The 50,948-nt window shown below is 31.5% G+C and overlaps 2 protein-coding genes across 5 annotated transcripts; both read left to right on the top strand.

The window, feature by feature from the left end:
* Positions 1 to 1,767: 1,767 nt before the first annotated feature.
* LOC134681426 (solute carrier family 22 member 3-like) lies at positions 1,768 to 27,307 on the top strand. Of its 3 annotated transcripts, none has more exons than XM_063541050.1 (10): positions 1,768 to 1,859; positions 9,968 to 10,368; positions 11,202 to 11,432; positions 11,703 to 11,899; positions 12,597 to 12,830; positions 13,111 to 13,245; positions 20,239 to 20,327; positions 21,015 to 21,126; positions 21,882 to 21,954; positions 22,400 to 27,306. In XM_063541050.1, exons 2-10 carry the CDS (start codon positions 10,003 to 10,005, stop codon positions 22,583 to 22,585), a joined length of 1,623 nt encoding a protein of 540 aa, XP_063397120.1. In that variant the 5' UTR covers positions 1,768 to 1,859; positions 9,968 to 10,002; the 3' UTR covers positions 22,586 to 27,306. The 3 variants fall into 3 exon arrangements, with proteins under 3 accessions (XP_063397120.1, XP_063397118.1, XP_063397121.1); XM_063541048.1 differs by lacking the exon at positions 1,768 to 1,859 and adding an exon at positions 7,689 to 7,807 and having other exon boundaries at positions 22,400 to 27,307; XM_063541051.1 differs by lacking the exon at positions 1,768 to 1,859 and adding an exon at positions 9,641 to 9,686 and having other exon boundaries at positions 22,400 to 27,307.
* Positions 27,308 to 32,729: 5,422 nt separating this feature from the next.
* On the top strand, positions 32,730 to 42,543 carry LOC134681425 (uncharacterized). Of its 2 annotated transcripts, XM_063541047.1 has the most exons (7): positions 32,730 to 32,842; positions 34,565 to 34,671; positions 35,829 to 36,162; positions 38,303 to 38,428; positions 39,343 to 39,414; positions 41,768 to 41,945; positions 42,175 to 42,543. In XM_063541047.1, exons 2-7 carry the CDS (start codon positions 34,581 to 34,583, stop codon positions 42,454 to 42,456), a joined length of 1,083 nt encoding a protein of 360 aa, XP_063397117.1. In that variant the 5' UTR covers positions 32,730 to 32,842; positions 34,565 to 34,580; the 3' UTR covers positions 42,457 to 42,543. The 2 variants fall into 2 exon arrangements, with proteins under 2 accessions (XP_063397117.1, XP_063397116.1); XM_063541046.1 differs by lacking the exon at positions 32,730 to 32,842 and having other exon boundaries at positions 34,426 to 34,671.
* Positions 42,544 to 50,948: the final 8,405 nt, after the last annotated feature.

Here is a 50,948-nt window from a genome sequence, read left to right as displayed (position 1 = left end):
AAAACATTTACCACAGCCTTTTCAAAATCTGAATATGCTTGATTTATATCATCTTGATCTATTATTTTAGAAAATTCAATTTTTTCTAAGTCTGAAATAAAATTATCTTGATCTAATTTTTTAAAGCTTCTATAAGTTTTATATTCTGTGGTCTTATTTGAAATTTGACCCTTTATCTGTACACTGATCATATTGTGAACATCACTAATACCAGTATTAAAATTTCTTATATTCATACATAAACTAGATTTATTTGTCAGTACAACATCTATCAGACTTGGATTATTCCCCTTAGTATGACATGTAGGTTCATGGACCAGATTTGTTAAATCACAAACATCACAAGCATCTTTTAAAGTATTACTTTTCTCATTTACTAGCATATCATAATTGAGATCACCTAACATTAAAATATTATCATATTTTGTTGAAGCTTTGTCAAAGGTATCTATAAAGTCTTTGCTAAATTCTGAATTTGGCATAGATGGTGGTCTATATAACCCTGTTATTAGCCATTTTCTATTATTAACAAAAAGGTCTACACAAATTGATTCTACCGAGTTAAATTCTAAATTACACTTCCTGTCACATACCAGATCTGATCGAGCATATGCGACAAGTCCTCCCCCGTTCTGATTTCTATCTGCTCTCCAAAAATGATAGTCATTTACACGAAACTGAGCATCTGGAAAAGAACTGTCTATTTTAGTTTCAGCAATAAATAACATCTCAACTAGACTAGATGATAGCAAGTCTTCAATTAAGCAAAATTTATGTCTTAGGCTATTTATATTTAAGTATGCACAGGTGAGTTGCATTGGATGTCTCTTTTTAAGTTCTCTGAGTTGGTCAAATACATCACTTTCACTTGGTGAGTCATCACTGGCTAATGTTTCATTTTGGTAAATAAGTGATGATGAAAGTGAGGAGAAAGAATTTTCCTCATTACTATTGATCTCATAGGAATTGTTGAAATAGGAGTCGCTGAAGTGAAACGAGTTGCACTCTGGACATACCCATGGATCGTCAGTATTGCCCCACATCTTATAATCTGTTGGGGTGATGTTTGCACATTTGATATGCCACCAGCAGTAGCATGATTCACAGTATATTGCACGATGGTTTTTAGCAACTGGTCTATGGCATAGGCCACATGGATTCTTTACTGGACCAGGATTTAATGATATATCACCGCTTATTATCAGAATTATCATTAGTCTATGACATCTTTGTGATATATTTATAGGTTGAAAACATAGAGGTGGTCTGCTGTATTTCATATGGTAAAACAGCATTGAATGATTGTCAACATGCAGGTCATTTGCAAGGGTTACCTCATAATTATAAAATAGCTGTTGTTTACTATTTACACAAGTTGAAGTGCAAGTTTGTGTTGGTACCTTGGACTCATATATATATGTAAACTGATGGAATAGTTCTTGTTGTGGCTTTTCATAGATATTCGTATTCATAAACACCAAGAAGGAAGCTAGGTGAAAAAGCATTTTCGTTCTCATGTTTACATCGGAAGTATGTGTGTGGAGATGGTGTAGTGGCGAGTAATGTTTATCAATCTTGACGAATTCTTTGATATTCAATTGTCGTCGATGTTAAACAATTTTCTGATTAACACACGTTGTATTTGTATGCTGTAACAGGAATTCAGTCGTAAAATGTTCTTGTATCGATTATATCAATTAGAACTTAAGTATATTTTCGATGGTTTGAAAGCTGCCACCATTTCTTCCGAGCATGCGCAATATTGTTTTGGCGCTGTGAAGGATATGGTTTGTCAGCGGTTTCTGTCTGGTTGTGAAAGACCAACAAGGTCATTATAAGACGGACAAATCACACACAAGGTAAGTTATGTAAAGTTGAAAATATTGACATAAAAGTAGAATGTATTGTTGAATATTTATTGTCTTCAATTTTATACTGAGATTCCCTAGAACGGACATTGAATAATCACTCCCAAATATCTACTTTCACTTTCGTTTTGCTTTGACATGAAACTTATTACTTCCTTGCTCATCGACCATACATGTTATCTTTTCCAATTTCCTCTGTTATATCAATTAGACGACCTGATCTTATCATTCCAATACGGATTTCTCTGAAATTATACCACACCTGGCACAAGTTTCCACAAAGGGATGATAAGAATACGCTTTAGGGGATAGTGGGTAGGGGGTAGGAGGGGTTCTGTTATCGAAATCCTGTGCTTAAAAACATGTTATCCGGAGGTCCCTATTTTAAAGAAAATTAAATCTCTACATCCCAAAATTTTGAAAAGAATTCCTGGATCCAGAAAGGGTCAATCCTGAAATCCCAAGCTTAAAAAGCGGGTTGATCTGGCCCCGAGTCGATCCGGCCCAAGTCGATCCAGCCCATGTCGATCCGGCCCAAGTCAATCCGTCCCAGGTCGATCCAGCCCCTAGTCGATATGTAAAGTCGATACAGCCCCAATAAAAAATATATTTATAAGGAATAGAAATAAAGATATTCATTAATGTAATTCATAAATGTTTATGATTTTTATTATAATATAAAAGATTTCTCGTTAAAGAGTTTTCAAGATTATTGGGCATAATTATATTAAAACAATTCAGACATCAACATTTATCAGCAGTAGTTAGCATTTTGTTTCAATTGACTGTGATCCTAGCAAGTCAGTTTCATCTTGTGTAATATAACAAATAGTTACATAAACAAAGGTACAAGCAGATCCCCAAGCTTTACTTGTGATTAACAATTTCAAACAAGAAAACCAACTGTCTAATTGACTATATCATGTATATATATTCAATATTACAAAAAAAAAAACAAGTGTTATAGATCGAAGCCTATGATGTTACCTGAAAATAATACAATTAATTATTATTATATGTAAACCAAACAAAATATCAAACTATAAAGACCTTGTTGATAATAAACAAAAAAACAAACAAGTGTTATAGAAGCCTGTGATGTTACTTTCTGTACCTAAAAAAATTTATTTATAATTTATTGTTATTATATACACCAACCTGAACCGGAAGATCTAACTATAAAGACCTTGTTAATTATGTAACTTTAATTAATCAGGATTTGATTTAATTAAGTGATTACAAGTGGTATTATCTTAAATTCATAATCATCAGACAATTGTTGAATAAACACTCCAATTATAGACTTATGATTTGATTAATCAAGTCATTATGATGAGTTAAATTTTATAGGTTCCAGTTGACTGTAAATATTTATTTAGATATTCTGTGTATGAACTATAAAAAATGAAATCACCATGACATTCAACATGTTCAAAGTTAAAGCTATCATTGAAAATAACTTCATATTTTAAAATATGTTGAAGCTGCTATACAACATGTACAACCAACGAAACAATAACACTCATTTTTGTATCAATTTAAAATAGTTCTTTAACTGGTAATCCAATACTTAACCCTTTGTCATCCATCATCGGACACTTTTTGCAAATTCCATTTATACTGTTAAAATGTGTCACAAATTCCTCCAAAATTAATATAGTTATTTCATATTTTATTATGGGGCCGGATCGAATTGAAGCCAGATCGACATGGGCGGATCGACTTGGGTCAGATCGACTTTGGGCCAGATTGACATGGTTCCAGATCCGTTTGGTGCCAGAACGACCGGATACCGCTTAAAAACATTCGATTCTGGAGTACCAATAAAGGTCTAACTGATCCCCCTCATAATGGTTCAAACTGTTTAGAATTAGGGGGGAACCAAGGTTGTCTTGGTTAATGGACAATTACTTACATGCAAGTACAAAACATAATTTAAAAGCAGTGTAAGGGAGGTAATTCAAACACAACATTTTGAAGTACCTCCTGTACACTGCTGTTTAACTATTGTTAAAGAAATATATTGTCTTAAGGTAATAAGCAATTTACTTTAAGAAGTTACTATTTTAAAAAGGCTGATAAATGTAATTTAATTTTAGCCAAATATAGTTCTCAAAATTTCAGAAATTATAAAGAAGATTTCTTCCAATATTTTTTTCTCTTCATTATAACACACTGAATGCTCATTTTGAGAAATTAAGATTTTCTTTAAGGTTGTATCTAACACTACAATGAGATAACTCTGTAAAAATCATCCAAAGTTAAACGCGTTTTAATCACGTTGAATTGTCATGATTGTTAACGAAATATTAAGTTTCTCAATGATCAAAATCACTGTTAATCATGTTAATCAAAGTGCTATATAACCATGATATCTAAAGAAAATTTTCTAGTAAAGTGTTTTGTTCCAAGTTTTTTGAAATTTTTATATTTTTGTGAAAGGGTAAAATAAACATTTTGTCAAAATCTTATGAAAATTAAATAAGCAAAATTAATATAAGTCAAAGTGTTCAGTACCACATTAAAATGTTATTTTTTTTATATGTATCAATTGAATATAGTTTATAGAAGGAAGTCATACATGTTTGTTATCCCCATAAATTGGAAAAGTTGGTATGAGATGAGTTGAACCTTTCAATTTCTCTTTATACTAGAACACACCTGCGAAATCGCGGGCATATACAGCTTGTAAACTGTTGTAGGATGATTTTTTGTAAAAGATATTTTGACTGGAGAATTTCATATAAGGTATCAAAAAGCCCTCCGTTATGTGTTTCCTTTCTGTTAAATTAGATTATTTTTTTGTGTTTTTGGCCTTATGCCACAATTATTCTTCCTCTTTGGTACAATGCATTTTTTGATAAAAGTCAAATTAAATTAAAAATTTGCACCGCTTCAACATGTTCAATCATGAAACAAATGAAGCTGCTTACATACCATTATTATGAGATAATAAAATGTGCTTGTAGAACAATCCATCAGTGCTTTTCCATTTGAAAGCCCTATAAACATGCCAATGGTAGGATTTGAATCTCGTATAAATGACTAACGCTCATTTGAGGGGTGGTCAGAGGGGCCCTGATTCTAAAATCCCGGGCTTAAAAACATGAAATCCTGAGATGCGTATTTTAACGAAATTCATATCCCGACATCCCGAAAAAAAATAATATTCCCGCATCCCGTAAAAATCAGTTCCGAAATCCCAAGCTTAAAAGCACCAGATCTTGACGTTCCTAATAAGTCTTGCCTCCTGCTAATCTTTACCCTACTTTCATTTTGATCAAATCACTACTTTCACTTTCAACAATAAATTTGTATGCCCCATTCCTCCGTTCGTTTGTAAGTCCGTCCTTCTGTCCGGCTTCAGGTTAAAGTTTTTACTTTCAACAATAAATTTTCATGCCCCATTTATGGGAATTATATTTTCTAGTTTGTTCTTCCGTCCGTCTGTCCCACTTCAGGTTAAATTTTTTGTCGAGGTAGTTTTTGATGAAGTTGAAGTTCAATCAAATCGAAACTTAGTAAATATGTTCTCTATGATATGATCTTTCTAATTTTAATGCCAAATTAGATTTTACCTCATTTCACGGTCAAAACATAGCAAATGATAGTGCCGATCGGATGTGGCATCTGTTAACTATGGACACATTCTTGTTTTTCATAGGGCCTGTGTCGTTAAATCTTAAACAAAACATGATAATTTAGGCTATGTCTGTGTCGTTATTTACGTGACGATAAGTGAATGAAAAAAATGATTGTGTTTATTTTCACACCGGCTGGTTTGTTGCTTACACTTGGGACAACATATAACGATTCAGTCAATGTGAAAATGGCATGCATGAATCTTAAATAAAACATGATAATATAGGCTATGCATGTGTCGTTATTTACGTGACGATAACTGAATTGCACAAATGATTTGTTTATTTTCACACGGCCTGGATTGTTGTTTACACTTGGGACAATATTCTTATAAAATGATTCAGTCAATGAATCTTAAATAAAACATGATAATATAGGGTATGTGAGGTAGCTACCATTTGATTTTTTGGGGGGCTAGGATGAAATTTGAAAAAAATAGGCAGGACAGGAGTTTTGAGTAAAAAAAAGGCAGGATGAGACACTTGCAAAAAAAAAAGTCAGGACGATAATTTAGGTAAAAAAAGTCAGGATAAACTAAAAAAAAAAGGCAGGACCGAACAGAGTGAAAAATAAAAAGGCAGAACAGAGATTACAGCTAAAAAAATATGCAGGACAAAATTTTTCATCCTAGCCCCCCCCCCCCCCCATAAAAATCAAATGGTAGCTCCCTAATGTCAATTTACAAAACTTCTGGGAAAATAAACGGAAGAGGAATAAAAGCCGGGGTGATGACGGACACATATCCGGACTTCTTTTTTTCCTTTTTCCTCCCAAAATAACCGAAACTGAATAATCATAAGAATGGCTGACAAATGCGACTATGCAAGGTACCTATTGGACATACAGTTACAATGATCAATTTATTGTGGAAGGAGGAGAAGCAACACCCAAAATGAGGTCTTCTCGTTTTTAAATAGTATAGAAGATATAGGTTAAACATGTTAAACAATCAAAACCTATCAGCATATGAATTTGAAATGTGACATCACATTTAGTGTACTTGGACTTTGCTGTTTATAAAATAATCAATTCTACAATGTACTAGTTAGGCTATAGTGCCCGCATTGCTATTTGTTGGTGACTATGAAATGTACTTTTGAGTTATGATATTATACTTAATCAATAGAAGCAATTTTCATAAACATGATTAAATGACACAAGAGAAAGAATGTTCATGATACTTTTTATGAGCTTATAATAAAATTAAGAATGGAAATGGGGAATGTGTCTAAGAAACAACAACCCACCCATAGAACAAACAACAGCAGAAGGAGAAGACGTTACTAAGTTGTAAAACTTGTGTCTGATCCTTTTGTCATTTTGAACAATAAAATATGTTTAAACAAACAGCAGGAGGTCACCAATCGGTCTTCAATGCAGCGAAAAACTGCTGCACCAGAGGCATACATTATCATACATGTCATAAAACTCTTCTGTAAAAGTTTTTTCAATTTATCCAAAACATTATTGTACAGTGATTTTCATGTATAAATGGTACAAAAATCAATCATAATTGATTGAATAGTGGGAAAAGCATTTAGGTACATTTAATGTCATGAAATAGTATTGATTTTATGTGGAGACTTAATTATTATTAAATCAATTTCAAGCAGTATTTTGACATTGTATTATTGAATAGGGTGATAGAAATCAACATTACTAAAAGGTAAACTGAAATGCACTTCCCATTAAAATAGGAATCTCCTCTAACATGTCTAAGTTCCTTGTATAATGTCATATAAAAGGATATAAAATAAAATATATTTGCTGTTGTATCTCAAGAAAAATAATTTAGAAGCAGGTTTTTTAAGGGTATATACATGATATACATGTATATCAACATGATCAATCACACAAGAAGCAACAATTATATAATGGTTTTTGGGTGCAGCATCTTTATGATCTCGATGAAATGTTTTCTTAAAATGAACCCAAATTTTGTTTAAGTAATTAGAAATCTAATTTTGATATTAAACATGTTTAACATGTTTAAGAATAACATAACAAAACAAAACATAAAAAGTTCCGATTGTAAATTTGTTCTGCCCTCTTCAGTGAAAGACCAGTGGCCATAGAAGCCTGTTAATATTCGTGGCTCCTCCATGAAAAATTCCTTTTAAGGTCAACGAACCTGGATGTATCAACTTGTTTACATATTTTACCACTCAGTGTTGACATAAAACATCAAATTTAATGTCATGTTTTCACCATAGTTATATTCAAATGATATAAATAAATATATATATATGGATCTGTTTTAGAGATGAGGTTTTAAATACTGGTACATTTGATTTAAGGTAAATGCATTTTTAATGATTTCAATTATACTTAATATTTGAAGTATAAAAAGTCAGTTTTATTTGTAAGAATACTGGAAATAATAACCTTGGTTAACTGATATATATGTTCAATAGATTGAAGGTGTTTTTATGCCCTAGAAGAACAAAAAATCTATATCAACAATGATCAAGGCAATGAAAATGTACATAATTTAATTGGATAACAAAACATGAACATAAAATGAAAAGGGGTATGAAGTTTTGACAGCATTATTCTGCACAGGCACAGATTTATGATGGGAAATCTTTTGGTTAGAAAGTAATATTTTTTGGTGTACATTTATCTTGTTATGCCTCTTTTCCCTCCCTCTTTGATGTACCCATCTAGCCATGTCTAGGTTTCCCATTTTGATACTCATATACCTGTTCTTACTGCAGTCTTGAAACTGAAAATGTTGTGCCATTAGAACCCAGCCACTGCCTGGGCTTCTATGTTTAGATTCAATCTTTCTTCATGTTCTTGGCTAGGGTACTAATGTTATTGCTTTCAAGGAGAGTTAGAATTATTTGCATCACAGAACAACAGGTTATTATTGGAACTGTTTATAACTTTCCATTAAAGTGAATTAAATCATCCCAATATTGATTTGTTCATTGATTTAACCATACAAACTTTTCACATCAGATTGCTATCTTTGTTATATTTGTTAGATATTGACCTTTAGATTTCCGGTTCTTTATTAAGTCTTTTAATATTGGCGTATCTGTAATTAAAAACCTTTAGACATTTAAGTTGAAAGCCAGTCTTTATTCCAGTATTTCAGTGACCAGCTAGAAATAAGTAATATTATATAACATGTATAATATATACTTACATTCTAAAGTAAGGTAAGTGACAAATATTTTACAGCGAAACCTGTGTTATCAGACACAATAGGCGACCAGAAAAAAAATTTGCATTAAAGGGTGTTGGAATACTCATGTTTTTTCTGCAAGGGTAGGTATATTTTGGGATCATGAAAATGTTTTGTTTAACACAGGATGTTGGAATACTTTGGTATCTGATTAGGCAGGTGTTATTGGACACAATCATAGGCCACCAGAAAAAAAATTGTATTTAACAGGGTGTTGGAATACTGATGTTTTTTCTGCAAGCAGCAAGGGTAGGTATATTTTGGGATCATGAAAATGTTTCTTTCAAAGTAGGATGTTGGAATACTTTGGTATCTGATTAGGCAGGTTATACTGTATATGTTTATAAAACTTTTCAAACTTCAAAAAACGAATATATATACAAAATATGTAGCCATTACTGTCAATGCTGAAAGTCTGATTAAAAAATCAACCTATCAATCAATCATTTTTATTTCTTCATCATTGTTCATATAGAAGAAGATTTCACCTCATGTCAGGAATCTTATCTTTAAGCTGAGACATCCAGTCTTAGCTCTGGAATATTGATATGTTTATGTTTTTTCCTACAAATGTTTGTTTGTGTCTGTAATTTAGCACAATACTTTTTGACAAGGGGAAACCATACTGAATTTATAAGTTATAATGTGTTTGGTCAAATGCCAAACACTAGCTAGGCTATTAAAATTTAAATGACATTTGATGAAATGCATAACTTGTAATTAAATCAGAATTCCATAATAAATATTTTAAATACAATGTACAACATTTACAATGTTCAGCACATTATCATAATATTATGGGCCAACTTTACATATAAATAGAATTAACATAACAAAAAACGTAAGGAGATCACTTTTTTAATAAATTTGTTTTGAATGACTGTTCATGTTGATAAAAGTAAGAAATGAATTATGATTGCCAATGAAATAACTCTTCCACTAGAGACCAAATGACATGTTTTTTTTTACATCATTTTCTTAAGGTAAGAAAAAACATTACAAATGTGGTGCATACTGAATAATTAAAGGTGCCACTGTACCAAATTTTTGATAAACTATAACACAGTCATTCCTTATAATTTAATTTTTAATTCCATTTTCAGCTGGATTAAATCATGAATAATTGCTGATGATCATATGTCTCAGTCACATGACACAATTTTGTCTATGAGCTGATAGACAAAACACTGTCAGCTAATCAGAAGAAGCATTGCATCCACAATTAAATTATTGTATCATGAACAATTATTACTTCTACTTTCAGTTAACATTAAAAGACCATCACAACCCTGATAAATCATGAAGATCAAGTTAGAAAGCCTTCTCCAAGAACTTGGCAGTCCTGGCAAGTACCAAGTCTGTATATTCCTGCTGCTAGCCTTAAATTACTTCCCTGTTGTCTTCAACCATATCGTTATGGCTTTCATTGGACGTCCACCTCAGTATGAGTGTTATAATTCTAGTTACGAGGATCCTACGTACATGGTCAATCTCTCATCAACAACTAATTATAGTGTTTGGCAAAATGAGAAAACTGAATATGGTAAATGTAGTACCAAATACTTCACTAGTGACAGCACCAATGAAAGTGAAGTATTCAACTGTGATTCCTCTCCTAAGGGAAAGTGGAGATATGTTGGCAAAGAATCATCAATTGCATCAGAGGTAAAATAGAAATGACTAATATATATATATGTACATCAAAAAATATTTTTTCTAGAATTTTCTGGTAGCATATAGTACATGATATATAAAAGACAAAGTTTAGAATACTCATTGATCTAATGATTAATGATGGTTAATTCCACTTTCATCACACCTGGCAATATTACATGTATTATGAAAGCAACCATTCGATTTTATGTGCTAGCTGGATGAAATTTGAAAAAAAAATTACTGACTTATTAAAAATAAAAATTCCTTATTTTACTGATATTCTTTATTTGAATAATATATTGATCTACACACAAATGAAGGTTTTCTGACTTAAGACATTACATATTTATACACCTAATCGCTATTTATTCCATTCCGGATAAGTTCTAAAATTACACAACTTTTTCATCCAGTTGAAGCTATCTGGGTCCCTGTTTAAACAATTCACCATGCATGATACTTTTTAATGAGACCTGTTTAAACTGGTTAAATACTTCAAACAAAATATTTTTTTACTTCAATTTTAATTTTGTAAAAAGTGGATCATACTATATCAAAGTTTCTTGATGATCACTTTCTAAAGTTTTTCCTCCCTCAGCTCACTGCTGATGACCTCCATTTTCGGTCCGCGTGACCTAAACAGGAAGTTGTATAAATGACTGTTTTTTCAGGAATGGACTAAATAGCGATAAGGTGTATTGCTACACTCAGGTTCATCTATAGGTGACATCAGTTAGTTAAAAAACAAATATCACTAAAACAAACTTGTTGCAATCAAATTATAAATATTACATGTACTATTAGATAAAATAATTATCTTGCATGGTTTTGTTTGATTTCAGTGGGACCTTGTTTGTAGTAATGCCTACTTATCACGACTGGCGACAACAATTTATTTCATTGGAGTGATGGTTGGTGGATTAATCTTTGGTTACCTTGCAGACAAGTTTGGACGGAAGAAAATTATGTTGGTTACTCTGTTCACACCAGTAGCCATTGGCGTGCTGACCGCTTTAGTCAAGTCCTATTATTTGTTTGTTGGACTGAGGTTCCTACAGGGAATCTTTATTCAGGTAATGTTAATCTTAGAAAGTTTACATCACATGTAAACTTACCATGCTTACTATTATTGACTCAAATAGTTTGGTCAATGCAGAGTTAGGGAGGCAGTTTTGATCAAAACATGGTAGAATGTTTTCAACTATTACATGTATTGACAATTTTGAGTGACAGAATATATTAAGGATTATGTACCCTTTTGTTGTTTTAATGCAAAATATGGAAACTATAGAAAATCAACTTGTATTCTTATATTTGACACTTATATACTTACTTTATTACAGGGTCTACAAACTACGACATATGTGATGGTAATGGAGCTGTTCCTCCCCCAATATAGAGGGACGGCTGGGGCTGTGTTGGAATGTTTCTGGGGTGTGACGGTCATCATGATGGCCGGTATAGCTTACCTACTACAGGACTGGAGAAATATACAACTAGCCATATCTGTTCCTAGTGCCCTGGCACTTACTTATATCTGGTAAGTTACATTATAAAATAAGGATATGTGGTATGACTGCCAATGAGACAACTATGCTACAAAGATCAAATGAAGTGGATGTAAGGTAAAACTACAACCATTCCGCATTTAACAATGTGAAAAACCAATACTGTATAAAAGTCCAGGACAAGAAAAATATGAAACAGGTCAATTGTGAAAACTATCAACCTAATTCATAACAAATTAATTGAGGCGAAAAAAACAAATATTACAGACATGAACCAAGTTTTTTGGTCACTACTGCAAATTCATTACTGCTGACAAACAATGCAAAATCTTTAAATATGATTGGAAAAATGTTATGAAGCCAAAGGCAACTAAAATTATAAATGGTAGTTGTAATTATTGCAAAGCTGTTCATACTGTCCCATAATTTTTTCGCAGTATTAAAAACATTGCAATAATTTCTGAATTTGCAGTATTTTGATTATTTTATTGTGTGGTTTATTAATGAATTATAAGTAGAAATCATAATTACCCTCCAAAAAAAGAAAAAAACATAAAACAAACAAATAATCAACCAAGCACAAAACAAAAAAACTGAAAATTAATTTTGAAATTTAAATAAAATTACGAATGGAAATGGGGAATGTGTCAAAGAGACAACAACCCGACCAAATAAAAAACAACAGTAAAGTATTCTATCATGTATTAACTATTTTGTTCTCTTTTATAGGTTGGTTCCAGAAACTTTGAGATGGCTTATGATAAAAGATAAGATTGATCAAGCTCAGAAAATAGTAAAGAAAATCACAAAGTTTAACAACCTGTCCTTCCCTGCTAGAACAATGGATGAGCTCCAAATTCAGATTGAGGCTAAAGATAATGAACCAGGTCGACAGTACATGTTTTATGATCTTCTACGTACACCAATTCTACGAAAACACAGCTTGATTTTGTTTTATTTATGGTAGTTAGCTAATATAGTTAGAGATTATATTACTGCTTCCATTGTTGAATCTTAAAATTTTAAAACTGAGAAATAATTTTAAAATGCAAAAATGAGAATTTCTTACACACTTTGAATATTTTAACATCAAAAGTGTGAATATGTCATATTACTTTTTTAGGATCAGCAGTATGTTTGAAAGTTCCAAGAATGGAAAATGCATGTTCCAAGTTCTTTGAATATTTGTTCACATGAGATTGAATTTGCAGTGATGAAATTTATAGATTTATTGTACTTTCAGGTTTTCTGTGTGTGTTGGATATTATGGGATGACATTTAAGATAGCAGGACTGGCAGGGAACCATTACTTAACCTTTTTCATCAGTGGATGTGTTGATCTGGTAGCCTTCATCATGGTTATTTACCTTATCCAAAGGTAAATAGAAATTATTTATAATACTTCTTCAAAACTTTGTTCAGAGTTACTTTTGTGTACACTTTCTATTATTTCCCACATAAACATGATAAAAATATTACAGTTATAACATGAAACCATCTTTATATGCAACGTATCAATTTTATTATCTACAAGTAAAAAAAAGTCGAACTTGGGTGAACTGTTTATGACTGTGTTAACATAGACCTCAACAATATATTAGTTTGTGATTAGGTCAGTTTATGGGGAAGCAGTAGTGGTAGGCCAATGATATTTGGTATGCAGTTGTATAAGCATTGTTAAATCACAGAGATTAATTTGCCCTGCACACTCAGTCATGGTCTATTGACTGAATTTTTTGATTAGTTTGTGATGAGGTCAGGTTTAGAGGAGCCATTAGTGCTAGATCAATAATAATAAGTATGCAGATGTATTAGAATTGGCACATCTCATTACCGTGGAGATAACATAAAAACATATGCAAAATCTAAATTTTTATTTCAGAAATAATCTAAAAGTGCTCTTTATGTGGTACCAAACACCTTGACATAAATTAAGGTAAAGGAACAGTAAATGGGCTATGTCGCAGATTTTGCTACAAAATTGCATACAACCTTGGCTCGTTGAACTACAACAGAAAATCGAAAAAATAATACATTTATCTCTTTTATTTGCTGAAAAGTTGCAGATTGATTTCTCTTAATATGGGTGAACATTTGTATAGAAAGCACATAAAATCGGCGAAAAACCTTCTTAAATTTGTCTTAAAATCGCCAAATCTATAATTCTACTCCATAGATTTTTCTTAAAAAACTATATATTGTTGACACATAAATTTCTGTTTTAATGATATAAAATAATCATAGGGTCACCGACTTCGTTTTTTTATCTAATAATCAATTTGTTACCTTATTGGTAGTGAAAAACGTCAAAAATCAACGTTTTACGGCCTGGAACGCGGTAACGTTACGATTATTTCGACGTTTTGTTGGATTTTTTCACAAAGAACGCAACTTTGAATGATGTATACTGTAAAAACGAAGTCGGTGACCCTATCTTAATTTCGCATTATTATAACGGAAATTTTTGTATCAACAACATACAGTTTTTTAAGAAAAATCTATGGAGTAGAATTAGAGATTTGGCGATTTTAAGACAAATTTTAGAAGGGTTTTCGCCGATTTTATGTGCTTTCTATACAAATGTTCACCCATTTTGTAAGAATTCAATCAGTAATATTTCAAATGATAATTGAGATAAAGGCATTATTATTTCGATTTTCAATTGAAGTTCATCGAGCCAGAGCTGTATGCCAAATTTTACTGAAATCGAAGACATAGCCCATTTACTGTCACTTGACCTTAAGTGGCTTGTTTAATTTTCATAAGATTATGACAAAATATTAACTTTGACACTTTCACAAAAATATGAAAATTTCCAAAATAATCAACCACACACTTAATTGGAAAAATTTCGTTTGATATACATGTATATATAGCACTTTGAAACACACCAATTTTTGTCAGTGAGAAGCTTTATATTTCATTAACAATAGAACATGATTAAACCACTCAGCTGATTTTTACAGTTATCTTGGGTTACACTAATGTCCTGACAATGTCCTGACAGAAATGAAAATGCCTAATACTTTTTTATTTTTGGAAGGATTTACTTGAAATTTGGAATCAAGCAAGATGAGAACTTATTTTTAATAAATAAAATTTAAAAAAAATAAAAAAATATTTTTAAGAGTTAGAAAACTTGACCTGACCAACTTGACTTTGAAACTACCTGACCGATGTGAAACGGCTAAAAATGTTTTATTATTGACAGAATAGACTTCAAATTTGATACCAAGGAAGAATAATACATTTAATACAAAAATATAAGAAAAAAAATATTTTTAAGAGTTAGAAAACTTGACCTGACCAACTACGTACTCCCGTGACTAATGTCCTGTCCGATGTAAAATGCTAATAATTTTTTTGTTCTTTGAAGGTTTGACTTCAAATTTGATGTCAAGGAAGATTCTAACGTTGAATACAGAGATATAAGAAAAAATATTAAAAAACTAATTTTAAGTGTTAGAAAACTTGACCTGACTAACATCGACTCTGCACTGACTAATGTCCTGATCAATGTAGAAAATGTTAATAACTTTTTTGTTATTGAAAGAATTGACTTAATTATAGATCCTTACCAAGGAAAATTATAATATTCATAATAAAAGTTTATGAAATTATGTTATTTTTTTTAAATGTTACAAAACTTGACCCCACCAACTTGATCTTTATATCATGATGAATGTCCTGACCGTTCAATAACTTTTTTGTTATTGAAAGGGATATAATTAAGTTTTATATCACTGAGAAAAGTGATATGTGATTAGAGATGCTGTAGATACTAGGTAAATGCACCTTTTGTACATTTAATATGAAAGGATTATAAAGATATACAGAATGCAATTAAGTCCAAAGACGGGCGCACATGTTTGCGCGCATTTGGGGATTAAAATGTTTTACGTTTGCGCGCAGCTTTTGATTACATTTGGGCGCATTCATTTTACAGGTAAATTCAGGTAAAAATTTAAATTAAATTACAATTGACTATATATTTTTTTTATTTTATTATAAACATGACTATCAATTATTAAATTTGAAAATATTTCTTAATTCAAATTATAATTTGTTCATATAAAATTGTAAAATAAATTTTAAAGGGATCATTATAAACTCCGTAGTATAACTTAAGACATACATGGTCCAAGGACACAGTTATCGTCCTTTGGTTTTCGTTGTCTACGAATATAGTCCCTAGTGTAAACAGTGTATAACTTGCATGTTTTATTTAATACACTTTCCCAATTTATATAAAAAATTTGGGTGCTGAAACTTTATGTTAAGTAGTGAATTGGTCCAGTTCTAAAAGGTCAAATGTTATCACGTCTGAAGCTGTCGAACTGAATTTTACACCCCCTTAACACAGAATTGTCAATATTTTGAGTTAGAGCTGGGAGAAGTTTCTATAATTTTGATATTATTTGTCTCACTGGTAGTACACTGCACTGTAAAAATATTTTTGAGAAAGAGCAGGTGCGATTTTTTTAATTTGAATTTATTGTCTAAAAGAAATGCACTACGAAATAACTGTGTTCTCGGGCCTAAGAGATGGATTCCTGAAATCTAGATTCTATACTTTGGGAACTTTCCTGAATGATTTGCTGGTTTAAATTTGTCAAACTCAATAAAAGTAAAGGATTTACATCTTTGGTTTACGGAAATTCTGTTAAAAAGTGCCATTTTGGCATTCTACGGCTCTAATAAGCATTTTAAAGCAGTTTACATTTTATGCCTTAGAGGCATGCAGACTTTCTATCTGACAGCTTTTTTGATCCTGATATTTGTGTTTCCATGCTTAAATCAAATAAAATTAACCATTTGTGAACTCTGAATAAAGTTAAAAGTAGATAATCACAGAAAAAAGTGCAGCATATTTTGTATTCATGGCCCTGGTTAAACGGCCTAATTGATGTATGTAAAATGTGAAGCGCTTTGTACATCAAATCTGTAGTCCATCACAAATATTTCACTAAATCTGTAAAAAAAGTATTTAACTATATTCAGTACACCTTACTCCTTTAAAGGCTACCATTTGTTTTTTCCTGTATGATAGTAAGTGGTCAAAATTTATGCCTATTGAGACTAAAACTAAATGCAAGTTTTCCATCGAAAAGTGAAAAAACAGGCTGTCAGACCATATTGTCTTTCAAAAAATTTAAATGCAAGAGTCCTTTTGCATTTAGACTTCTTGTATCATAACACCTTAGCATAGAAATGAACAAAACGTAACACATTTTCACTTTTGATAGCTTCTGTGTGCATTTCTATATGTCAATATGGACTACCGCCTACATTGACTCTAAATAATTCTCAGTACTACATGCTCCAAGACCATTTTATACTCATGTGGTATACTTTTTGTAACTTTTCTATACATTTAAAGTACATTTAATGTACATGAAAGAATAATTTAAGCTTAAAAAACTTCAAAAACTTCAAATTGGCTGAGAAAAATGCATATTTATATAAGGCTTCCCTGAATTGGAAAATCTCTATTTTCAGGCATAGGCGCATATAAATTTGACTTTGGAATAAATACAATACATCTGATAAATAAAATGAGTATGCAGATGCTTTTAATACTTAATATCTAATATTCAAGAGCATTTAAAAAGCAAATTTTTGCAAAATTTCAAGTTTTTAGGCCAAAATCTTGACAGTTGAAGATATTTAATTTATACATAAAAAAAAACCCATCCAAATGTCAATACTAAAATGACCATAGTTTCTGTTATATATGACATATGGCCATAAAACATGGCGAACGATCTCATTATTGCCGAAGCTTAGGTTATGCAAAGTTTTATAAAGATTGGTCAAGTCTTTCTGTCCTATTAGGTCCAAGGACACAGTTATCGTCCTTTGGTTTTCGTTGTCTACGAATATAGTCCCTAGTGAAAACAGTGTATAACTTGCATGTTTTATTTAATACACTTTCCCAATTTATTTCTCTATATTAAATGCATGAAATATTAAGTAGGGGGATGTAATTACATGTCAAAGAAATTTGGGTCCTGAAACTTTATGTTAAGTAGTGAATTGGTCCAGTTCTAAAAGGTCAAATTTTATCACGTCTGAAGCTGTCGAACTGAATTTTACACCCCCTTAACACAGAATTGTCAATATTTTGAGTTAGAGCTGGGAGAAGTTTCTATAATTTTGATATTATTTGTCTCACTGGTAGTACACTACACTGTAAAAATATTTTTGAGAAAGAGCAGGTGCGATTTTTTTAATTTGAATTTATTGTCTAAAAGAAATGCACTACGAAATAACTGTGTTCTCGGGCCACATGTAACTTCATCGCGAATGTTTCAGAATAAAAAGTTTTTCAATGAATAGTGATTGTTTTTTAAAATTAGTTATTAATTTAATTTTTTTTTTAAAGTTACACCAAGGCACAAACATGGAGTTTCGGCACGTAACAACATGTAAAGTAATGAATTTATTAACACCTCTACCTTTTTTAAGATCAGCTTTGTGTTAGCATTTTTACAATTTTATCTGTATAGATTTCTAGGATTAAGTGCTTGAGCAAAATAAAACGGACTTATCTTGCTCGAAATCGCACTTCCACCTCATCGTTGGTGAGCAGGGTAAATAATTGAACAAATTATAAATAAATAAGTATTATTACCTGTATTTTATCTGAGTTTACCTGTCCAAAAAATGCGCGCAATTGTAATCAAAAGCTGCGCGCAAACGTAATGATTATTGCGCGCAAATGTAGTGGTAATACGTGCAAACGTAATGCACCGCCAAAGACAGTGACATGAATAATTAAAATTTATTCACACATACATTAATTAAAATTAACACAAATTGGAGTGTTTTCTTAACTATATTTTTCTTATATATTTCACTTATTTTTTGTTGTTTAGTTAATGAGGGATTAAACATGTCAAATAACATAAACATGATAAAAAAGGACAGGAAATGGGCATCTTTTATTGTCATTGTATTGTTTTTACAAGCATTCAAAGTAGAATTATGTTAGAATTACACAGAAATATAATTTTATTATGTCACTGTCTTTTGCCTTTCTTATACACATTTATTAGGAATAATAAAAAGTGCATCCAAGTTCTTTCTTTACTATATTTAAATTAAAAAAAATCTATATAATTTAAAGAATTAAGTATATTCTGTCTTAAGAGAGAGAGAAAAAAACAACAGTCAGTATATAATATTTGTCTTTTCTTCATCATTCAGGACACGGTAAACATTGGTGATGTCAAGTTTAAAACATTTTTTTTACATGCTTATACTAAGTGTTGTAATCTTCCCTGATACCTAACTAATGGTAATATCCAAATAAATAACAAAAAGGTTATTGATATCTTTATAATGGTCAGGACATTCATCATGACAAATATCAAGTTGGTCAGGTCAAGTTTTCTAACATTTCAAAAAATAAAAAATTCAGGGTTTTTTTCTCTCTCATAAATTCCTATATTTATTGCTATCATCTTCCTGAGTCATTTTTTTTAATAATAATAAGTTTTGTGCATCGGTCAGGACATTAGTCAGAGCAGAGTCGACGTTGGTCAGGTCAAGTTTTTTAACTCTTTAAATTATTTTTTTTAATCTTTTTTTTTGCATCAATATATTTAGTATTATAATCTACCTTGACATTAAATTTGAAATCCATACAATAAAGAATAAAAAAGTTTTAGGCATTTTCTACATTGGTCAGGACATTAGTCAGTGCAGAGTCGACGTTGGTCAGGTCAAGTTTTGTAACACTTAAAATTAGTTTTTTTAATATTTTTTTCTAATAACTCTGTATTCAATGCTAGGATCTTCCTTGACATTAAATTTGAAGTCAAACCTACAAAGAACAAAAAAGTTATTAGCATTTTACATCGGTCAGGACATTAGTCACGGGAGTACGTAGTTGGTCAGGTCAAGTTTTCTAACTCTTGAAAATATTTTTTTTCTTATTTTTTCTTATATTTTTGTATTAAATGTATTATTCTTCCTTGGTATCAAATTTGAAGTCTATTCTGTCAATAACAAAACATTTTTTAGCCGTTTCACATCGGTCAGGACATTAGAAGTTTCAAAGTCAAGTTGGTCAGGTCAAGTTTTCTAACTCTTAAAAATATTTTTTATTTTTTTTGTTAAATTTATTTATTAAAAATAAGTTCTCATCTTGCTTGATTCCAAATTTCAAGTAAATCCTTCAAATAATAAAAAAGTTTTTAGCATTTTCATTTCTGTCAGGACTTGGTCAGGACATTGTCAGGACATTAGTGTAACCCAGTTATCTTTCTGTAGTACTTTGTACCACCTAAATTACAAATGTAAGGAGAACTCATTAAACAACACTGATGATATTTGTTCCAATTGTCAACTTTATTATCCTGTACAGATTTGGAAGAAGAATTCCTCTATTGCTGTTCTTTGTTATTGGATCTGTTTCGTGTATAGTTGCTGGATCTATTCCTATTGCACTAGCAGGTAGGTTGAGAAAATAAACATTACACAGTATCTTGGTGCGTGAGTGGTCTAAATAGAGGGGTAATGGGGTTTTTTCATTACAGTTTATGAAATGTTAAATTCACTGATCAGAGTTCACAAGATATACAACCAAAACTGTTCACAAAAAACAACAGTTTAAAATCTTCATCACAGACAACATTTATCAAATAGAAATGAGTCCCAAAAAATTCACTTATTGTGAGTCACGGATAATAAATCCATGAATAAAAGAATGAAGCGAAAATGAGACTTTAAGTTTAAATGATAAAAAGTATCACTTTTAGAATAATGTAGCTGTATATAAACAAGTTGTTTGTGTAGTTGATTATAGGTAGATGTATTATTTGTTGGTTTTCAGAGCTTGATTTGATATTATTTCCAATGAATACTGATCTAAGTCTAAACATTAGGAACTATTCCATGATACCTGTATAAGAAAATAAAAATCCAGTAAAAGATGCTTTTTGTTTTAAGTGTTGTGGGGGACAATTTCTCATTATCTGACTCTTATAACAAACAACAGCTTTATGGTTGAGTTAAGGTGACTTGGCCGATGTGACTTAGACCTTGTATACAATGGTGATTAGAGAAGTTGTCAGTCCCGTTGTTTTCTCAACACATGCAAACAACGCATATGTATTTAAGGCATTCCGATTTTATTTTCAGGAGCGTCAGGGATGGCTGAGAAAGTATTTGCTATCATTGGGAAGTTTGGAATGGCTGGAGTTTTTAGTATTATATTTGTTTACAGTTCTGAGCTTTACCCAACAGTTATCAGGTAGGACAGTTCTACAACAGTATGATTACATCATGGTGGAAATATACATCTGGCTAGGGAGGGGGGGCACTATATTTGATGTTATACAAACTGTTCTTTGTAAAAACCAATCTAAAATTATAGAAAGAAACTGATTTCAATTAATTTTTCTGATTGAATACATTGCAACTGTCCAATAAAAACGATATTGTGCATTAGATATTTGATTTTCATGAGTGGTTAAAGTCATATGAAACCTCAAATTAAAAAAAAATAATGCATATGTGTTTTAAAACTAAATAAATAGTTTTCATGAGAAGTTCACTTTTTTAATTGCTGGCTTTTAGACCCTTCTTGTAAAAATCTTGTGATCGCAAAACGCATGGATCTGTCATTGAAATAAACTTTTATCTGATTATACATATATGCATGTTATACACATGCTCAATATATATCCATGCTTCTCTGTTGATAGTTTACTATAAGGTGACAGTCGGTAAACTATGGCTTCAAAACACGACAATTGATATACCTGTCAAATTTTCACATCATAACAGATAGAGAGAGAAAAAATTAACTATTATACGATATGTTTGCATAAAAAAATGATAAAATCCTATACAGAAGACTAAGTTTATGATATATACATGCATTGGTTTAAGAATTGGATATACTTTATTTTTCACCAGTCACTCGTTTCATATGACTTTTAATTTATGACAATCCTCTATGAAATGATTTGATTGTTGACAATGTATATTACTTTTTTTTTATAGGAGCATAGGTATGGGAACATGTGCTTTCTGGGCTAGATTGGGAGGAGTTGTGGCACCTCAAATTCTTGTTTTGGTAAGTGATCTGTTCGATAGGAACATTTGATAGGAGTTGGTACTCTTAAGATTCTTTTTTTTGATAGTAATTAGTTTTTAAGAAAATAGAATGAAAAGTTGTGCACTCTGGGTCTGATTGGACGGTTCAGATGAAAGTGCTTGTAAATGATAATTGATTTGCCCTTTTGTTTAAGATCATTATATCTTTGCAGCATTTCCTTAAAATCATGATAATTTCACATTTTAGTTCAATGTTGAACAATCACAACAATAAAGCTGCTGAGTTTTCAACATGTACAACTTAAGCACAGACTAAGTCAATATTGCAATTTGCTGAACTTTTAAGACATAACTATTTTTCTAAATTCTTTAAATTAGAAAAGTAGAAACAGATTTTAATTATAATATGATGCACATAATTAACAATTTGGAATAATACTTTTGTCAATGATTTTTTATTTCAGGGTGATTTTACCCACAAATCTGTGTCTGTGATAATATTTGGAGTTATTTCCCTTATTGCCAGTCTACTGGTTCTATTTTTGCCTGAAACTTCAAACAGGAAGTTACCAGATACTATTGAGGATGCTGAAAATATTGATGCTTTCAAGGGAGGTAATGGGTCAGAAGAGGAACCAGTTGAGTTATAAAAGAAGAAGAACCAGTTAATTATAAAGAGCTTGAGAATACAGATATTTAGATATTTGATCCAAGATACAGATTTTGTAATTTAACTAATTCTTTTTCTGATAACTTTTAAATCATATTTGAAGCAAACATTCTTTAAAAAGTGATTATTATAATTGTGATATATTGAAGTTTATGTAAATATTGTTACTTAGCTATGTTATTTGTGTTTGTGATTTTATATTTTTATTTTTTATTATTACCTCAAAAAAATATAAAATCCATGAATTTATACTTCAGGGTCAATCCATAAAATGGATAGTATATTCTTTTATATTCCTACGGACATACTTTTAAACATGCATAATCATGATAATTTTAAACAAAATTGGTACCAATTTTCAAAACATAATACAAAGGTCAGTGGTTCCTCCATTTAAAAACTGATCACCAGAGATGAAAGTGGCATTTAACACCAATCAATCATTCAATCAATCAAAATATAATGTATACTAATTTTTTGATTTTTTTTTTAAATGGTAAATTTTCTTGGGTTATTTTAAATTCAGGAAAGATCAGGAGGCGTCCAAATTGGTTATTTGTCAGTTGATAACAGTTATGTCAAAGTTATCAGTTAAATGCAAAGTTGATATTAGGATTGTTGGAGTCTATTAAAAGTCCTCATTTGTTTAACTTCAGAACAGTCCTTAGACATTGTTAGTCAGTGGAGGATTAAGGAGGGGGAAATGGGGGTTGGAACCCTTTTTTGTTTGGATAATCATTGCATTTGATTGTTTGGTTGGAACCCCTCTCCTAGGTAGAGAATCTCCCTTTTTAAAAACAGCTTAATCCACCCTGTTAGTGTCTGGATAGTTTTATTTGTATCAATTAAACTTGTCAGAGGGATAGTTAACAGAAATCAGTCTGCAGATCTCTCATTAAGTCTTTTCTTATATAAACTGAAAACAGTAGGAGGTGAAAGTTTCCATTGCTTTTATATTGATTTACAAGATGCAATTGTATTTATTATCATTTTTTATAAGGATATCATTTTTGAAGATTACAAAATATCTTATTATTATGTTGGAATGTATATATAATTGTTAATGTAAAACATATTTTTGTATCAATGTATAAAATTTGTTATGAACGCTGTTCTGGGGAAAGCAATGGTATTCCTGTCACTCTTGTACATAGTTAAAAAGAATGTACAGTAGACTATTTTCAAATTACCAGCTTTTGACTCATGATTATATAATTTTGCGAAAGGTTACATTTTTCTGTGGTATGATATCCTGGTACTTGGTTAAGTAAGAGCAACCAAAATAAGTTAAATCAAACATATAATGAGTGTAATTTGTTAGGAAAGTTTACTGTTTCCTAAAGATTTTGTTGTGTAAAGAAAATGTATAGCAGTTTATTTTACCCAAAAGTTGTACCTATTGAACACTTTATTTTACTTCTTTATCTTGTCTTACTTGACTTGGTATCAGGATGTCATTCTAAAGAAAACGGTTACCTGTCTAAAAAATTATATAATCTGAAGTCAAAACTTGGTAACTTGAAAATGATCTATTGAGTAGCTTGTGATGGATAATTATCATAGATCAAAGTAATTTAAAGAAAAATTGTTGTTATGTATATTTTACCAATTTTTTGTCTCATGTGAACATTGAAAGAGAAATATGTGTTGTCTGCTTTTGTGACACAAATACCATTGCTTTCTTTTCTTAAAAAGGCAAAAATTGCCAAAATTAAACAAAAATTAAAAATCAGTGCATTTTACCTGCTCCTGAAATTATTATCAACTTGTTATAAATGTAAACTAAAGAGAGTTTATTGTGACAGAAAGTTCAGTGGGTTTTCTGCACTGAAAATAAAAAATCTTGACAGAGGTGATTAAATGAAATTAAATCAATCTACGATTTTATAATTGACCTCAATGGAGGAGTTACAGGAATCTCAATTTATGATTTACAGGAATCTCAATTTTGGATTAGCAAGAATCACAATATAGTATTTAGTTTACAGAATCTCAATTTAAGATTAACAAGAATCTCAATATAGAATTAAATATAAAGAATCTCAAATTAGAATTTAGTAGAAATAATAGCTGGTTTAAAATACGAAGTTGCTTTGTACATCAGCAAACATAATAATATTTAGATATTATTAAATGATCCTCTGTCAGATTAACTGCATTACCAGAACAGTGTTTTTTGTATTATGACATTAATCATAGTTAATTTTATCAATTTACTCAAGGTATCATCCATAACCCTTCAAAACGCAGATTTATTGTTTAAGGATGTTCGCTGCTCAGTTTCAAAATAAATAACTTTTCATACAACTAGTATGTATTGATAGGGAATAAATTAAGGAATCAAAATAGCAAAAGAAATATAGGGGTACATGAGCTTGTTTTCGAGATATTAGCCATTGAAATTTTAGTGGAAAAATGTTCTCTCTTGATTTTTCATCGCTTTATCATTGACCAGTTCAAGTGCTCAAATACTATTAAAAAATAAATAAAATTTTATAAGACTTTCACAAATGGCTTATTATTATATATGTAAAAGATTTATAAAAAGAAAAATGGGGGTCCATGGGGAATTTTTTTTAAGGCATTAAAATGGATAAAACCAGAGGATTCCGAAAATCTGACAAAAAATACAAATCATGACAAGCAGACATCCTTAAGAAGGTAGACCTATGAAATGCCGTTTAACAAGATCACACTAGGTATCCAAATCAGAAATTCTCAGAGGTATGGAAATCGTCTGGAGCAAAAAATGAAAAGTTTATAACAGTGGGTAGGTAAAACCTGAATCCAAACCCTTTATGGGAATGGATTCACACTGTACTTACCCACAGTTATATGGTTTTCATTACTGTAGATTCTTTTATTTTAGTTGATACCAATTTTCATGGATTGTTAAAAATTGTGTTTTTTGTGGATATCTGATTTTTGTTGGTTTTGCCAATGTCTGCGTATAAGCTTATAGAAAATTCCAATTTTGTTGAGTATTAAAATTCCTATTTCAGGTCAATCCAGGAAATTCACAAAAATTGGTATCACAACAAATATTAATGAATCCAAAGTAATTGCACCTTGTGATTCATATCCCTCCATGGTTTTGGATCTGGATACCCTGTGTTAAAATTTTCTGTCTTAACTTACAACAGACTAAAATTTATTGATTATAGAATAAAAAATCAAAGGTATGATTTATCAAAAAAGGGCATAGAAAAATCAATTTCCTTCATAAATACATGATAAATCTATGTAAACGGATATATATATTGTTTAAGGGCTGTTCTAGAAATTACTATTTCCCCTAGGGAAGACATCTTTTTAAATTTTATGTGGGTGGTTGTATTTGAAATAACAAAATGCAGAGGGAATGTTGTTCTGATATATTTTTTATTTCTGTGGGTCCCTGGGAGGGTGACAAAAGTATTTTATGGAACAGCCCTTAATAGACGATGGAATGTAAACATTGTATTGTCCATTTTAAAGGGTAAATCCCTTGTTTGTTATACTGATAAAGTTGACTATGATTTTGTAATCTAAATGTTTGTAAGATAATCATCGTGTTTCATTATAAAGGTATTGGTTCCATCTGGTATTTTTCAGTACACACATTTCCTTTGAATTCATTAAAAATTAACAATTTCAGACATCAAAAATAAAATTTCATTGAAACAACCATCTCTTATCGGAGCCTTTTATAGCTGACTGTGCAGTATGGGCTTTGCTCATTGTTGAAGGCCATACGGTGACCTATAGTTGTTAATGTTTGTGTCATTTTGGTTTTTTGTGGATAGTTGTCTCATTGGCAATCATACCACATCTTCTTTTTTATATCTCATCTGAAAATTATATTACAGTGTAAAAATATACAAGAAATTTTCTATTATTTTCATGGTAGTCTTCATTTGCATTATTTTTCTAAGTAAAATAATTACTGTAAATCCAGAAATTATTGTGTGCATTTATTATTGCAATTTTTGTCAATATAAACTAAAATGCCATTTTTTTTTTTGCAATATTGAGAAAAATCCTGTATAATTTATTAAAAAAAAATTCCAAATGCAAGTTTAAATTATTGCGATTATTAGCTGTCACATTTTTCACAATAATTTCTGAATTAACAGTAATTGACATAAAAATAATAATTTCATAATGGGTATTTTCTTTAAATTGTAAATTTGATATTTATTGTCAGGATTGGATTGTGTTTGAAATTGTTTGGCCTGTGTGAAGTTAAAGAGAAATGCCAAGAATAATATGTTAGCCTTGGTGTGAATGAATTGTTGCTAATTAAGTTTATGGAATGATTTTTGATTTGCTGTATCTTACAGGTGAAGGGAGCGTGTCTAATTATATAAATATTTTGTATACTACTTATTTATTTATTTGTTTGTATCACATGTATTTAATCTTGTTTTTAAAGATTGCATTTTAAAAATGTTTATTCTTTTAAATCCTTTGAGTATTAGTTTAATCTTCAATGATCCAAAGAACAGGTTCAGTAGAAAATATTGAAAAGGAGACAGAAGGTATTAAAAAAGAAATTATAACTCATAAATCTTAATAAGTTACTAACAAAATCATGTTAAAGTAATGAAAAACAGGAAGAAGACCATAGGATAAAAACAACAATATAAATAGTCTTCATTAACATTATTTTGCTGGCTAAAACAATAACTGTAAATCTAGAAATTATTGTGTGCATTTGTTATTGCAATTTTGTCAATATAGACTAAAATGCTATTTTAATTTTTGCAATATTGAGAAAAATCTCGTTTTTAAAGATTGCATAATAAAAATCTTCATTCATTTAAATGGTTTGAGTATTAGTTTTAACTTCAATGATCCAAAAAAACAGGTTCAATAGAAAATATTGAAAAGGAGACAAAAAATATTAAAAGAAAAATCATAACTCATGACTCTCAAAAATTTACCAACAAAATCATGTTAAATAAATGAAAAACAGGGAAAAGATCATAGAACAAAAACATCAATCTTTAAAACACTACATAAAAAACTGTAGATCGAGCTGTACAAAGCCAATCAAAAGCACTGATGCTAGTAGCCAATCAAAAGCAGTGATGCTAGTAGCCAATCAAAAGCAGTGATGCTAGTAGCCAATCAAAAGCAGTGATGCTAGTAGCCATTCAAAAGCAGTGATGCTAGTAGCCAATTAAAAGCAGTGATGCTTAGTTTCAGGACATCATAATTTTAGTCCCTAAGATCAAATTTAAAAAAAAAGTGGTCATTATATGGATTTGAGCAAGATTGAGCAGTGAAAACTGTCGATTATTATGAAAAGAAGTAGATGTGACATGATTGCAAATGAGATAAATATCCACTTGAGTTAAAATGATGTGAAACCACTAGCTTATACACCACTTTTGTCAAACATAACCATGTTTCTCGTCAAATAAAGAAATACTGATAAGACATGCAGATTAAAAATGTGGAGGATAGGGTTACTTTTAAATCAAATGTACAATACAAAAAAGAAGATGTTGTATGATTGCCATTGAGACAACTTTTCATAAGAGACTAAATGACACACAAATTAATAACTATTTGTCATTGTATGGCAGTCAACACTGAATACGAAAAATGAACGAAAAACAAATAGGTTATTCATCAACAAATGAAAACCTCTGAATTTCGGGCTCCTATCTTGTGACAGACACATACGACATATGGGAGATTTACACATGTTAGAAGGTTCACAATCCTCTCCAACATTGGGCAGTAGTGAAACAATACAACATAAGAACAAACTTTACAAGTCAGTGGGAAAAGTCATAACTCATGGGATGGATACAAAAAGAAATATATATAACCACAAGAATGTGTCTAGTTCACTGATACCCCACTCGCACTATCATTGTGTGAACTATGTTCAGAGGACCATATAATTGGGATCAAAAATATAATTTGGCATTAAAATTAGAGGGATCATATCATAGGGAACATGTGAAGCAAAAATTTAAGTTGATTAGACTTCAACTTCATCAAAAACTACATAAGACTTTAATCTGAAGCGGGACAGAGGGAAGAATGAACAATAAACGGACGCACAGACCATAAAACAAAATGCACATAAATTGAATAAAAATAGAGCGGACACATATTTACGATCACCAGATAATACTGTTCTCAATCATGTACGGAGAGAGGAGATAAATGAACATTGGTATTTGCTTTTTTCCCACTAAGAATACAGCCTTTGGGAGTAAGAGTTAGAGTTAGTACTGATCAGAACAAGTGTCCTGGTAGCTGTAGGATCAAATGTCTTCCTTTTGTACATGATACCTTTTAAACTAGCATGATAAAAATCCAGCTTAGCGTGTTGGTCTATTACAAACCAGGATTCATAATTATATCAAACAGGTTCTCGTTCTGAAAAAAATATTAAATTTTCCACTGGACGTTAAATTCTCAATCAGAGAGGTTTGCTTTTCGCGTAGGTTAAAACCCTCTTTATTTTCACATCTCTTACTATTTTTCAAATATAAATAGTTGTTAGTCCAATAAACTTGATAAACTATTTATTCAAAATATTGTTAATTTTCACACTTTAAAGTGCCAAAGCCACGTTTGTGTTGACTAAATAATTACTTAAAATTATTGGAATTATATAAATGTTTATTATGAAACATTTGGAATAATATTTATTTAAAAGCCAAATAATAATAAGACAACATATTACAAAGGAAAAAGAAAATTAATCTGATTTTTTTTTTACCAAAATTCTGTTATAAATGTTTATTCTTGTTGGATATTTACAGCGGATTGAAAAGAGGATTAAAATGCTGACTCATAAGGCTAAACACAACACACTTTTATATCTTATAATCCTGCTATCAAAGATTAGCTATAACTTTAATAACACAAAGACCTATGAAACTATCTTTCGATTTTGGAAACGATTATTCTACTGGTTGTTTTATTCGTTTTTTTCTGTGTTGATGTAAAGATCGTTGAGACAGTAGTTTACATTTTACATGTTAATAAAATCAACGGTACCAATTTTGTTGCACCAGATGCGCATTTCGACAATACATTACATGTTGAATCATTAGAAACACACTGGTTGTTGTGTTCGTTCACTTCTGTGTTGACGTGAAGATCGTTGAGACAGTACTGTACATTACACATGTTAAATGTTGAATCATGAGAAACACACTGGTTTTTGTATTCGTTCACTTCTGTACACAGCTACTTTTGCATAGGTACTATTTCTGTACTCAAAATATGTAGTACTAGAAATTTACTTTTAATATTCAGTACTATTTTGTTACTTTAAAATTATTGTTATATTTAGGTACCTGTCTTTGTACTTGAAATTTATGTACTACACATTTTTGGTTACTACCGTAACGTTTTCAGCATTTTGAAAGTTTTTCTATTGCAAATCTCTTAAAATTATTATTTTAAACATAGAATATTGTATTATTTCTGTAACAAAATATTCAGTACAAATCAGGTACTGTAAAATACAAGTACCTCAATATTACAATAATTTTAAAGTAAAGAAATAGTACTAAATATTAAAAGTAAATTTCCAGTACTACATACTTTTAGTACAGAAATAGTACATATGCAAAAGTAGATGTGTACTTGTTGACGTGAAGATCGTTGAGACAGTACTGTACATTAAACATGTTAAATGTTGAATTATTCAATCACACTGGTTGTTGTGTTCGTTCACTTCTGTGTTGGCGGGAAGATCGTTGAGACAGTACTTTACATTCAACATGTTATATATTGAGTCAGTCAAAACACACTGGTTGTTGTAATCGTTCACTTCTGTGTTGACGTTAAGATTTTTGAGACAGTACTTTACATTTAACATGTTTTAAAATATTGAATCATTCAATCACACTTGTTGTTGTATTCGTTCACTTCTGTGTTGACGTGAAGATCGTTGAGACAGTACATTATATTAAACATGTTAAATATTTAATCATTCGAAACACACTGGTTGTAAGACCCTCTAGGTATTGGTTGCTTTAAATGGTAAACCTTCTGTCATTTTGGTTTCACAAATTACTTTAACTTCGTTTTTGATTTTGATTTTTGTAATTCGTGAGTCTCTAATGCTTTTTATTTAGACAAATAAAGGCAACAGTAGTTTATCTTGACAATCATGACCCTCCTTTTTAAATGTCCTGTAACAAGTCAGGAATTTGGCAGTTGTCATTTACAGTCCGTGTCTATGCATGCTGGTCTTAGCTTTTGTTGTAGTTCAGTATTTCTGTTGTTTTCCTCCTATAGTTCATGTGTTTTCCTCGGTTAATACAATAATTGAGTATGGAAATAAGGAACACGTGAAAAAGACAACAAGCCGACTATAAAGCATGTTATAGTTGGTACCCACATATGTTTTTGCTACGTCGAATTATGATTCCTAAATAGCGGTATACTAATGTTGCTTTCCTTTATCAAATTGATACCAAGCCAGCTGATGACTGTTATTAGTTTTTGTTTACACTAATACCAGTATCTGCTTTGCAGCATATCTGGAACCTTAACCTGTTGTTTCTTAACACATACTGAAAGTCAATAACCATTGCATTGATTATTGCCTCGAAACAGGTGAAAACAATGTATTTGATCATGTGGTATTTGCCTACTAGTTGTTGAGTTAATTGACCAATATCGAGATAAATCCTTCACCGGAATTGTTTGTCAATTATGTGCGTTTTAAGGCGTCATTTATAAGATAGAGGGGCTCGCCTGTGTTCCTGCATACCGTCGCTGGCCTTCTAAAATGTCGTATATGACTTTTTTGGCTAAAAATGCTTTTTGACACCAATGTTCTGGGCGGGAGGAAATCTTTGGTATTACAAAATAGCATGCAGTTAGACCAATTAAAATGTGTGAAATGAGACATATTACAAAACTGCCAATGTCAGTTGCTTGTACAGTTTGCTTCCAAAATGTTGTATGAAAACTTGAAAATCGTTGTAGAATGGCTTTTGGAAAAAATAATTGTACATTTCTTTATTTCTGTGAAAATAATTTAAGTTCTTGAGTAATCCAGAAATGTCAAAGTTTTTACTTCACTGCTTTTTACAAAAATGTTCAAGTTCACATGCAACATTTTGGAAGCATGCATTATGCCAAAATTTTCAAAGCCTGTTTGTGATATTTTTTTTTCTTGAAAAAATTGTTATGTATAACATTTTAGAAGCCCAGCGACGATACTCAAGTGTTAAGATTATCCACGCTAATTATTTCAACGATACGATTTCTCTGTGTCCGGAGCACCTGAGATCATCCCTAGTTTTTGGTGTGGGTTCGTGTTGCTTATTCTTCAGTTTTCTATGTTGTGTCATGTGTACTATTGTGTGTCAGTTTGTCTTTTTCATTTTTAGCCATGGCGTTGTCAATTTATTTTCGATTTATGAGTTTGACTGTCCCTCTGTTATCTTTCGTCCCTCTTTTACGCGCTGTAGGAATATAGAATAGCCGTCTTATCTTTTTTCTACCATCATCTTCTGTCTATTCGCAACATATGTTTTCCTTTTAAGCTCAGTAGACTTTCAGTATTCCCTTAACATTCCAGCAGCAACCGAATATGAAATATGCATATAAACTCATCATATATACCAGGATCTGAATTTTATATTTAAGCCAGACGCGCGTTTCGTCTACAAAAGACTCGACAGTGACACTCGAATAAAAACATGTAAAACATATGATATACCTCTTTATATGACATCACAGAACTTGCACTTGATGGCTATAGAAGTTATAGTCACTATCAGGATCACAAGTTTAGTTTCGCTTTAAAACATAGCATCAATAATTAATCAGACCTAAATCGATAACCATAACATGTGTTCCTCGTTTTTCCTTTTCCGCCCTCTAAAAACAAAAGTGTATTTAATGTTTTAAAGGAAACACTAGTTTACCGATATTGAAATATCATCAATCAATTTAAAAGGTACACATCAAGATAAAAAAACCTTGACACCACATATAATAGTAGTAAGTATTTTCTAAATCGTTGAAAAATATAGTATGAACATACAAAGTGCTAATGAAAAAGGTATATGAACAGATCCGGGATCTTTAAAACATGTAAAGATTATTTATTTAAACCGAATGTCAATAATATGAACCGATTCGAGCATAGCGAATATTATAGTTTATCTATTCACAATAACAGTATCTTTAATAAAGTCAGTGTGTTAGGCAGTCACAGTTTATTTACAATTAAATGTTATGTTGATTAAGTCGATGTCAGGTAAGCAATATTGTTAAATATATTACCTATTAAATTGAAAATGGAAATGGGGAATGTGTCAAAGAGACAACAACCCGGCCAAAGATCAGACAACAGCCGAAGGCCACCAATGGGTCATAAATGCAGTGAGAAAATCCTGCATCCGGAGTCGTGCTTTAGCTGTCATTGTTAAATATATAACTTGCATTTTTTAAGATATATTTACAATCATATTGACATATCTAAATCACAAAAACTGAAAGAAAAAAACCCAATATCAACTAGATGCATGTTAAGCACTTTGATAGTTGCTAAATAACTTTTATTTAACTTACTAGATATTTTGGATACTTGAAAACGCTACTGTATTGACATCAATACATATGTAAATTATCTGCGGGGAAGCAATGTTATAATTGCAATATAACCTGTGTTTTTACGCATTGAGTCGCATAATCATATTTGCATATTTAAATTAAAGACTAGAAAGAAAACTATAACAACTATATGTATATCAAACACGTTGATTGTTGTTACAGAACTAAAGTTTAACTTACAATATATTGTGAATACTTGTAAACACTACTGTATTACGATAAATAAATATTTATATAAAACTATATGTCATACAAGACTAGGTACAGATGAATGTTATATAAATATGTGTACCTAACATTCTCATATGCAGACTTTCTCATTAATCCGTTATCGAGCAAAGCAATTTTTAATTTGAATAAAGGCAACAGTAGTATACCCCTGTTGGAAATTCATCAATCTATTGAGAGAAAAAAACCAAATCCGGGTTACAAACTAAAACTGATGGAAACACATCAAATATAAGAGTAAAACTACGACACAACAGAAACACAACATTAAAAGGTAACACACACAGGAATATACGAAGAACTTCAATGGATATACTTTTATGAGATCTTTTACAGCCGGTCTTCTCAAACTTCCGCAGTCTCATTATATCACTCCGGTTTTTTTTGGAACAATTTTCTGTTGTTAAGTCTTAATACAAATAAGGAGATGTTGTTTGGTTACCAATGAGACAACTATTCATCAAAGTTAAAGTAAAAAGAGGAAGTAGGTAATTAAAGGCATATCAGCCGATTGCAATGAGTGTGTAGCTAATGGTAACATCTTTTGCTAGCTTGCTTGCTAGCTGAACCGTGAGGTCATTCTGAGGTAAGTTTCAGACAATTCTGATACTGACAAATTTATGCTAGAACGACATTAGAAGCAATCTCAAATGTACCAGGCTTAACATTTGATTTTCCAGACTCGCGTTTTGTCTACATGTGACTCATTAGAGACGCTCAGATCAAAATTGTCAGACCGCCAAAAAAGTATATTGTTGAAGAGCATTGAGGACCCAAAAGTACAAAAAAGTTGTGCCAAATACGGCTAATGTTATCTATGTCTGGGATAAGTACATTCCTAGAATTTCGAATAATTCATAAGTCTTTAAAAGAGGGACGGTCAACCCCATAGATCGAAAATACGGACAACGCCGTGGGTAAAAAAAATGAAAGACAAACAGACAAATAATAGTACACTAGACACAACATAAAAAAACTTAAGACCAAGCAACAAGAACACACTAAAAATTTGGGTGGTATCAGGTGCTCCGGAAGGGTACGCAAATCCTGCTTCACATGTGCCCGTCGAAACATATATCATAGCAACAGATATTTATAATTACAGGACATTTAACAATATTTGTCATCTATCTAGCAGATATTAATGATTTGTGATGAGAATCCGACCTATTAGAAAGAAGTATATATTTAGCCTCATTCTTCTAGCTTTGTTGTCACTTATACTGATCTTAAAACAGTTACCAAGTAAGTTTAGAATTACTTTTTATCTGAAAAAATGATTGCATTTTACGGAACACCTTTCATTTTAGAGTGGGATAAATATAACGATTTCAAAAGTATAATATCAAGAGTTATTACTGACAGAGTACATCGACTCTTGAATGTTTATCTAATAGAAATATGAAAGAGTTTAACAACCTTGGAAAATATTTACACTCTGCAGGAAATACACGTTATTGATATATACTCAAATGTTTATGTTTGATGAATATGTTTGCATGTTATACTCCGCCTCATTCATTCATTGTTTGAATACTTTGTGTACACATTTTATGTTATAATGATTATTGATAATTGTATACTTGTATTGCGTAAATTCAATAAGATGTATTTGCTAACGGAATTGAGGTATTGTTATTGTAACCCTTTACCTTTAAAGAAGACATACGTTTGACGTATATTCTATTTGAAGCACCTGTTTAGAACACATTATTTATCATATATACCAGATTCAAAATGTGTATACATGCCAGACAAGCGTTTCGTCGAGAAAAGGCACGTCGTGTCGCTGAAATCATAAATTTTAGAGTTTAAAAGACCATAAATAGTAAAACGTTGAAGAGTGCTGCGAACCCGAAATGTCGATGATAGTTATATCCTTTTTTGTTAAAACGGTGAATGCATTTATTACTATCAATTTTAATAGCACTAAAAACAGTGACAGCTGTACATGTTTTAATAATATAGGTACAACGGTTTGAATAAAATACAATAAGATGTAATAAATCTGGAAATTCCAGAGGCAAAATAACACCAAAATTATCAGATTCCTTCAAGTGCAGTCTACAAAGAACAACCTCCAAAACTATTTATTATGAAATAAAATCCATTAAAAAGTATAATCCCCGAAAAACCGAACTCCGAGGAAAATTCAAACCGGAAAGTCCGCTATCAAATGGCAAAATCAAAAGCTCAAACACATCACACCAATAGATAACAACTGTCATATTCCTGTCTTGGTACAGGCATTTTCTTATGTATAAAATATAGAAATTTTGTAAATCAGATGGGCGAATATGTACGTTTTGAATACGAACTGCGAGTTTGAATTAATATAGTGTACATTGTTTCTGGCTGCTAACTTCTAAAGTAATGACATGTAATTCAATATATATTTTCAGGCATTGAACAAGATAATCAGAATTCTGAAAAATTAGATATTCAAAAAAAACTTTTGACCGCTTATGGTTCTGTTAAAACAACAAGAGGTTTAATTCAAAAAAGAGACACGAAAAATGTGCATAAACCGTTGAACAAAACAAAACCTAACAGGCCTGCATCACTAGTAAAGGTCAAACAACAAAGACTGTCGCAAGGAATAATCATACGTGGTGGACGACGTTTTATCAGATCTGGTGGTTCACTAAGTTTAGATTTGAGAAGACAACCTGCCTTTTTCGCTGACGAATTAGACCCAACAACAGACTGGTGGAAGGCATTTATAGAACTTGCAGAGTATTTATTAATAATTAAAAAGCAACAATTGACTTGCTTATTTGTTTGCCAAGTTATCTAGGCATGCACATCGCGAGTTAAAAGGTGTTAAACTACAAACATGTAAATTAAATATGCGCAGAAAAGTTAAAAGAAACGTAAACGTTTTATTTTGAAAATCGAACTGTGAGTTTATATCTCTTTGGTATATATCAGTCTCTCTTTTTTATTGGTATTGACGCTAAAATTCAAAACTCTTCTCAAATAGACCAAATTATATTTCAATAGAATAATAGCTTATATATATGAGTGGTTATTGAAATTAATTGAATTAATACACGGCATTAAATTTGATCCGTCTTGTTTGAATCTTATAAAGACTGTAAATGGTACTTCTAAACTGAAGCATATTCTCGAAAATTATAAACTTGATTTTCTGGAATCCGTATATATCAATGCGTATATAATCTTTGTTTTTGTTCGATATATTAATACATTTCTACATATTCTAGATCTCTGAAAAATTTCAACGAAATCTGATTATCCTCCAACTAAGTATACTTCGCTTGGATAGACTTAGTGTTCAAAAGTCAATATTTGAATTGTATACATGTAGGTTGAACAATGCAAATGCTAGCAAAACGTCAACAAAGAAATGGAAAGAAAAGAAAAAAAAAACGCATTTATAACAGAATTGTTTTTATTTCTATTAGATATAACCTTACTTAGTTACATCTGAAATAAAAGAATGATTCTCAATATGTTGAAGAATCAATGCTCGGAATATGCACCTTTCACATTGAATTGAATAGGACGAACACAAATTAGTGTTTATTGTTCTGATTTATTAATGACAACGACTATTTAAAAGTAGTTCTATTATTTAAATTTCTACTGTATTAAGCTGGATCATTTTAAACCACTTATTTATTGACTTTAGATCAATTCGTTATCTAAGTTAAGATTAATTAGTAGTTTTCCACCGTTTTCAAATCTAATAATTCTAGGTGATATTTTAATAAGCGTTCCTCAGACAGTTGCGATTGGTTCAAAAAGTTCTAAACAATGGAAAATCAACCAATGACGTGATTTTTGTTTTCCTTTGAATATAGGAACAATGCGATTACTCACAGTTCTTCAGATTCTGATCATATTCTTGTACATAATCATATAGAATCTAATGCATTCTGGGTAATATTTTCATAAGCGTACACCAACCGTTGTGATTTGTTTAAACATTCTTATCAATGGAATATTAACCAATGACGTGAAGTAATCTTTCTTTTGATGTACCAAACAAGAAGATTACCCATAGTCTTTAGTTAAAACATATTTTATTTACTTAAAGGAAAATTAATTGGATACAAGTACGCCATACTAATAAAGTTCGCTCCGAATAACAATAAATTACAATACAATACTAATATGAGCATCCAATAATTCAAAATACACAATACTTTACAAGTCTATCAATTGAAAAGTGGAAACAGAAATAACGTAAAAATTTGCAATGATGATGATGATGAAAACGCGGATGTACCGCAAATACACTATTTTTCTACATTTCAAGAAATCTCTTAGACCTTTTAATAAATTCGAACACATATTTAAATATATTCACGTTTTGTTCATACGAGAGGTTTGGATTACCAGATATTAGTAACTTCACATTCCGTATAAGGTCATCAAGAAGCCATCGTAGATTGTTCATCCTAATTTCTCTCTGGTGTGTAAGCTCAGTCTAGTCTCAATGTTGCATCCACAAAGCAAGATGGATCAGCAATTATATTGACTCATATATATACAAGTCATAGTTCAAAAAAGAGAGTAGCATCTGAATTGTGTTAATTCATATTTATTTTCCTCGGTCCATATAGTGCTTAGGTACATCTTTATTTGTGGAATTTAGCTTTTTTAATTGGATTTTAAACTTTGATATAGTCTTCTTTTCGAGGGACAAATCGGTGTGATTCCATAGTCTAATAGTTAATGGTTTAACAGATTCTTTAGAAAGATAAAATCTACATTTCTCAAGGGATATACAATTGTGCTCTGTACACTAGGTGGAACAAGATTGCATAGATAATTCGTAGTCCTTTAGATTCTTGTCATATCCTTGCAAATAATCTCATAAAATTTATAGATGATATATAAATTTCAGTGATTTGAAATCTGTTAAAAAGGATTTTCGATGTGCTTATATGAAGTCACGTGGTAACTGGTGGGACTGTAACTCATATCAGTATAAAATACATGAAGAAAGACCGTGCTTAGTGTATTCCTTCGGGTATGTAAAGACAAAATATATATATCGATGATTATCAAATTAGAGACACATATTTAATAACCAGAAATCAATGCAACATAATGACACCTTCACCTAATGCCTCGTACACACATACGGTTTTTTTTCGAATTGAATTCACACTCTTTTTTTCTAATTCGTATCGAATTTGAATTGTCTACTTCGCATAAGAAATGCGTTTTTGTTAATACGAAATCGTTTATTCGAATTAATTCGAATTAAACTGTGGTGTGGACACTTTCTAAATTTTAAATTCGAATTAAATTATAATAAATGAAATTCATAATGCGAACTAAAAGTTAACGTCGTTCTAACAGTAAAGCGGATTTTATGCGCATTCCTATTCTAATTATAATTTACGTTCGGACGTAAAACGTTTCGAATGCAAATTAAACTACTTTGAAACATTTTATGCAAATTAAATTCGTATTACGTGTGAATGCAGCATTAAAACAAAACCATTGAAAACTCTCCTTTATAATATATAATATGTTCGCCCAATGATGTTGTATCTAACAAGGATAACAAATCATAAAACTTTTTTGGCAGATCAACAGATGACGACGACCATCATAAAGCGATTCATTCGAACAAAAACAGCGCAGAGACAGAGAGCGAACAATCATATTTTATGTTTATTTCTTTGTACCAAAAAGGTCTAATGCTCCTTTACATATACAAATTAAACCCATTCCCACACGTTTTTCATAACAACTTATTGGTCAGAAAATGATTTTGAAACACTGCCTTTCTTCCAAATACTTAAATAAGATTCATATATGAGGAGATAATGCTATACATTTGGTGCTTCTAAACGCTCTTCTATATATACGCTAAAGCTCCAACTTGTAACACCAGAGATGTATAAATATCTAAATATTATCCATTTTTTGTAGAATTGGAAACGACTTCCGGTTTGACGATGTAATGGCAACACTTGGATGTGAAGTTCATTCGTTTGATCCAAGGTAGTTGCATGCTTATATTATAGTTGGGTTATTTTTAAAATGAGTTATTTTCATACTTTTTAAAGCTTAAAATCAACTGGACTGGAAACGATTGAAATCGATAACTGAGTTATGCCTAAATGTTAGATGGATCAGTGTTCATGTAAAGAAAAAAAATACATTAGCAGATCGGCGAATCATTCGTGTTTGATATCGAAAAATTGTAGCTAAGTATAGCTGAAAACGTTTTAAAATGTCTCAAGTCTTTAAGCAATTTTACCAAGCGTCTGGCGTATAAAATTATAATCCTGGTACTTTGATAACTATTTACCAAGAAGGGATTATCAAAAACATGAATGTGTCCCCAGTACACGGATGCCCCATCCGCACTATCATTCTCTATGTTTGGTGTACTGTTAAAATGGGGGGGGATCTCTAATTTGGTATTAAAATTAGACAGAGCATATCATAAGGAACATGTTCAAGTTGATTGGACTTCAACTTCCTCGACCAAAATCTTTAACCAAAACTTGTAAGTCCAATCAACTTGAAACTCATACACATGTTCCCTACGATATGATATGTCAAATTTTAATGCCAAATTAGAGTTCTACTCCCATTTTCACCGTCCACTGAACGTGGAAAATGATAATGCGGATCGGGCATCCGTGTACTGGGGACACATTCTTGTTAGAAATGAAATCTATTATGTATATTAAATCATAAACGCTTTAGCTTAAAACTTTAAGAAACTGTGATACATGTACCATAAAAATAGTCCACCAGAAACGGAACATAAGCACAATATGTAACGAAAAAGGTAAAATCACAAAAATACTTTACTCCGAGGAAAATTCAAAACGGAAAGGTCCTAATCAAATGGCAAAATCAAATGATAAACACATCAAACGAATGTACAACAACTGTCATATTCCTGATTTGGAACAAGAATTTACAACATCATATCATTTTATATTTGAATCTGAGGTCGTACTGATTTAGGGATATTCGTAAAATGCATGACTCGGCCAACAGGTAGATAGTTATCCATTGGAGCGATCGATTTATATGACAATTTCAGAGAAAGAAAATGGGTAAAACCAATGAGACAACTATCCACTAAACTGTAGATTCATTTTTTTCCGTTTGTATCAATTTCGTGGATTGAGGAAAACTTGCCTTTTCGTGGACATTTGATTTCCTTGTTTTACCAATCTTTGCAAACAAAGCATAGACAAAAATTGTTATTCGTTGAAGATTTGAATTCGTTCTTCCACTGTATCCATGAAAGGCACAAACATTGGTAAGTCAAATTGTGTGGATCTAAGGCGACCACAATTTGATATTTAGAGTGGGGGGATAAAAAAATGTCCTGCATTTGTTTTAAGTTGTGATCTCTGTTCAACTTTTTTATGTTTCACTCTGTCCTGCCTTTATAAATTATTTTACACTGACCTTTTTTACATGAATAGTCATTCAGCCTTTTTGGGGGACCCACCCCCTACACTCTATACATTTCAAATTATAGCTCCCTAGCAACCATACTTAAATTCAATATACGAGATTGATACATGAGCAAGTCCTCATATAGTTGGTGTGTTTTTTCAGTTTTGGTTTGAGGTAACCCGAAGTTGTTTCGCTTAATCAACCTTGAATAGAGGTAAACTTCTATTGCCTGTATTACATGTAACCATTTCGTCAGCCATAAAAGCCTCGACACGACAAAATGTGCAATAATAAAAAACAAATTCACATTTGAACACTATATTTTTCTATTCAATTAATTTCAATGCTTATGGACTATAGACTTAATAAAAGCCAGAAACCCATTCGCATACATTCCGTCATTGTGTATTTAGTAATTGGAAATGGTATCTTTTTTGTATTCTTGTCCTTTATTTTTGCTTATGACTTATGTGTTTTTTCTATAATCCTTTTTGTGTTATTTTGTAACATATTATTTTGTTTTGTAGTGGTTGAGGGTAAAACACAATACTGACTGCTGTACTTGTAGTTTTGATATTTTTACCTCTTATGTCAGTTTGTTTTTATGCACATCGGTGTCGATATAATGGAAATTTTATGCGGCTGTCATACAAGTTAAGCCATCTATAAAACCAGGTTTAATCCAATATGTTCTCATGCTTGTACTATGTCAGGAATATGAGAGATGTAACCCATCATTCGTTTGATGAGTTTGCGCTTTTGCCATTTGATTACGGACTTTCTGTTTTTGTTTATCCCAGAAGTTCGGTATTTTTGTTATCTTACTTTTAAGATGTCTCGTTGGTTTTGTTGTCAAATTGCTGAATTTTGGTTTCTTAAACATTTCTTTAAATTCGAATCTAACAGAAAAATGCGACTATTATTTCAGTATGAATGTGAGTGAATATACAAGAGAAAGTGGTGTGGTTTTTCACACGTTTGGAATAGGGAGTCAAAACGATGATTCATTTACTCCAAGGACAAACGAGTATATATTAAAAGAACAAAAAAGCACATGGAAGCTTAGAAAGTTGTCAACAATCCTTTCTAATCTTCGCCATCAAAATGTAAGTATATTTATATTACTTTATTGTGATTATATATCAATAATTTAGTTCTGCATGTATAACGCGTTTTTGGAAGAACGTTCAATTAGTTATAATTGCAGTGTTTAACAAGCAAGCTAACCAAAGATATTACCTTTAGCTATTATTTATTTTATTAATTTACATGTCGTTGATTTTTTTAAAAATCAGCTTTCTTTGTATAATGATGATTTTTAACTTTAACCTTCAGATGACTCTAGACATACTTAAACTGGACATTGAAGGTTATGAGTGGGACGTATTAGAAAACATTGTACAAGAAGGTCTTCTTTCAAAGATAAAACAATTAGAAGTCGAATACCATATATTTCCAGATTTTCCAAAGAGAGAAAAGTACGTAGATGTGCTGAAAACTTTTCAGTCTTTGTGGAAGCTTAATTTCAGACGATATTACAAATTCGTCCATCAGTTTACACCAAATGAAAATATGACACATTTGCAGGCAGATGTTGCGTACGTGAACGGCTATTAATTCACCTTGTATTCGAGTGCATTTAACAAAAATGTTTGAATATTGCATTTGCTACGAACTTCTTCATATGTCTTGTTAAATTTTCCCCAAAATATGTTCATATCATGTTGTTATTTATTATAGAATAGATTGATATAAAAAATATATAATTATTTGATAATGTCCGTTGTTAAATTTAACAAATTTTTTTACATGTTAAAAGAGGGGTTATACTATTAGTTACATATAAACAAAGAGAATTGTGGAATGATTGCAAATGAGACAACTCTCCAAAAGATACCAAAATAACACATAACTGTTGGGCGAAACGCGCGTGTCAGATATGTGATTAATTATATATAAAAAAAAAGAAGATTTTTATGATTGCTTATGAGACAACTCTCCAAAAGATACCAAAATAACACAGAAATTAACAACTATTACAGATCACCGCACGGTCGTCAACAATGAGCAAAGCCCCTACCACATAGTCAGCATTAAAAGGCCCCAAAATGACAAATGTAAAACAATTCAACCGAGAAAACTAACGGCCTAATTTATGTATTAAAAATGACGAAAAACAAATATGTAACACATATAAACAAACGACAACCACTGAATTACAGGCTCCTGGCACGGGGCAGGCACATACAAACATTATGTGACGGGGTTAAACATGTGAGCAGGATCCCCCTTAACCTGGAACAGTGGTATAACAGAACGACATAAGAACGAACTGTAAAAATCAGATGTATATCATACTAGTGACCTAATATGATATATATGGGGTCAGTAAAATTCATATGAGTTGAGCGCAAAACTATGTACACCATGTAACGGATTTATCTTAATGACTATCTTAATATGTGGTATTTAAACTAGTGGCTTATCAAAGTGATTAAGTATTCAATGCCGTTAGTATTGAGAACATAGTACTGCCATAGGTCTATACAAAAAAAAATATCAACAATAGTTTCAAATGTGTTTGACGGATTTATTTTAATTTTTCAATTTCAATTTCTTCGTCTTTTGGAACCTTGAAGATTTTCCCTCAACACCGTGTTCTTTTTATGAAGGTAGGTACATGTATCACCACTTCTAACCGTGTATCAAAATAAGCCCCGCCTACTTACCCAATATGGAATATACACGGTCTCAACGCGGTTGCTTTTAACCAATCATATTCCTAGAAATGTATAAATACATATATAAACGATAAATCTGTTGTAGAGTTGTCACTGACTCAGACGTACTTATGAATATAATTATTTTTTGTGACTGTATCTTACATTAATTTGTAGGATCCTTTACTCTAGATAATTGAGCTGATCTGTAACAATAACATCTTCATGCCTTATATATCATGTACTGTAGTACGACGCTAGATTAAAACTGACGAGGAAAGGTAACACACGGCCACCGAAAGCTTTTTTTTTTATACAACCCCAAACGAAAAAATATAAACGAGTCTAAATTGAAAACTATGTTCAAACCTATGATTGCGTTGGATAAAAACCGCATGCATGTAAAACAAATGTCGTTGTAGAAGGGTCTAAAACAGCACAAACAACATTTTCCAAAAGACCAAAAGAGTGAAAAAGTATATTTAAACAAAACGCATTTGACTAACAGGTCGAACAACTGATGTTCTTTAACCCTGCTGACTATATAATAAAATTAAATATATACAGGAGGTAAGATAAATCACTTACCTCTGGCAAACATGAATATGACAAGCTGATTTTGTGCAACATTCCTGGATAGATATAAGAAGGTCTGGTAGAAGAGCCAATGAGACAACTGTCCACCATTCGTCACAACTCGACCGATTCGGTACCTTCAAGAGGATTAGTGGAATCAACCAAGGATTGCCGATTGAACTCTACAATCAAGGCACAGGTTCGTAAAAGTAATGATTCTATAGAACTCTACAATCAAGGCACAGGTTCGTAAAAGTAATGATTCTATAGAAAATTTTCTCAAGTTATGAGGGACGAACAATATTTTTTTTAAACATTCTATTTGACCTCCGATTACATTTTCAAAAAAATCTGCACAATTTTTACATTCTTCAACATGCTTTTATCAAAGGGTATTATATTTATCTTCAAAATAAGAGCAACATAAGCCGAGAAGTAATTAGGTCATTTTTTTTATTTTACCTTACTTGTCACCGTACTAATATAGATATAAGAAGATATGGTGTGAGTGACAATGAGACAACTCTCCATCCAAGTAACAATTTAAAAAAAGTAAACCATTATAGGTTTGGCTAACACCAAACAACAAGCTATAAAGGGCCCCAAAACTACTGGTGTAAAACCATTCAAACGGGGAAACCAACGGTCTAATCTATATAAATTTTTTTTTAAAAAAAAACGAGAAACACGTATACATCACATAAACAAACGTCAACTACTGTACATCATGATATGACTATTCTTTTTTCCAATTACGGGAAAGATTTTGGTGCCGGAGTGTGGAATCCCACTAGGGTGACTTAGGTAGCAATACAGTTAGGAAAAAAAATTAAAATTGACAATCATAAATTTTAAACACCCTCTTTCCCTTCCTTTCTAACAAATAAGGTTTAATATGTGTGTTATGCGTGTGTACATTTATGGAAAAGAATCTTCCATAGATTTGATTTCCAATAGTTATGATGGTGAAATATAATCTCTTTCTCTTGTAACCATGGCAACAATCTGCATTTATTTGATAAAATATATTGCAAAAAGGGGTGGGGTGAACATGTCATAAAAGTCTCAAAAAAGTCAATAGGAAATTAATTAGAGCTATATCTTTCCTCATAGACATAGATATATCAAGAGGTCGAAAAAAGTCATATGCATTTCTGCTCGTTTTTCCATGAAATTGAATTGAAAAGGTCGAGCGTCAAATCTTTATTGAAAAACACTACAATAAATTATAGACCTTTGGGTGGAACGGATAGGGAAAACGGACTGTCCACCAGAAAAAAGGCATATATATAAAACATGTTAAAAACTATCTAAAAAATCAATATTATTGTACAAACCAATTCATATTTAAAGCTTTGGTCTTCTTTTTTTTCGTAAGCAATCCCCTTACTGTAGTGGGGAATCCATTTGGTAGTGCAGGATGTGCCAGTGCTTTGCTCTCATCCCATATGGAATTTACTGACCCCATTTATTCCGTATTAGGTCACTAGCACACTATGTACGTAACTAATAATATTGTTTTAGTTGATTATCGTCTCTCATAAATCTGTACAGATTGACTTATACAAAATGTATCTTTTATAAATGTATTGAGTAATTTTATACATAAGGTGAGACGTAAATAAAATATTGAATTGAATTGCTTTTTGATTTAGAACTAAATGTAATAATTACAAAATCTCGCAATATAATAACCATTAGTTGTGCACTTACCGTATACCAATCAATAAGACGTTAACCCCCCCCCCCCCCCCCCCAGTGATCGTTCCTCCTTATCAAAGGAATCTAATGTATCAATTGGAAATGCAACTATAACATTTTGATGGATTCAGTCGAGGATTATGCTAGGCAATGGGCTAAGCGCGAGAAGGAAGACGTGGACACTTTTTACGAATGGATTAAGGCAGTGAGGTCGTTGATACAAATCAGAATTAAGAAACTAAATAGGTCTATCAATGCCCATTATGCCACGTCAATCTTTAAAGACCCAAATGTTGCAAAACACTTATCCTACCTTCATGACAAATATGCTGTTGTCCCCGCAGATAAAGCCCCAAACAACATCGTTATTGTGTGTAAAATTCATTACATTAATTGCTTGATAAACGAATTGGGTATAATTGGGAATTCGGAAGCTCAACATTTACCCTCACCACACTTACCAAAGAGGAAATCCTGGATAATCATAGGTCTGTGCTATGTTCCTTTGGAATTTCAACCAAAGATGAAGAACTGGATCTTTCATCACTGTATTGGATACCTAAACTACATAAGTGTCCTTACAAACAACTGTATACATATTGCTGGGTCTTCCAAATGCTCCACCAAACATCTTTCTAAATTATTAAAATCTATTTTATAAGCAATCAAAGACGGGCTTCAAAGTTATTGCGAAACTGCCTATTCTAGAGGTGGTGTGAATCAGATGTGGATACTTAAAAATTCTACATTATAAATTAAAAGACAAATTGATAAGAAAAGTCTAGAAACTCATTTTAAACAAGGCCCAGATAAGACGCAACGTTAGATATTGCTACCACTGCGAAAAATAGCGTTAAGTAAATATTTGACGGGATTTTTTTTATAGAAATGCTGAAATAAATATTTCAAATTATACATGAAAATAAAGATTGATTCTTAAATTTTCACATTATCATAGAGAAAGAATAAAAATATAATAACCATAGGCTTAGGAAGACACAGATTATCCGAAAAAAACCTTTACTTAGCATTGTCCCATGTAACAAACTCGAAATATAAAACTTGAACAATTCGCGAAATGTGCACGCAACTCTTCGAAATTTTGCATGAACATTCTATGACGTGATATATTTCAGTATTGGTTAACATGGCTGGCTCCATTTAAACTTTGCATACATATTTTCAAAAGAATATGATGTACGGAAATGTCCCATCGGAAATATAATTTGGAAATAATTCAAAATTTGGTGACTGTGTTGAAAGCATCTATCCCATCGAACTAGAGATAAAGGATATGTAACGTGTAACCGGGCGGGGACGTTTAGATGTTTTTATCCTCGGGTTCGTACCAGTTTCCTGGATTTGAAAAGCAATCCAAAAGTTCTAAAGTCAATAAAAAGTTACACTATCACTATCAAATATGAAACAAATACTTAACTACATACAACGATTTTCAACACCTATCAACCTAACCCGAACTTGTTGAATTAAAAACTGTTTAAAACCCTTTCTGTCCGATACTGTTTAAAACCAACTGTTTGAAACTATAGTCTGGAACCTAAATGTATAGATCTGGTTTGAAACCTCAATGTATAACACTTGTCAGAAACCTAAATGTATGAAAATGGCCAGACGGTTTGGAACTATTGTCTGAAACCTGTCTGGAACCTAAATGTTTGAAACGGGTCAGACGGTTTGGAACTATTGTCTGAAACCTCAATGTTTGGAACCTGTCTGGAACCTAAATGTTTAAAACGGGACTAAACCTGAATGTATAAAACGGGCTGAACCGAAATGTATCAAACGGGCTGAAACCTTAATAAAACGAATGTTTGGAAACTATTTCAACTGTTGTTAACTTTCGAGGTATGAAACTTTATTAAAATATATTATAAAACTGTTGGAACAGAGTAGAACTAAGGTATGGTTTAACAGCAAACACTCACTGCAATAGTGAGAGATGTGGAACGCAAAACCTTAGCACTAACCCTGTTTATACAACTTCTACGGAACCGAAACTATTTATATCTTCTCAACAGGTTTCAAACACTCCACTTTGTTTGAATACTCCTGCTACTCGTCTTTAAATATTAACGATCCAACCTTTTTCATCTCCTTCTTACGACGTCTCTGATAAGAATGACAATTTACATTGGATAGCTACCCACTATTTATACTTCTAACGCGGACCTCGAAGAGAGCACCCTAGTAACAACTGTACAGGTAAGCGTCTGATAGCAACCAAGGATAAAGGGATGATTTTAGATACAGTTTTCAACGATAAACGGATGATATGGAAAAGTAAAAGAGGTATAGGAAAATATAAAACTGTGGAACTATTATAACCTGCTTAAACTGCAAATTCGTAACAGATACAACATATACAGTTAAGTCAACTTCATATCTTGTGAACTTTCCATTTCTAAATAGCAGCATTCCAGCAGCACCTGCATACGGTGTATATATCTACCAATTGATACGATATTCCCGTGCTTGCATTTCCTATAATGATTTTTTGATAGAGGGTTGCTGCTCGCAAGAAAGCTACTAAACCAAGAGTTCCAAATTGTGAAGTCGAAATCATCACTTCGTAAATTTTACTAACGCCATCACGAGTTGGTTGATCGTTATGGAATGACTGTTTCACAAATGATATCGGATATGTTCCTTACGTCGTAACTACAGCCCCCTTCCCTTTCATGAATGTGACCTACCAGTTTTTTTACTGCATTTGTAATAACATAAACAACACGACGGGTGTCACATGTGGAATATGATCTGCCTACCCTTTCAGAGCACATGCGATCACCCCTAGCTTTTGGTAGGGTTCATGTTTTTTTTTATGTTGTGTCATGTGTACTAATGTCTGTCTGATTGTCTTTTTTTAATTTTTAGCCATGGTGTTGTCAGTTTATTTTCTATTTATTAGTTTGACTGTCCCTCTGGTATCTTTCGTCACTCTTTTACAAATTAACTTATATATCTTGATTGATATCTGCCAACAATATGCATCACCTTTTACTATATATACTTGTATCTTTTAAAGATATGAAAAATGAAGCAGCTATCGAGTCAGTTATTGTGGTTCACAGATTGTATTTTGATTTGTTTCAAAGTTTCCATAATTGTTTTTAGGGTTAAGGAAGGGGGTATAACCAATATCCCATAATTGCAATCCTTTCAGTTCATTGCTCATAAAGAATGGCCCGTATACCACATTTTAATATGCTATATGTATTTTTTATGCAAATATTCTTTATAAAGCACAAAAATGTCAGTATTCACCACAGAAACTAACAAAACCTTTAAATAGACTTATTAAGAAGGGATATAGTTACGATACTGTTGTCAGGTCATTAAAGATTACATATTTTGGCGTTAATATTGATTCACTTATAGGGTCTTTGCATCGGAACTAAACACATTTATTAAAAAAACAGTTGTTGGCATGACACGGGTTATGTTCTTTTCATATATGTTATGGTGGAATGATACTAAAACCCTAACGGGAAGGATTGTGCCTGATATTCATATGATGAAATCATAATTTTTCAATCATTTTAATTAAAGTCTGGAGCTGGCATGTCAGTTATTTTTTTAATTTTCTTTGGTTACAGCTTCTGACATCAGACTCAGACTTCTCTTGAATTGCATTTTAAATGTACGGATTGTTATGCGTTTACTTTTCTACATTGACTAGAGGTATAGGGGAGGGTTGATATCTCATAAACATGTTTAACCCCGCCGCATTTTTTAGCCTGTCCCAAGTCAGGAGCCTCTGGTCTTGTTAGTCTTGTATTATTTTAATTTTAGTTTCTTGTGTAGAATTTGGAAATTAGTATTGCGTTCATTATCACTGAACTAGTAAATATTTGTTTAGGAGCCAGCTGAAGGACGCCTCCCGGTGCGGGAATTTCTCGTTACATTGAAGACCTGTTGGTGACCTTCTGCTGTTGTTTTTTCTATGGTCGGGTTGTTGTCTCTTTGATACATTCCCCATTTCAATTCTCAATTTTATTTGTCTAAAAAACCGCATGTATCTACTCGACATAATCAATAAAAAGGGCGAATAAACTTTCCCTATCAAAAACCTTATACCATGGGGTGGCTGTTGGTTAATATGGATTCAGTTATTTTCGCGGATGGCTGAACACTTGCATATTCGTGGATATTTGATTTCATGATTTCGCCAATCTCTGTATACAAAATATGTAATTCGTTAAACGTTTGAGTCGTATCTGAAATATACCCACGAAACCTACAAAAAATATCTATTTAAATTTAAGGGGGCTCGCGGGTCTAAATCCAATTTTTTATTTAATATAGATTTCACCATATTTTTGTATAAATGAACTTTATCTTATACTTTATAGAAAAATGAAATAAAAAAATGGGATCACCGTTCATTTACGCTCACAATCTGCCTTGGAAAGAAGCATACATTTTTGTTAATCTTCTTTTTTTCTGTTGAACTAATAGGAGAAAAATCGGTAATTTCGAAATAAAAAAAGAACCTTATTACAGAAATCGCTTAAATTTTACAATTATTTAGTTTATGTACAGGTTATTCGAAAACAACCATAAAAAATATAGGTCACCGATGAGTTAAAAAAGATATTTCAATTTTAATGCCAAAAAATGGCATTTTTGCACCAAAGGGAGATAATTTGGAGCTTTTCCAATGATATCTACTTTTTTAAAGTCACCTGTGGCCAACACGAAAAGATTTTTTGGAATGATTTTTGTACCCTAAAATAAAGTAATAACTTCTAAATGTAATTAATAAATTTTGAAATGAAAAATAAAAGTTTAATTTTTTTCTGAAAATCTTATACCCGCGAGCCTCCTTAAAAGTCAATACATGGATCCGGTTGCCGGATTTCGCCAAAATATGAATGGTGGTCATTTTTTAAATTCAAGCAGCACGCCAGATGTGACCCCACCCCTCCCAGTTTTGGGTCCCCTTTTTATTATATTCAGGGATAGGTCCAGGCATTTTGAAAAAGGGAGATCGGGAGCGTGCTATTAACTAAACGTGTATACTAGTACTGAAATTCTGCGCAAAATGAACAAAATTTTCCGTTTCAACAGACTTGAAATTGTTTTACAAGT

This window comes from Mytilus trossulus, chromosome 8 (genome assembly GCF_036588685.1).
Source record: "Mytilus trossulus isolate FHL-02 chromosome 8, PNRI_Mtr1.1.1.hap1, whole genome shotgun sequence".
In the NCBI taxonomy this organism is placed as follows: domain Eukaryota; kingdom Metazoa; phylum Mollusca; class Bivalvia; order Mytilida; family Mytilidae; genus Mytilus; species Mytilus trossulus.
The sequence above is the reverse complement of the archived record's forward strand: the minus strand, read 5'-3'. Positions and strand labels throughout refer to the sequence as shown.

Coding starts and splice junctions, on each gene's coding strand:
- LOC134681425 (XM_063541047.1), top strand. CDS start 34,581: ATGAGAATCCGACCTATTAGAAAGAAGTATATATTTAGCCTCATTCTT. Junction 34,672..35,828: donor GATCTTAAAACAGTTACCAA/GTAAGTTTAGAA, acceptor ATATATTTTCAG/GCATTGAACAAGATAATCAG. Junction 36,163..38,302: donor GCATTTATAGAACTTGCAGA/GTATTTATTAAT, acceptor TATAAATTTCAG/TGATTTGAAATCTGTTAAAA.
- LOC134681426 (XM_063541048.1), top strand. CDS start 10,003: ATGAAGATCAAGTTAGAAAGCCTTCTCCAAGAACTTGGCAGTCCTGGC. Junction 12,831..13,110: donor TTGATTTTGTTTTATTTATG/GTAGTTAGCTAA, acceptor TTGTACTTTCAG/GTTTTCTGTGTGTGTTGGAT. Junction 13,246..20,238: donor GTTATTTACCTTATCCAAAG/GTAAATAGAAAT, acceptor TATCCTGTACAG/ATTTGGAAGAAGAATTCCTC.